The 71,151-nt window shown below is 36.8% G+C and overlaps 6 protein-coding genes and 1 pseudogene across 9 annotated transcripts; 3 read left to right on the top strand and 4 right to left on the bottom strand.

Annotated features, from left to right (window-relative positions):
- Window positions 1–29,640: 29,640 nt before the first annotated feature.
- On the top strand, window positions 29,641–38,171 carry LOC145591202 (pumilio homolog 1-like). Its single transcript, XM_081647606.1, has 9 exons — window positions 29,641–30,345; window positions 31,130–32,589; window positions 32,674–32,815; window positions 32,917–33,024; window positions 33,401–33,613; window positions 33,727–33,837; window positions 35,011–35,205; window positions 37,181–37,355; window positions 37,659–38,171. The coding sequence occupies exons 1-9, from the start codon at window positions 29,641–29,643 to the stop codon at window positions 37,703–37,705; spliced, it is 3,156 nt and encodes a 1,051-aa protein (XP_081503732.1). The 3' UTR covers window positions 37,706–38,171.
- Window positions 38,172–39,733: 1,562 nt separating this feature from the next.
- Window positions 39,734–41,203, top strand: LOC145592742 (transcription factor PCL1-like). The gene has a single exon (XM_081649250.1). The coding sequence runs from the start codon at window positions 39,985–39,987 to the stop codon at window positions 40,792–40,794; it is 810 nt and encodes a 269-aa protein (XP_081505376.1). The 5' UTR covers window positions 39,734–39,984; the 3' UTR covers window positions 40,795–41,203.
- A 968-nt stretch (window positions 41,204–42,171) lies between these two features.
- On the bottom strand, window positions 42,172–43,045 carry LOC145592741 (thaumatin-like protein). Its single transcript, XM_081649249.1, has 2 exons — window positions 42,994–43,045; window positions 42,172–42,913 (listed from the first exon to the last, which is right to left on the bottom strand). The coding sequence occupies exons 1-2, from the start codon at window positions 43,043–43,045 to the stop codon at window positions 42,228–42,230; spliced, it is 738 nt and encodes a 245-aa protein (XP_081505375.1). The 3' UTR covers window positions 42,172–42,227.
- Window positions 43,046–43,630: 585 nt separating this feature from the next.
- Window positions 43,631–45,699, bottom strand: LOC145592740 (uncharacterized). 3 transcript variants are annotated; one of them, XM_081649248.1, is made up of 2 exons: window positions 45,592–45,699; window positions 43,631–44,967 (listed from the first exon to the last, which is right to left on the bottom strand). In XM_081649248.1, exon 2 carries the CDS (start codon window positions 44,843–44,845, stop codon window positions 43,703–43,705), a length of 1,143 nt encoding a protein of 380 aa, XP_081505374.1. In that variant the 5' UTR covers window positions 44,846–44,967; window positions 45,592–45,699; the 3' UTR covers window positions 43,631–43,702. The 3 variants fall into 3 exon arrangements, with proteins under 3 accessions (XP_081505374.1, XP_081505372.1, XP_081505373.1); XM_081649246.1 differs by having other exon boundaries at window positions 43,631–45,053; window positions 45,592–45,690; XM_081649247.1 differs by having other exon boundaries at window positions 43,631–45,053; window positions 45,589–45,653.
- A 304-nt stretch (window positions 45,700–46,003) lies between these two features.
- Window positions 46,004–50,281, top strand: LOC145592739 (uncharacterized). Its single transcript, XM_081649245.1, has 5 exons — window positions 46,004–46,053; window positions 46,581–48,453; window positions 49,007–49,208; window positions 49,286–49,482; window positions 49,684–50,281. The coding sequence occupies exons 2-5, from the start codon at window positions 46,620–46,622 to the stop codon at window positions 49,758–49,760; spliced, it is 2,310 nt and encodes a 769-aa protein (XP_081505371.1). The 5' UTR covers window positions 46,004–46,053; window positions 46,581–46,619; the 3' UTR covers window positions 49,761–50,281.
- Window positions 50,282–50,448: 167 nt separating this feature from the next.
- On the bottom strand, window positions 50,449–53,059 carry LOC145592738 (L-type lectin-domain containing receptor kinase S.4 pseudogene; annotated as a pseudogene).
- Window positions 53,060–58,779: 5,720 nt separating this feature from the next.
- LOC145591201 (ribulose bisphosphate carboxylase/oxygenase activase, chloroplastic) lies at window positions 58,780–62,134 on the bottom strand. 2 transcript variants are annotated; one of them, XM_081647605.1, is made up of 7 exons: window positions 61,976–62,134; window positions 60,965–61,284; window positions 60,748–60,853; window positions 60,182–60,267; window positions 59,618–60,090; window positions 59,219–59,522; window positions 58,780–59,128 (listed from the first exon to the last, which is right to left on the bottom strand). In XM_081647605.1, exons 1-6 carry the CDS (start codon window positions 62,018–62,020, stop codon window positions 59,236–59,238), a joined length of 1,317 nt encoding a protein of 438 aa, XP_081503731.1. In that variant the 5' UTR covers window positions 62,021–62,134; the 3' UTR covers window positions 58,780–59,128; window positions 59,219–59,235. The 2 variants fall into 2 exon arrangements, with proteins under 2 accessions (XP_081503731.1, XP_081503730.1); XM_081647604.1 differs by having other exon boundaries at window positions 59,241–59,522.
- Window positions 62,135–71,151: the final 9,017 nt, after the last annotated feature.

Genomic DNA, 71,151 nt, shown 5'->3' with positions numbered 1-71,151 from the left:
GGATCATTTAATGACTAGGCCCAATTGGACTAAATTGGACCCAAACAACTTGCCCCCCAGACCCGATTTGGAAGTATGACGGGTCGGGTTTAATTAATCAGAAAAAGGAGGGAAGTAAATGATTTAATTAATCCAAAAAATTTGAATTTAAACCGCAATTAATGAAATAACGGCGGCTGGATGGATAATTTATGGAAGTTGGACGGATAATGGGTGGTTAATCAAGAGGAGATGTGTTTAACGGTTACTTAGTGAGGTATTTAAGAGAAATTAAAGGAGCGGACTCCCAGAATTCCCATTTCTGGAAATATAAGCAAGAGAACCGCTCTCTCTCTCCTCACTTCTTCACAAACACGAACTCCGACTTGCGCAAAACCCTTGAATCCGCATCAAAACTTCCTTGAATCCCCGAGAATTAAGCTTAGAAACTGAAATTCGTCATTCCGAACTCATAGATCGGCAAATTCCGCTTCAAAATAAGGTAATTTCCTTTGATTTTAGTTTAATTTTCTTCAATTAGAACTCTTTCCCCCTTTTCTCGACTTTTTCTTCGAAATTCGACAATGGTGAGAGGAGTTAGAGGCAGAGCCCGTGCTCCAAGAAGGGCAAGGCAATTCCCCAATCCCAGGAACAGGACTGGGACCTGGAACGGACAAAGAGTGGGGTCTGACCCTGCTGAAGGAATTAGGGCGACCCCAATTTCATCGGCGCCTCCTGAAGGAACGGAGAGACTGAGCGTTTCTGGGCGGGACGAAGAAGTTCCCGCTGATCTTTGGGATGTTCTCCCCGGATATCAGGAATGGGAGGACGCTGAAGTAGCCTCAGCCATGATAAAGAACTGCCCCTACCCTTGGTGGGTAAAGCATGCCGATGTGTATCGGTTTGCTGAACAGATTGAGCTGCATTACGGCATCATGGAGGCTGATGGGTATTGGTGCAGAATGCCCGTTGCATCGGACAGTATCCATCGTCCACCCCCGGGGTATGTGGGGGTGTACACAAGACAACTTCAGTATGGGCTGAGGTTCCCTTTGGACTTATTTGTCCGAGATTTGCTGATTCACTACAGGATCTCCCTGTGTCAGCTAACTCCTGTCAGCATCCGAAGGGTGATGACATACTTATGGGTCTGCAAGTTCATGAAATACATCCCCAACTTGCACTGCTTTAAGAAGATCCATAAGCTGGTGCCGAATATCCAGAGTGGACATGGGGATCATGGTCCTGGGTGGTTTCGGATTGAGTCTCGGCCTGGTTATCTGACAATGTGGCCGAATGATTCTTCGGATAAGGAGTGGAGAGGCCAGTGGATCTGGGTTAGGGCGCCCACAGATCCAGACCATCCTTTTGTCTTCAGCGCTCCCCGATACCTCTCCATCCCTGACCCAGAAATGCTCAGCTTGGGCCCTTTAGAAAACGATGGCCAAGGAGATCGTAATCTCGATCAGGCCAACATTTTTGGGAAGGCTGATAACCCAAGGGGGAGAGGTCGTCTGAAGACCATTCCGGCAACTTGGCTCCCTGATAACCATTACATCTTTCAGGAGCATATGCTTGCTGTTGTCGGCCTCAGCCGAAAGTTTAGAGATGGTAAGCTATTTCAGCGGGGGCCGAAGCCTTTTATTTTTATCTTTTTGCTTTCGCATTTATAATTTATTCAGCGTTTTGATGTTGCTGAACTGACTCATGTTTATTTTCTTTGCTCAGTGCTGAACGAAATCACTGCCAAGGTTGACTACGAACGTCTCGGCGTTGACCAAGGAAGGACAATCCTGAACCGAGCCCCTTCCATTACTGAGTCCAAAGATCGCGCTGTTCACTTGGACTCAACTCACTTTCAGATAGAAGCTTCTGCCCTCTATCAGCGGCAGAAACCCTGGTGGAAGAAGAGAGATCCTTGGAGCCAGTTGCTGGACGAGGAACTCGAAGCTGCTCGTACTGCCGAAGAGGTTGCACGAGCCGCTGAAGCTTTGGAAGGAGGAGAAGGGTCCTCCAGGGCTGCTGAAGAAGAAGCAGCAGCAAGGGCAGCTGAAGAAGAAGACGAGGCTTTGCCGAAGACCTCGGTGAGTTATACTTAGCTTTTCAGCTTCAAAAATTTTCTCTTTTTTTTTTTTTTTTTTTTTTTTACTCACGTTCTTCCTGCCCCCCTGTCTTTTGCAGTCTGAAGAGACCAAAAGACGAAGAGAAGGGAAAGCTCCTGTTCGTCCCGAAGATCAAGTCCAGGAGGAATCCGAAGACTCAGAAATGGACGAACAGCCCCTTCGAAAAAGGAGAAGACGGATGGCCATCATCGGCCCTCACGACTTTTAGACGAGGTCGATGTCTGTCGGCATAAGCATAAGGGAACCTGAGGAAGGCGGTGGATCGCCGAGGGTTCCTCAGCCACCACCCCAGTCCCCGCCGAAGACCCCTCCACCACCTCCTGAGATGGAGGTGGATCAGAAAACTCCCGATCCCAAGGGAGGGGTTCTAGAGGAGGAAGAGGTTCAGGAGAGTGCTGCTGAGCACAATGCCGAAAGTGCTGTGAAGCCTGTTGCTGAGGGTTTCTCAGCTGATATTGCCAGGGAGGTTGAGGCTTTCGTCCTCAGCCCTGAAGAAGAAGCAGAGGTCATAATCATTGACTCTACTGAGAAGGAAGAGAAGGCTCCTGAAGAAGAAGATGCTGAGCCCTCTACGGTTCAAAAAGCTCCTGAGTCTTCCTTCTCTTCATTCCAGACGCTGCATTCTGGAGAGATGGGTTTCTCGGCCCCCCGAATTCCAATTCCAGATCACATCTGGGACCTCATTTGGGGCCAGAACCGAGAAGGTGCTGCAGCCTACTTCGGCAATTTCGCTGGCTTAACCGAAGTAGATAGGGCGAGGATCTGGTCGCTGAAGGCCACTGCTGGGATGGGCGAATCCAGCAGATCAGTTCCAGACCCTGCAAGGTCGAATCAACTGCTGATGATGCAGGTAAATCCTTATCCTTGTTTTTATTTTTCAATTCAGCTCTTCAGTTCATTTTTTTTTTTTACTGAGTTGTGCCTTTGTTTCCAGTTTTTGCACAATCAGACTCTCACTGTAGAGCTGATAGACTCCCTGCAAGACAGGGTCGACGCCGCCGAACATGCAAGAAAGGTGGCAGTCGAGGAGCTGAAGCTTGCTCAGCTGAAGCAAGCAGCAGCTGAGGAGAAGCAGGAGGGGGAAGAATATGAGAAAAAGGCTGCTGAAGCCCTCCAAACCTTCTGCGCTGCAATGGAGAAGGAGGTTTTTCCCCCACTGATAGAAGGGGAAAACTTCCTTCGGGATCATCTGGGAGTGGACATCTCTAAGTTTAAGGCTGCCATTGAGAGCCGAATTCGAGAAGGAGCTGCTGCACAGGCTGAGGTGCAACAAAAATTAGAAGCTTTGGAAGCCAGTAGAATGGCTGCTGAAGAAAAGCTCCAAGCTCAAAATGTCCAACTCTCAGAGGCTGCTACTGATGCTGAAGCTGAGAAAGCCAAGCTTCAAGAGGTTGAGGATCAGCTAAGGGTCAAAGATGATGAGCTGAACCAAGTGAAGACTGAAGCTTCAAAGGTTCAGCAAGAGCTGAACGAGCAGACGGATGCCTCCTCCAAGCTCGCTGAAGAGCTGAACCAATCCAAGAAGGACTTGGAGGAGGTACAGAAGAAGCTGGCAGACGCTGAAGCCCTGCTCAAGGTACGTATCTATACTCAAGAGGAGTATGATATGGGTTTCAAGAATGGGTTCAGAGTGTGCCGAAGACTCTGTCTTCATGCTGAGCCGAAGCTGGACTGGTCCCAGTGTGCTGAATGGGTCCAGGATCCAGAAGATCCCCATATGAAGTTCCCCACTCCTGTTGAAGCTGAGATCCTTGCGGCTGAAGAAGCCGAAGAAGAAGAAGAGAGGAGGGAACTTGAAGCCGAACAGCGGGAAAGGGAGGCTCAGCAGGGTGCACAGCCTGCTTCATCTGCTGCTGGAGCTGAAGCCACCATGGGACCTAGCACTGCTGATCAGTCTGATCCTCGGGCTGAAGCATAGGAACTCGGGCAGTCGTCTTCAGAATCTTGCGGTTCATCATGTGCTCAACCTTAGACTTGCCGCTTCTGAAATTTTTTGCCTTGTTTTTTGCTTCAGCTTGCCTTGATGTACAAACTGCTTTATCTGTTTTTGTATGTACTTCGGCAGCTGTATTTTTCCGCTTGTGGGCGGCTGCTGATATTTCATTATGTCCTTTGAACAGTCTGAACTTTGTAGCTCGTTTTCTGAGCATTTGAGCTTTATCTGATGTATTTTTCTTCAATTGCTTTGTGTTATTTTGAATGCTTTACTGTTTCTGAACTTGAGAAATTTCCGCAAAAATTTGCTAAGTACAAAGCTTTCAGCTCGAAGAATTCTGCTGAAGATAAACTTGCACTGATAGTGCTTCTTGCCCCCCTTAGTAATCTGAAGAGTCTTCAGATTACTGAGTTGGGTTTCTGTCTATCTTTAAAAATGGATATCTGAAACACAAGGCCAACTGAAGGCAATGTTTCAGATAATGGCTCTCTGGGATACGAGGCTCAGCTAAGGCAATATCCCAGACTTGTCCATGGACTCATGTCTTTGGAGAACAAGTCTTACTGAAGTTTAACTTCAGCTGAAAGACCAGAGTTCTTTAAAAAGACGAGTTTGTCAGCAATCTGGAACCCAGTTACCCGAAGGCGAAGGTTTCAGACGAGGCTGAATAAAAACCCTTAAAGAGTAGATAGAATGAAGAGAACTTGAAAGAATAAAAAGTTGCAAAAATAATAGAAATGGTGGCTCCGAAGCCTTTCATTAATAATTCAAAATGTACTTACAAAGATTGCTCTGCCCCGAAGGGTTTACACATGATATTTCTTAAGTACATCAGCATTCCAGTGATTTTTCAGCTCAGTTCCATCTAACTGACGAAGTCTGTATGTCCCTGGCTGAAGCTCATCATAAATTTCATAAGGTCCCTCCCATGAAGCTGAGAGTTTCCCATGGATTCGGTCTTTCTGAACTGCAGCAGCATTCCGAAGGACAAGGTCTCCAATTTTGAGAGGCCTTGCATGGACCCTTCGGTTGTAAAATTTGTTGATTCTCTGCTTGTAAGCAGCCATTCTGTCTCGGGCTGAGTCTCTCACTTCGTCAAGGAAATCAAGAGATTCCTTCATAAGTTGCTCGTTCTCAGCCGAGAAGTGGTGCACTCTTAAACTTTCAGAACCGATTTCCACTGGAAGAACGGCTTCGGCACCGTACACCAGCTCAAAGGGTGAATAGCCCGTTGCCTCTTTTTCAGTTGTCCGAAGTGACCAGAGGGTTCCTGGAAGTTCCTCTATCCACTTGGACTTTTGATCTTCAACCCTTTTCTTCAAAGCGTTGAGGATTTGTTTATTTGCAGCTTCGGCTTGGCCATTACTTTGTGGGTGACACACTGCTGAATATGCCAATTTGATGCCGAACTGATATGTGTACCGCCTCAGCGGCAAATTATCAAATTGCCTCCCATGATCAAAGACAAAGACCTTCGGAATACCGAAGCGGGTAATAATGTTCTGCCAGATAAATTTCCTGACAGTTTGCTCTGTGATATTCGAAGCTGCTTCAGCCTCAATCCATTTGCTGAAATAGTCGATGCCGACTATTAACCATCTTTTTTGGTAAGGTGCATCTGGAAAGGGTCCCAAAATATCCAGCCCCCATTGGGCAAATGGAAGCGGATTAAGGATCGGCTGAAAGTCTCTAGCCGGCTGATGGATGACTGGTGCGAATTTTTGACATTTTTCGAATTTTCGGACCAGCTCCTTAGCGTCTGAGATCATGGTGGGCCAGTAATATCCGGCCCTCAATGCCTTGTGGGCTAGGGTCCTTCCCCCAATGTGGTTTCCACAGATGCCGAGGTGAATTTCCCGAAGGATGTAATCTGCATCTGTTGGTCCCACGCATTTCAGCAATGGGGCTGAGAAGGACTTTTTCAGAAGCTCTCCTCTGAAGACGATGAACCTTGAGCTAGTTCTCTTCAGTTTAGAGGCCAAAATTCTGTCTTCGGGAATTTCTCCCCGAAGCTTGAAAGCTAGGATGGGGTCCATCCAGCTGGGCTCTGGGTCGGCGCAGCACACTTCAGGTGCTTCGTCGACACTTCTTTCTCGGCGCACTTCCACATATACGGATCTGTTTAGCTCGGTAAGAGTTGAACTAGCAAGTTTGGAGAGTGCGTCGGCCTGAGCATTCTGACCCCTTGGGATCAGCTGCACTTCAAAGGTTCTCAGCTTTGCAATTACTGATTTGATCTTGGCAAGATAAGCTATCATGGAGGGCTCTTTGGCCTCGTAGCTGCCAACGATATGATATGCAACTAGCTGAGAATCTGTTTTTAGACAGACATGTTCGGCTTCCAGAGATATGCACAATTCTAGGCCCGCGATTGCTGCCTCATATTCAGCTTCGTTATTCGAAGCCTTGAAATAAAATTTGAGTGCATACTCAAAGGATTTGCCTTCGGGAGAGGTTATCACCACCCCTGCCCCCGAACCATTTACGGTGGAGGATCCATCCGTAAACACGGTCCAGATTTTCTTTTCATCGTCTAACGTCTCTTGGTACGAGCATTCGGCCAAGAAGTCCGCTAGAGCTTGAGCCTTGATGGCTGCTCTCGGCTGGTAGCTGATGCTGAATTCAGTGAGCTTGAAAGCCCACTTGGCCAGCCTACCGGATTTTTCAACTTTGCCGAGAACTTTTTCCAACGGCTGATCAGTTAAGACCACTATCTGATGGCAATCAAAGTAGGGCCTCAACTTCCGAGCAGCTACCACTACTGCAAAGGCAACTTTTTCAAGTAGAGGGTAACGAGTCTCGGCATCCGTCAGAGTGTGACTGACGAAGTAGATCGGTTGCTGAATTTTATTTTCTTCCCTCAGCAGCACTGCACTGATGGTAGCTGGGCTAACAGCTACGTACAGATACAAAGTTTCCCCCTCCACTGGGCTAGCCAGAGTTGGGAGTTGAGCTAGATGCTCTCGAAGCTGCTTGAAGGCCTCTTTTTGCTCTTCTTCCCAAACGAGCTCTTTTGTTTTTGGGAGTTTCAGAGCTTTGAAGAAAGGTAGTCCCTTGTCCGAAGCTCTGGAAATGAACCTCGAGAGGGCTGCCATTCTTCCGGTGAGCCGCTGAACGTCCCTCTTTGTTTTCGGCTCAGGAAGATCAAGAGCTGCTTTGACTTTGGAGGGATTGGCGTCAATCCCCCTCTTGCTGACCATGAATCCAAGGAATTTCCCTGACTTCAAGCCGAAGACACACTTCTTCAGATTCAGCTTCATTTGATGCTTTCTTAAGGTGGCGAAGGTTTCAGCCAGGTCTTTAACATGGTCTTCAGATTCTTTGCTTTTGACGATTGAATCGTCAACATAAACTTCCATGTTTCGGCCTTTTTGATCGACGAAAACCTGATCCACCAGCCTTTGATAAGTCGCCCCCGTATTTTTCAATCCGAAGGGCATCATTTTGTAATTGTACACCTCGGCGTTCGTGACGAATACCATCTTTGCTCGGTCGTCAGGGTGCATGAAGATCTAATGATACCCCGAGAATGCGTCCATGAAACTAAGCAAGGCGTGGCCACTCGTCGAGTCGACTAGCTAATCGATTCTCGGCAAGGGATAGAAATCCTTCGGACAAGCCTTATTTAGGTCCGTGAAGTCAACGCACATTCTCCAGGTACCATTGGCCTTCTGAACCATCACCACATTTGCCAGCCATTCTGGATATTGACAAGGCTCGATGAAGCCTGCGTCCAGCAATTTTTTGACCTCGGCTGCGATGTCTCGGTTCTTATTTGCGGAGTAATTCCGCTTCTTTTGCTTGACTGGCCGACACGTTGGGTCGACGTTAAGCTTATGGGAGATGAGGTCTGGACTTATCCCAGGCATATCGGCTGCCGAGAAACCAAACACATCTCTGTTGTCCCGAAGGAGTTGAATAAGTTCACAACGGGTGCTCGGATCGAGGTCCATCCCGATTGTTACACATTTCTCAGCATCTCCTTCGGTCAACTCGACCATTTCAGTCTGCTGGTCCAGGTCCATTGTTGATGGACTGGACTCTTCACAATCTGGCCTGCTGTCTATATCAGCAGGCGTCCCAGACTTTTTCTTCTTTGGCTGGCTCTCTGAGTCTTTCGGCTCAGATGAAGAACTAGCCTTTTCTTTTTCTGACCCTTTTTCTTTGGGTACAGAACCTTGGGCCGAAGCACTTAGACCTTTCGGCTTCTTTGTGCTCGGCTCTCTTTCTTTTTCTTTCTCCTCCTCATCCTCATCGTCGTCGTCTGGGCGACTAGTGGATGGCTTGAGGTAGTTGCACTTTCGGGCTTCCTTTTGGCTTCCCAGGATCCTTTTGGGGAAGCCGGCGTCTGAAACGTAGATCATCAGCTGATGGTAAGTTGAGACAGCCCCTTGGATCTCGTGAATTATGGGTCTCCCCAAAATCACGTTGTACACTGAAGGAGCGTCGATGACCAAAAATTCGGTCATGACATTCCTAGCTGCTTCGTCACAGCCGATGGTGACAGGAAGTAAAACCTTCCCATCAGGATAAGTTGAAGCCCCATTGAATCCGGATACTAGGTAGGATACCGGCGTAAGGTGCTTGGGCTTCAGCTTGATTTGATCATAGGCCGTTCGGAACAAAATGTTTGCTCCGCTATCACCGTCAACTAGAACTTTGCTGACGTCGTGGTTGGCCACCGTGGCGATGATCACCAACGGGTCCTCGTGAGGGTATGTCACCCCCCGGCAGTCAGCGGCTGTGAACGTCATGTTCGGCACCGGTGACTGGGGTGGCTGAATATCAGCATGATTCACCTGGTGGGCCAGAGCCCTGAGGTGACGCTTGTGCTCCCTCCGAGAGCATGTTCCTCCCGAGATAACATGGATTGGAGGGAATTTTCCTTCCGCAGTTTTGCTGTTCTTTCGGGGGAAGTCGATTTCTTGCCGAGAGTCTTTTTCGGATTTCTCAGCCTCTTTCTTCTCGCGGTGATCCGCGATATATTTTTTCAAGTATCCCTTCCGGACCATGTCCTCGATTTGGTCCTTCAGCTGGATACACTCCTCAGTGTTGTGTCCTAGTGATTCATGGAACTCACACCATTGATTCTTATTTTTTCGCTGATACCACTCGGGGAGTGGTCTCGGCTTTCTGTAACTCTGCTCCTCCTCCGTCACACTGTAGATCTTAGCGCGCGGAAGAGAGAGCGGAGTGTATGACTCATATCTGCCCGCGAAAGGAGCGGATTTTTCTTTCTTCGACTCGTTGGCCGAAGATTGTTCCGAGGCTTTCGCCTTTCCCTTTACCTTATGGCCTTGGCCTTCAGACGAGGGTGCTTGTTTTTGTTTCCCTCCCCCAGATTGAGGTTGGTTTTTCGTTTTGTTCCACTCTTCAGCTCGGATGAATTTATCCGAAGCATTCAATGCCTCCTCCAAGGTCCTGGGTGAATTCATGACCATGAAGTCAGAGAACGGCCCAGTTTTGAGGCCGTGCTGAAGGGCGAAAACTGCCAGCCCTTGGTCCAGCTGAGAAATGCTGGATGACTCGTTGCTGAAGCGAGTCAGATAGTCTCGGAGGCTCTCGGCCTCACCTTGCTGCAGTCCCATGAGCTCTGCAGTAGTCTTCTCTCGGCGATTTGCCGTGAAAAACTTGCTCTTGAACTTGGAGGACAGATCGTCCCACCTAGTAATTGAGCCTTCTTTAACTCCCTTGGAGATCCACGCTTGCGCGACCCCCTTGAGAGTGGTTGGAAAATACTTGCACCAAGTCGCTTCGGACCTGGGGCAGAGATGCATGTGAGCCTCATATGAGGCAATATGGTCCTTCGGATCCGAAGTTCCATCATAAGTAATGTGCGACGGAATTTTAACCGTCGGCACATGAGATTCCAGTACCCATTGCTCGAATGGAGAACTGGAGGGCAGCATTACGGCCTTGCCCTTATTCCCAGCCGAAGGGACCACGCTCCGCCCTCTCAGAGAGGTAGAAGTGGTTTTTGTCCCTGGCTGGGAGGTCTGGGCCTCGGCTGCAGGGTAGGAAAGGCGGCTGTGCACGCTTCGTTCCCATCGCCGAGACGGTCGTGAACGCTTCGGCGAGCAGTTTCTGGCCGAGAGGCTGAACTGCTGCTCTTGTGGGTTCTGCTCGTAGTGAGCTGAGTGGAAGACTCCCTGAAGAAGTGAGAGTTCCTGTTTCTCTCCCTCTCGGTTCTCCAGGTATCCTCCTCCCATTCGCCAAGCTCCTTGAAAGAGGAGAGTTTCCCCCCCTCCTGGCCGAGGCTCCTCCGCTGGTTCCTGGTTTGCGGAGGGGTTCGGTCGCATGGAGGTGGCATGTTCTGGGCCTTCATGGCTTCCATGAGGACCGCTAAGGCTCTCACTACCTCCTCCGAGTTGGGCCCTGTCAAGGGTGTCCTCGGCTGAGAGCGAGAGTAGGTGCGAATACTCCGGGATTGGCTCCGGGCATGAGATTGGGTCCTTTGACTGGACCGGTTGTCCTCATTTGACCGAGGCGGGTTCGGTGGATAATTGGACTGGATGATAGGAGATTCGGATCTCTCCCTAGGCTCCTCATGAGAGTCGGGTCCCGCGGAGGGGCTCCTATCCCGAGGAGGAGACAGGCTAGAAGTGGGGCGTTCTAAGGGACCCCCTCCTAGTGACTTTCGGCGCTTTCTCGGAGGAGAAACACCGTCGTTTTTGTTCTTGCGATTCTTAGCCATCGAAAACTAAGATTGAGGTAGAACGATTGAAATTGGCTTAAAGATTTTTTTTAAAGTCCTCCCCACAGACGGCGCCAAATTGTTTCGGGTGAAAACAATGGGACCTTGCCGAAGGTCCAATGAAGCGGTGAAGACTGGGCTCGGTCCAAGTGATGTTGGGCCGAAGATTTCCTGCACAGCAAACACACGTAAACTAGCCTCGGGGGTGTTGCCGAGGAAGGCCCCTCCGATGCTAAAGTCAGTACAATGTGTAGAGAGAAAGCTATGCAAGAGAATTAATTGCTTGAGGCTTTGTGTGTATGTCTGTACAAATGTAATATTGATGGCTTTTATACCTTGGCATATATGGGAGAAGTGGGCCTTGGCCCAATTGACTTGCCTTGTGGACTGATCTTGACTTTAGCATAATTGGAGAGTTGAACCTTGACCTTGGGCTTGTAATTGGATCATTTAATGACTAGGCCCAATTAGACTAAATTGGACCCAAACAAAATGTATCTAACGTTTTGTAATTTGTCGATTGAGCATTGATGATATGAATGAAATCACTTCTTAAGGATTTATGCTCATGTTTGGAACAGTGTAACTTTAAGATTATTTATTCTTGCTCGATCTCAATGGTTTTTTATTTTTACTTATTTATTATGGTTTGTTTGAGATCTAAGACAAATACATAACATATGGTTTCTTCCTTAATCAGTCGTGAATTCATGATTATGAGTTTATATAATTATATGTAATATTTCAAATAATACTAAAACCCTCATAATCAATTTTTATGGTAATGTAAGACTACTTCATGCATGGAGGTTTTTTATTAATTTTTTATTGCTACAAATGTCTGTATGACAGTTATTACGGAATATGAAATTAAGGGCAGCGGGAGACCAAGAGTGGTGTCTATTTGAAAGTACATTCAAATTTTGTTAGTGACAGATTTTCATATGCTGGTAGCTCCAAAAATGATGACTTAGTCATTTTTTTTTTAAAAGATGAAATGACTTAGTCAATTTGGCAAAGCAATTGGGAGCAAATAGGGTTTAGTTAATTCATCTCTGGATCATTATAATTAAAAATTAGCCTCAAAAAGTATATAAAATATACATATTTCCTTTTCAATGGTTAATAACTTATAAACCTTACTAAAATCTTTCAATTATCTAAATATAACAATGACAACTTTTAAATAACTTGAATACATGAAAAATATAACGACTTTGATAAAGCCGTTAAGTTACTTAATCACCACTTTTCTAAAGTAATGATTGGAGCCTTCAAGTAAAGATGAAAAATTGAGTATAACGAATAGATAATCAAAGGCTACTTTTAATTTCTTAAATCATACTTTAACCAAATCTGATTAAGCTAAAGATTTCTTGTTTGTGGAAATAATTTAGTGGTTGTTTTGTTTTCTTCATGTCGGTCTCTTTACCTCTGGCATGTGAGCTTGTACTATATCAAGTACATTATACATACACATATGAACTAGAATAGTACTAATACTAATAATGCAATGCATTTTTAGCATCCAAAAATAATTATGCATTCCATTAGGCTCCGTATAATAATAATAATAATCAATACAATCAAATCTGTTATTATAAACCGTCAATAATGATGATATGATGATCAATACATACTTAATTTCGCAAAAATAATTTCTACTCGATCTATTGATCATTATTGATCATGTGTTAATCGATTGTTGTAAATTTCATATAGTTGACAAGCCATTCAAATTTACACCGATTTTCAGAAACTTCACGTCTTCATCTAATGTGCTCGCAAGTTTTCTTTCAAGAAAAAGAAAATAATACTAATAATATACAAAGTACAATATCAAATTGTATCACTCAATAATCATTTACTGTTTCTACTCACAAAAAATTCAATATCACATGCATTTCGTACACAAAACCGACAATTAGACATTAAATTGAAAATTTAGGTTAGAAAATATTCATTGATTGGCTAAAGTTGGTGTCAGTGAAATTTCATTACAACCTTCATCGGCTACAAATTGGCTGTCAACTAGAGAAAATTTGCAATGCAAATAAGTAGGTTGGAAAAACAAATAATGCACTTTTTCACTAAAACAGATCAAAATAAGGGCATGTTCACATTTACTTAATTTCAGTTCAGTTCAGTTCAGTTCCAATCAGTTCAGTTCAGTTCAGTTCAGTTCAGTTCAGTTCAGCTCTTAATTTCTCTCTCACATAAAATATTCATTTCAGCTCAATTCAGTTCAGTTCAGTTCAATTCCAATCAGTTCAGTTCAGTTCAGTTCAGTTCCAATCAGTTCAGTTCAGTTCAGCTCAATTCAGTAAATATGAACAGGCCCTAAGGCTAATAAAGTATTGTTCAACCCTTCATTAAAGCTATTTATCTGCCGTGATTTTGTATCAATTTAATTATAGTTCAAAAATTTTTAAAATAGGTAGGTACGGTCGTTAGGAATTTTGTACGTACAACTTTCAACTAATATCTTCCATATTTTGACTTGATTGGATAAAAAACAGGATTCCTATAAAGTCAACGTTGAAAGGTATCAAAAGTCAAATGGCTGTGTGAGATATTTTTTGCATTTGTGTATTCAATGTTTTCGAAGATTGATGAGTAATTAATGATCTCAGCTCATCTGCAAAATATTGGTATGGCATGCACACAATACACGTCATATGATATGTCACATTGGCACAAGATTACAATATCATATACTCCAGTATCTTTTATTCATGTATTAAAAAAAATAAAAAAAATAAAAAAAACCTAGTTGCACCAAACAATATTTGGTATAATAGTAAGAATCGTGTAAGATGTGGTTTATGTGGAATCCTAATTAAAGGCAACCTAAGATGAAAATGTTCTTACTCTTCCCCTCACTCTCAATGAGTCTTACCCGCTAACAATTGTTTTTGGACTTTGTTTACACAGTGTTAATAAAAGTACGTAAATCTATGTGCTAAGCCGATTAATTGATGATGAAAATGTCACCTCCGAACATGATTGATCTATTACATCATATGATACGTCATATGGTCATAATATGGAATTGGTGTAACGATTAGACCATGAGTATGAGATATAAAATTGAGTAAATAGCGAATACACATTGTTAACGATCCCAAGAAAATCTATGTATTCTTATGCGTTATAAATAGCTAACACGTTGTTAGTGATCCAAGTAAATTTATGTATCTTATGCCTTACAAATAGTTAAAATATTATTAGTAATCCAAGCAAATCTATGTATTTTTATGTGTTAATTCAGATGTGTCATCAACGAGCAAGATTGGTAACCATCCTTTATTGCCAATCTCAAAGATTATTCCATCACATCTCGCTTAATCGCTTATACCTTGTGAGTAGCACTGTCAAAACGGTTTGACAGTTCGGTTTCGGTTCGGTTTGAAATCGGTTCGGTAGTTAATCGGGTCGGTTTGAAATCGGTTTAATTGTCTCGCGGGTCGGTTTTGGTTCGGTTTAAATAGTTATCGGTTCGATTCGGTTTCGGTTTATTCTTAAGCGGTTTTAATTCGGTTCGGGTTGTAAACAGTCCGGGTAGTAAACGGTTCGGTGCAGGCGGGTTGCGGTTTGTTAACGGTGCGGTGTAAACGGTTTTTATCCCGGTTCAAACAGTTTCGGGTTGGAAACGGTTTCGGGTTAGAAACAGTTCGGTTCTTTTTTGGTTCGGTTTATAACTGGTTCGGATCTTTTTCGGTTCGGTTTTTTACTGGTTCGGTTCTTTTTCGGTTCTTTTTCGGTTCAATTTATAATTGGTTCGGTTCTTCGATGGTTTAACCACTTTAACGTTATTCATATCGGTTCTATTTCAAGTTTACTAAATTACGGTTCGGGTCGATTTTCGGTTTCAAAAAATAAATTGTTTATCGAGTTGTTTGGATTCGGGCAGTTAAATGGCTTTGGTTTGAAATTTGATAGTACTTGCTAACCTTTTGCGTTCACAAGTTTTAAATAAAGTCGGCAAGTCGCGAATCATTTCATATTTAGGCAACATATTATAAACAAATTCTCATTTATTTTATAAATACATATTATGTTCTGTTTCAAGTTTAGTCATACTGATCTTACTAGTTTATTACGAAGTAGATTATAAGAATTAGTGTATTAATGTATTATTGTTATACAATTAGGTTATTATATGCTTCTTATTTAATCATTTATATACTACGCATACAATCATAATCATGACTTGATGAGTTCTTGACTTCTTGTGAAATGGAAATTTGCAATTTGGTAATTCGATACTTGATTAGTCAACAAGACTGATAATTATGACTCGTTTATCATTATATATTTTCATGAAATTATGAAGATATTACAAAGTGCTTTGATTTGTATAATGAAAGAAAACACTAATGACTAATTAACAAGGTCATATTGATCAATTCAATCGATCATATGTACTAGTGTACTACACATTATTAACACGTGGTATCTAACCATCTCAATATCTCATAGATAAATATTCGTATCATCGTTATTCGTATGTATTAGTACAAACTACAAAGTTATACGAAGTAGCTCATTAGTGATCTTTTTAAATTAATCTATTTATACATTTTATTAATATAACGTTTTTATAATTTTTACGTGTATGAAAATAAAGATATACTAGTAGATGTTTTAATACGTGTCTTGGGCACTAATCCCGATCAAATGGGGCAAAAAAATACTAAAGAATTGAAGGAATAATATTTTTGTAGATGAATGTACAACACACAAACACACACGGATCACCACTCTCAACCATAGATTAAAAAATCAATGGTTAGATTCTTTCTCCCACAACACACATGGATCACCATTCTCAACCATAGATTAAAAAAATCAATGGTTAGATTCTTTCTCCCACAACACACATGGATCACCAATCTGAACCATAGATTAAAAAAATCAATGGTTAGATTTACATGAAACCAATCTCACCCTTTTGAAACCCTTTCACTCTCACTCTCACTTTACCACTCTCACCTTACCACTCATCCTCACGGCGCCTCTTCTTCTCACGGCTAAGCGCCTCTCCGTCTCATCACCTCTCCGTCTCATCCTCACGGCGCCTCTCATTCACGGTGTTTGTTGTCCTTATTCTGAAGCTGTCCTGGCGCCTCTCATTCACGGAGTCATTGGTGTTTGCTGCCCTAATTGCTCCAAATTCAGGTATGATATATACACGGCGTCTCTCTCTCTCTAGATTTTAATTGATATGTGTTGTTGGTATCATGGTATGAATTGGTGTTGTTTTTTTTAATTGTTACTGTATATAGTTTAAATTGTTTTTTAAACCTAGTTTATTCACTGTAAGGCTCGACAAAATTCGACGAGGCGAAGGTTTTTTCTCCCCGTAATTTTCATATTTTATCAATTTCCTTGTTTTTTCTTGTATAATTATAACTCAATTACATATCTGAATACAAAAATTGAATCTTGTTTTGTCTGGATTATTGTTAACAATTTGATATAACTATTAATTATGCAAATTAGTGTTAGTGTGATTTTATTTGCTGCTATTTGTTTAATTGTTGAATTTGTTGTCGTTGGCATAGAATTCTGAAGAATATATTGATATATAATGAGCACTAGGACATTAATTACTTTGTAAAATAAGAAAATAAGGTAGAATACAGTGATTATTTTGTTGTCCTCTATCATGGTATCATGGTATCTTTACTATGCAGAAACTGAGAAACCTGTTAAAATCAGATTTATTAGATCTTTGTTCAGATTTGACTTGTTCTTGCCTGTATTTTACATTTTCATCCTTAGCCGTGCTTTAGTATGTCCGGTTAAGCGGTTAGGCTATTTGTGGTCAGAGTGGCTTAAGGTGTACTTTCTCTCATATAGCCATATAGGGTTGTTACTTGTTAACTTATTTGAAAATGCAAGCATGACTTAACTGCAAACCTTACAAAACTGCTAGGGGTACAGGTAGTAAGGGAAACCTGATACTAGCAGTCTAGCAGTGAATCAGAACCTAGAAAATCTGCATGATTGCTATCAAAAAAAAAAAAAAAAAAAAAAAAAAGCTAACTAAAATAGCTCCATGCACCAAACTTATTCAGTTCTACTTGACATATTTCCTCTGCTTCAACTTCTGTACTAGTGAATGGATTAGATCATTACACATTTACACATTTATACTCTAGTATAATTCCAGTTAGTCATTGAACCAAAGGTTGTTTGGATAAGATTGCTGAGTATATCCTGCATTTTAATCTTGCTATGTGCCTGCATTTTATTGTTGCTGAATATATGCTGCATTTTAACTCTAACATGTGCTTCATTTTCATCAAGATAGATTGCTAAATATGTTGTAAATTTGTAATTCTTGTTAAGATTGCTGAATATGTGGCCTAGTATTGATTTTGTTTCAAATATGGTTTTGTTTCTATTTTTTTAGTAATGGAGCAAGAGTTTGGAAATTATGATGAGCACACTATAGATTCTCAAGACACTGTTCAGAATCAAGATTCTTCTCAACAACAAGTCACTAACACTAGTGGTAGTAAGCGTCAACGAACATCAGATGTGTGGAGGCATTACACCTTTTTTGATAAGTTGGTTGGTGTTGCTCTGATAAGATATGCCCGATGCAATGTTTGCGGTAATGAATATAAAGCACCAGGTACGGCTGGTACCTCCACTTGTAAAGCTCATACTACCTCATGCATGAAAAAACATCCACATCATCCTGGACATAAAGAAAGTGGTGTTCAGCCTTTGTTTAATCAAACTCGTCATTTACAATTGCTTGCTAAAGCTATAATTTTGCATTCATATCCTTTAAGTATTGTGGAGCATCATGGCCTTAGGGAATTTTTTACGAATTTGAACCCTAATGTGAAGCATGTGTGTAGAAACACTATTTTGAAATATTGTATTGTTGAGCATGATAAGTTTAAGTCCTTGTTGTTGCAAAATTTTTCTGGAATTGAAGGTAGAGTTAGCTTCACTTGTGACTTGTGGACAGCATGCACTAATCGAGGTTATCTCACTTTAACTGCACATTATGTTGACAAAAATTGGTGTCTAAGGTCTAAAATTCTGAATTTTAGGTATTGTGGTCCTCCTCATACTGGTGTTGAGATAGAAAAATTTGTGTTTAAACTTATTGGGGAGTGGAAGCTTCAGGGTAAAGCTTTTGCAATTACTGTTGATAATGCTCGATCCATGGATCTTATGGTTGATCTTTTGAAGAAAGATTTAATGTTGACTTCCCCTCTTCCTTGTAATGGTAAATTTTTTCATATTCGATGTTCAGCTCATGTGTTGAACATTATTGTTCAAAGAGGTTTGAAAGAGGTCGATAATAGTGTTCAAAAATTGCGTGAAGTTTGTAAATATATTGATTCTTCGGACTCTAGGCTTACTCAATTTGAGCATGCTCTTTCTGAGGCTAATTGTGTGTTTAATGGTAAGTTACGTCTTGATGTTGTGACTCATTGGAATGCCACCTATACGATGCTCCGAAAAGCTTTAGAAGCAAAGGAAGCCTTGAAAGTGGTTATCGATAAGTTTATGGGTTATGAATTCAAACTTTCGGATGATGAATGGGATACAATTGCAAAAATATGTAATTTCCTAAAGCCATTTTATGAAATCACTGTGTTATTTTCTGGTTCAGAATATCCTACTGCAAATTTGTATTTTGCTAGTGTCTTGAAAATTGAGCACACGATAACTAAAGCTCATATAGACCCTAAACTTGCACCCATGGCAAAACTGATGCTTGAAAAGTTTGAGAGCTATTGGGATGATTATAGTTTGATCCTTTCAATTGCTGTCGTTCTTGATCCTCGCTGTAAGCTTATTAGAGTGAGAAAGATGTTGAAAGTGCTTTATGTTGAGGAGGCATGTGATGAAAAGGCAAAGGTGATTAAAGATGCTCTTTTGGAGTTGTATAACTTTTATTCATCTATGTCTTCCGGTTTTAACTCAAGTACATTTGTTCCCCCCTCCATCCCAATTGTGACCGATATATCAAATGGTGACGATGATGACATATTCAAGGTAATTAATTTCTTTTTTAAAAAAATTACATAATAATAATTGTATGTTTTAATTTTATTATTTAATAAAAGCATTTTGTTTGAACTTTTCTAGAATATTGATGATGATGATGATGATGGCCCATTAAACCGACCATCGATGGAGATTGATAATTATTTGACTACTACTCATGTCCCATATATTGAAGGGGAGAATTATGATGTTCTCAAGTATTGGGAATCTCAAGTTAGGGTGTACCCTATATTAGCTGCTATGGCTAGGGATGTTTTGGCCATTCCTATAACATCGGTAGCCTCTGAGTCTTCTTTTAGCATGGGTGGTCGTATTTTAAACAAGTATAGGAGTGCGCTTTTGCCTAAGAATGTTGAGGCGTTGGTTACCACACAAAATTGGTTACGTGGTTATGATTGTGATATTGAAGAAGACGTCCTTGAAATTGGTAAAGAAGTGATAGATGAAAGTTTTGCATTTAATTCGGAAGGTATTGACGTTCTTTAATCTTTTTTTTTTTTTTTAAATAGCTTTTTTTCCTCCTGCCTCCCTCCTGAATTCTGCTCACATATAGCTTTTCTTTTTCCTCAAGCCTAGGCGATGCTACATTGGGGTGAATTCTGCCATGTCTGCTGCTATTCTGTTATGCTGCTGCTGTTCTGCTTGTCTGCTGTTCTGCTTGTCTGCTGTTCTGCTGCTGCTATTCTGTTATGCACTTATGCTGCTGCTGTTCTGCTTGTCTGCTGTTCTGCTGTGTCTGCTGCTCTTCTGTTCTGCTGCTGCTGTTCTGCTGTGTCTTCTCTGCTATTCTGCTATGTCTTCTCTGCTGTTCTGCTGCTCTTCTCTGCTGTTGCTGCTGTCTCTGCTGTGTCTACTGACTGTTTTAGTTACTTGACATCCGCGGGTTTTAAGCCTTTAAGGGTGTAGGTAAATGCTGTGGCTTTTGTTGAGTAATTTCAAGAAACTTTTTTGCTAAATGCATATAAAAAAAATTATTATGTAAACTGGCAGTTTGGCTGCTTTTGGTTATTTCTGTTGATAGTGATGATGATGATGGTGATGAGTGGCATTGTTGGTCAATGCACTTTGTGATTGTATTATTTGCTTGGGGTAAATTTGAGTACATTGTTACTGTGTTTCATGTAGATGAAAACTTGATGAATTTAGAAGTTGGAAGTATAAAACCTTGGTATTTTGAAGGTAGCTCTCCTCTTACATTTGAAGTTCATTCAAAACAATTGAGAAAAATATAGCAAGCCTTTGAATTGACTCTAAGGGATCCTAACCTTTATGATTTTTCAAACTATTCAGGATGTGCAATTAACTGTGATATTCAATGGCCTATGGAGTTAGAATCTTCCTATTGATTTAATGAAAAGCTTTTTTTCCATTGAATCCATGTCTAACAGTTTGAGACACTTGAATTTGTCCTGTCCAAGTTCCAAAATTTCCATCTTTGACTGTTCTAGAGAAACCGGTAGTCTGCAGATTTAATGATAAGTTTGGAATATTGTGTGTGGCTCTTTAGAAAAATTGATAAATTTGGAATATATGCTAAATATATTCTAAGATTTCTAATATTCAATCCATTTAATTATATAAAAAAGTTTGTACTATTCAAAATAAAAAAAAATAAATAAGTTTGTAAACGGTTCGATTTATAAGCGGTTTGGTTCATAGACGGTTCGGTTTATAACCAGTTCGGTTTACAATCAGTTCGGTTTTTAAATGGTTCGGTGCAAACGGGTAGCAGTTTGCTAACGGTTCGATGTAAACGGTTTTTATGCCAGTTTAAACGGTTTCGGGTTGGAACCGGTTTCGGTTTAGATACGGTTCGGTTCTCTTTCGGTTCGGTTTTCATTCAGTTCGGTTTATATTCGGTTCGGTTTGTTAACGGGTTCGGTTCTTAAACAGTTTACCATTACTCGGGTCGATTCGGTTTCGGGTTTACTAAAATACGGTTCGGGTCGGTTTTCGGTTCCAAAAAATTCGGTTTTTAATCGGTTCGGTTCTCATTTGGGTCGGTCGGTTTCGAACAGTTAAACGGTTTCGGTTTGAAATTTGACAGCACTACTTGTGAGGAAATCTAATGGGTTTAATACTTTAATCCCGACTTCCCAAGTGTACCATACAAGTGTACCATACCAAAACATCTTTAAGTTAAATTGTTAAAATTTAGAAAGATGTTTGTCAACTCCTTAATTTACCCAGTCATTTATCCAAAAAAACCTATCCTCAAACTTATACATTCAAAAATATATCAAACTAGCTTAGGCCCCGTGCCATACACGGTAAATGTAATTTGTTTTGTAAAAAATAATTATATCTAACAAATAAAAGTGATGCTTTAAAGTAATTTCTTTAATATCAATATTATGAATTAATTTTATTACAGAGTATTACTTTTTTTAAGCAAAATCTAATATTACTTCGTTTATCAGATAACTAAAAAGGAGTTGAAATAATATTTTAGGTAAATGTGTATGGAAGAATAATGAAAATTAAATAAAAAGTAATATTTTTGTCATAAAGATAATATAAAAGATTTGGAATGATATTATAAAATTGTATCAAATATTTATATAAAAAAAAAATGGTTGCGATGGGAAGAGGGGTTTTGGAGGGAAAAAACAGAATCGGGATGTAACATGTGTCACTCCTATCGGTGTCTGTTTTAGTATTAAGGTTATTGATGATTGATGATATAAAGACAAAGGACATTGGGCTTAACTACACATTGGAGAAATTTGGTTGGTGGGAAGAAATCAACTTTATTATACTGAACGCCCATAACACAGCCCAGAGGCCTCCAATTACCAGCACAATCACCTAGTAATTCAGGCCCAGTTCTATACAAGCCCAAACTATGTCACCACTTTCTAGTTTCTATTCCTTGAAAATCCTGTCAAGGAGACAAGAAAATTATATATATATATATATATATACAAATTAGTAGTAGAAAAATTCAAGTATAAATTAATGAAAACATTAGGCAGATAATCTACAACATTAACATAAAATTTCATTTTGTTTATCAGTACAAATACTATGGTACAGCTCCATTGATATGGAAATTTTTATATCATAATTGTAAATTATTCATGTTTTTTTTTTTTTTTTTTTTTTTTTTTTTTGAAAATGAGTCACAAGTGCAATACAAATTATAAATGAAAAATGAAGAAATTAGAACTTGTGACCTATCCTAAATAAGATCACCGTTTTGAACACTAGGCCAACACCTCATAGATGATTACGAAACATATCAGTAGTGACCTCTAATTTTTGTTATATGGAAGATAGATTATGCTATTGTTAAATGACCAAATTGATCAAAAAAATAGCCTGATAAATAAAGCTCAGATTTGGTTTTTATATTTTATTAAGTCTAAAAAAAAAATAAAAAAATAAAAAAAAAAAATTGTTATCCCAATACACATAACACAAGCATATTCATACCAGAACATAAACTTAATACTTGTAATTTGCTAAACTTCTGATGACTCACGTGATCTATAAAACTTCAATTCATTCCAAGGTACGGTACATTTATTAGCTAGTAGTATGATGGATGAAGGAAGTAACGCAAAAGGTTGACAAAATGATGTAGTCCGTAATAAATTGATCAACTATGATCTGCTAAAATTTACTCTGAAGAGTGAAGAGGGCACCAACCTAAGCTTCCAGGAAATTATTTTTTTTTTTTTAAAAAAAAAGTTACAAAATTATTTTAAGAATATTATCTAATGAATAGTGGCTTTCCTCCTTGAAGGTGTAGGGTTCTGAAAAATTGGATGCTATCGAAATGGTAGGTAAATGCTTCAATGAACATGGCTGCTACGTGTTATCTTTTTACTGGTATACTAGCCGTTTATTAAGAAATTCACTAGTACTGGAAAATTTTGATACTTCAATGCACTTAATCCCAGAAATATACTTTTATATACCTTATACTACGTATTTAAATTAAAACACAGCCATATTTATTTGGAGTACTCTGCTTTATGTACAAGTACTCTATTTATTTACTTTGTACTTCGTATTTTCTTTGGGTTGAATTTGCCTCATTCGCATTTTCTTTTTAGTTATGATTTGTGGATAAAAATTACTCCCTTTGTTTTTAAATACTTGTTCTACTTTCGTTTTTGAATATTTGTTCTATTTTCTTATTTGGAAACCTTTCATAATATTTAATTCATTTCTCTCAACTAATAGGATCCAATTTTATTACTTTTAGATACTCTCTTTCAATTTACTTTCCACTAGTCCCACAATCTCTATATTTTATTAATTTTTTGAATTTCTTCTAAAACTCCACGCATGGAGAAATAGAGCAAGTATTTAAAAATAAAGGAAACCCTCTGTAAAATAAAATAATAAAAATTACTCCGTAAAAAATAGGTAAATGGAACATAAAGCCATAATCCGTTTATACGTACTGAGTAGTATATAAGGAGTATACCTCTGTACTTTAAGAGGCATCCTTAGTTGAGAGGATAATTTCAGAAATGCCATGCATGCGGTATACGGTCAGTTTTGCCCCTAGAGAGCATGTCATGTGATGAAGATCAAAGAGCTTTTCTACACGTCAGTTTAAATTCGTCTTGTCTATTTTAATTTAAATTAATCCTTTCAAACATTATTTTAATAAAATTTACCAAACTCAACTCTGAAGCATTAACAGTGATCACATGCCTTTACTCTTAAGCGTGTACAAGATGGAGTAATGGGGTTTTACAAATATCTTATGGCCTTAATCAACTTATATTTATTGTATTTTCTCAATTTCACTTTTAAAAAACTAAAAAGAAAAAAATGGTAACACATATTTTCTATAGTCTAATGTGCAAAGTATTATACTTTGGTGTTCTTAACAAGTACTCCATACTAATGTCCAACACTTTTTAAGGGTTGTAAAGAGTATATTCATAACAAATCAGCATAATTAAATACATGCTTATGTTTCTTGGAACTCTTCTTGCTTTACAATGCATAATGTCCTCCTAATCAAACATTATATATTACGAAGTAACTCAAATATGACAAAGTATTTAGCTTATTTTCTAGTGGAAAGTTTTCGACAAAATCTGCAGCTTATTTAGCTCTTAATTATGACCCATTATTAAATGCAAAAGTTTCATACGAATGAATATGGAAAACTAATCTCCCTTCAAAAATTAAAAACTTCATTTGGAAAATTTGCAATGATGAACTTCCTACAAGAGAAAGATTATTTAGAAGCACTGTCACAGTTCCTCTTCATTGTCAATTCTGTAATCATCACACAGAAAATGTAGACCATCTTTTCTATAACACAAACTATTGGGTGCGGGCACCCGCATCCAAGTGTTTGTGCGGGCAAGTCGATTTCCCTTCAAACACAATTGAAACTTCACCATTGATTTCAATTATCAAAGAAAACTGAGATTTTAGGGCTCACAATTCACAAAATAACATTATAATGCTTGAATTAGCCAACTAAATCGAAGAAAATGATTTATTTTCTGATTGAATTGAAGATGACGACGAAGATGGAGACGAAGGTGAAGCGGTTATGCTTGTTGATGGCTGGGGGTTGGTGGCTGGTGGTGATGCGATCAGCGGCTGGTGGTTACAATTTGTTGGTTGATGGTGGCTAGTGGAGGTGGTGGCGTGAGGTTAGGGTCGTTGGTTAGGGCGGTGGGTGGGTTGGGTGGTGGCGTGAGGTTAGGATGGTGGGTGGTTGGGTGTGGCGTGAGGTATGGGTAAGTGAGGTTAGGGTGAGTGAGGTTATGGTGAGTGAGGTTGCTGGGTTTGGGTGAGAATCAAAGAGGAAAAAGGAAGTGGGATGTTGCGTGAATCAAAGAGGAAAGAAGAAAGTGGGATGTTGCAGGAGAAGGAAGAAGGAGAAAGAGGAGAGAGAAAGATATAAAATATATTACTCCTTGGTATCATATTAGCCAACAAACAACTTATATTAGCCAACAAACAACTCATATCAGCCATCAAAATGTACATATCAGCGGGACATATGAGATATTAATAAAAATGTATCAGCCAACACAAGAAACTTGTCAGCCAACAAAAGCAATATATCAGCCAACAAGAGTAAAATATCAGCCAACAAAAGGTACTTATCAATCAAGAGACGAAACATATCATCCAACGAAAGAAGCATATCTGCCAACAAAAGGTACAAATAAGTCAACAGAAAGAACATATCAGCCAGCAAATGAAGTGTATCGGCCATCAAAAGCAACAGGTAAGCTAACAAGATAAACATATCAACTAACAGAATGAAACATATAAACCAACAATTAAAATATACATATCAGCTAACAAAATAAATATATCAGCCAACTAAAAAAATATATAAGCCAAGTGATGTCTGATATCAGCCAACAAAAGGAAAAAAAAAAAATATCAGCCAACAAAAGGAATATATTAGTCAACCCAAAAACCATATCAGCCAACAAATAAAACATACAAGCCAACAGATGAAACATATCAGCCAACAAGTAAAATGTATCAGCTAAGTCTCCGCACCAAATAGTTCGTGCGTCCGACGCACGCAATACTTTCTTTTTCTTTAAATGTCCATTTTCAGAAGACATCTTCAGCTACCTTACCAAGATAGGCAAATGGAGTAACCCGTCTAAATTTATGGGGACATCATTTAGCAATTCTATTCAAAATATTATAGCAGCAAACCCATTAGAGACGACACAAAATATTAATTTTTATAGCATGGTGGTTTATTTGGTACATTAGGAATTCAATAATTTTTAGAAACGAGTCTTTCAATGTAGTACATACCTGCATTCTAATGAAGAACTTTACTAATGATTGGTCCAATAGTCAAAATATTGAAATATGCGATGAGACAGCCCCTATAGATCTTTTAAGTCCCGACCAAGTAAAAATTGCCAAAATACAACTCAAAAATCTTGGTTCCCCCTCTAAGAAATTTCCACAAGTTAAACTTTGATGGCTCAAAAATAGGTGAAAATAGCTCTGCTATTGGCTTTGTAATTAGAGATCATAATGGGAATCTTATTCTTGCAAGGGCAAGGCTCTCCACCCCGACACTTCAATTCTCTAAGCGGAAGCAATGGGCCTAAGAGAAGGCTTCGAGGGAGCTAAATGCCTAGACATTCGTAATCTAATTATAGAAGGCGATAATCTGGCTGTCATAAACGCCATCAATAGGACGTGGCAAATCCCATGGGAGATCTACAATATCATATGTGACACAAAGGTAGCTTTGAATACACTTTATTCTCACTCCATTCACCATTGTTGCAGGGAAAAGAATATGACGGCGGACTACATGGCAAAGAAGGGTCCATTTTCAGATAAGCATATCATCCAACAAATCGAAGGGGCTAACCTAGCTTTTCTCACTCAATAAAAATAAATTTAAAAAAATGACAAAGTTTTTAATTCGAGTAGGGTTAAATGTCCAATTCTGTTTTATTGTTATTTTTCATATATTTAAGGCTCGTATTAGTATATAGGGAAAAAAAAAAATTAAATAAATAAAAGATGATGGAAACTTGTTTTGCCTTGTTTCCAAATTTGACTTTTTGTTCATTCCATATCCATATTGAGAGTTTGAGACATTGACACAAAAGTCCCTGTCCAAACACTCGAGCAGGGCATATGCCGCGATAGCATGATAGTGGCACCACATGCGTAAATTATATTTATTATAAATCCTATAGTACATATCTTATCATTATACTACTATATGGAGTATACACTTGATATTTACTGCCACCATTAGTCATACTCATACATGAAGTATATACTTCCTCTGTTCTTTTTTACTTGACCTGTTTCTTTTATCACGCTTGCCAATGCAGAACTTTAACGATGAATAACTTTAATTCTTCATAAGTAAAAATTATAAAAGTTGTATATTATGATAGTACTTAGTGAGACGAATTCAAAAAGATATCATATGAATATATTTTTCCTTACACATCATTCACAAAAGACGGTCAAGGGAGAGGTGGTAAATAGTGTAAAAGTCAAAGCGGGTCAAGTAAAAAAGAACGGAGGAAGTATTACAGACGAAAGTAGTAAAAAATTGTTTTCCTCTAAACAAAAATAGTTAATTAAAAATTGCTTAAAGCAGTACAATATTGCTTTCTTTACAAGAAAATAAGTTATGGAGTGATATACTTAGGGCTTGTTCTTTTCGGCTTATTTTCAGTTCAGTTTACATAAGTTTCTAATTTCTTTATCTCATAAAATATTCAGTTCACTTAAGCTTAGTTCAATAAATCAAAATAAGCCCTTAAGTTCAAGGTAAGGTTACGAGATCAAATTTTATCATCTATGAACAGGTTGAGGTAGGAATTCTGATCTCCAATCTAACCTCTTTTCTCATGAGACATCAAATGTTATGGAGTAAATAGGATCCATTGACTCAAGTGGGAATCCAATCCCATTGAGTGTACATAGTTCTTTTTTAAGGTTTCTTTCCCATCTAACATGAGGTTAATTGAATTAGATAAAGTTTAGGAGAGATAAATTCATATTAGAAAAAAAAAAAAAACTTAGTTGTACGATTAGAAGAGGTTTAGGGGTGTGGATTGTAGAAGATGATTAAATGACATAATAAAATGATAAAAACTCAACAGAAAGAATTGAGTTACACGGTTAGAGAGGTAAGAGTGTTCAACGATTATGGTAGTGGTTGCGATTGCGAAAGGGTATATGTGACGTTTGGTAATAGGTTGGATCTGTTTAAAGGTCGTGTTTGGTGAATAGTTTAAAGCTGAAGTTGATTTTGTTAGCTGATTTTGACTAGCTGGTTGTATTAACTGATTTGACTAACTTATTTTATTTGCTGATTGTATAAAAGTGTTTGGTAAATAGCTGATAGCTTAAAGTTGTTTGAGTAAGTGAAATGACCAATAAGCTAATTGTGGGATAGGTAGTTTATGTAGGATTTTAAATTAAATGGAGGTATAGGTGTCATTTCACCATATATTAATGAGTAAGCTAATTGAAAAAAGCTCCTAAAAGGAGCTTTTTTAAAAAAGAGCTTATTTAGTGGAATAGGTTATTTAAATAAGCTTCCCACTAAACACCTTTAATTAACTTATTTAATAGTCAATAAGCTAATGTTGGTCAAATAAGTTAATTTTGCTCAAATAAGATGTTTACCAAACACAACCAAACTCTAAACTCAGAAAACTGATTACAAGCTTTTGCTAAACCATGAGTTACACGATTTCCATCTCGTTTCACAAACAAGAAAGAACAAGAATGACACAGACGCGAGAGGGTAAGGATATCATTAACAATGCTTCCAAAAGGAGTAGGAGTGACACAACCCTTCTTCAAGTGACTATGTAGCTTCAGACAATCTGTCTCTAAACAAAGACACAAGAAACCTGCCTCGATTGCGATACTTAGAGCATGTATCATAGCCAAAGCTTCCGCAACATCCACATCGAAACCACCCTCCATCCTCAAGCAAGCTGTAACCACCACATCTCCACCATAGTCCCTCATTACTCTACCAAGCCCCACCTCATTTGGCGAGAGCACAGCAGCATCCGCATTCACTTTAATCACTCCAGCTATTGGAGGCTTCCATCTAGTCTCAAGCAGCGTGACAGGGGGATTAGAATTACGCACCTCCTTCGCTAGTTCAAATTCGCACACTATACTCACAGCTTTGCGGAAAACATCAGCTCCCTTCATCTGTTTCCTCTCAAAAGTCTGCCCATTGCGTCGCAGCTACACCCCCCAAGCAATACTAAAAAAAAACTCCACCAATTTAAGTCCTTGACAGATTTCCAGACTGAGCTGCACTACTCTCTAAAATTCTCCCCTTGAAATTTTCCTACATCCAAGCGCAAGGGGGAAGTATACCATATTTTCCTACATCCAAATTTTAGTTTAAGGTAATGCATTTTCTTCTTAATTACTCGTACTAATCCTACACAGTATTTTCTACCTTGCGTGCTAAAAGGTAAACTATCTATTCATTTAATACAACTCTTATTAAAGGATTATATGAATAACTATAGAGAGTAAAAACATCATTAAGCGACGAAGGGAATATTTATAGAATCCATTATACACATATGTAAAAAGCCCATAAGAGAATATCCAAACCCAAAGATAGAAAAATGGAAAAATGCAATTAGGGTTGTTGATTTGGTGTCAAAATAAGAATGGACCCAACTCCAAGAAGCAAGGGTATCTCCAATGGAAAGCCCTAGATTACACAAACACACTCTCTCTCTTCTGTCATACTTCCCATAATTTCAGTGGCTACTTTTTTTTTTTTTTTTTTTTTTTTTTTTTTTTTTTTTTTTTTTGAGAACAATTTCAGTGGCTACTTACCCTCCCCTTACATGACGTGATTCAGTTTTCCCTTTTTTTTTTTACCACCAATATATTTATTTCCAATTAATAAATATCTCTAAATTTAATATTTAATAAATATTAAAAAAAAATCTTTAATCAATTAATTAATAAAATAACTCGGCGAAATTGAAAACCCTAAACTAGGAAACCAAACCCCCTCTCTCTTTTGTTCAGCCACTGTCTGTAATAACTAAATCTCACCATCAGATTCAATCTCTGCCGTCACCCTTCCTTAATCCAACGGCTCAGATTTCTCCTCTTCTCGTGCTTATCATTCCCCTTCTTTCTCTCACTTTCTCTCTCCTCACTCCTTACTCACTTCCTCGTTCTCTCTCTTAAATTCACAACAATGGCGATAAACCTTTTTCTAGGGATTTTTCGATCTCCCCCCAACATTTAACCTAATTTTCTCTCTCCCCCTTTTTTGATTTTCCCCCCAATTCAAGCTCAAATTCGCTATTTAAAAAGCTCAATTTTTAATTTTTTGTGGGTATTGATTGTTGTTGGAAGTGGATGGAATGATAACGGAGAGTTATTCAAAGATGAGTTCAGAAGTTGGAGTTCGATCGATCGATTATGGCGATGAATTAGTAGGGAAAGAGTTAGGGATTCTTCTTCGGGAAAGGGAAAGGGATATGGAAAGAGGGTTTGACATTTTCCGAAGTCCGTCGGCGCCGCCGACCGTCGACGGTTCATCCGTCGCCGGAGGTTTCTTTTCCGGCGGCGATGGCGGTTTGAACAGAGAAGTGACGGAAGAAGAGCTGAGGTCTGATCCAGCTTACATTAATTACTACTATTCCAATGTCAATTTAAACCCTAGGTTACCGCCGCCATTGTTGTCCAAGGAAGATTGGAGGTATGCGCAGCGGTGGGGCGGTGGTGGGCCTGGGCCTGGGCCCGGGCTTGGTGGGATTGGTGATAGGAGGAAGGTTAGCAATAATAATAATAATAATAATAATAATAATAATAATAATAATGGAAATAATATTAGAGGTGAAGAGTTTAATGGAAATAATAATAATAATAATAATAATGGTAGTAATAATTATAATGATGGTAATGGTAATGGTGATATTAATAATATAAATGGGGGAAATTCGTTGTTTTCCAAAGGGTTTAATGGGCAGAAAGAGGATGAGAATTGGCAGAATGAATGGAGTGGTGTTGGGTTGCCTGGGTTAGGGTTAGGAAGTAGGCAGAAAAGTATTGCTGAAATTTTCCAGGTAATTTTTAATATTTTTGTATGATTTAATTGATTTATGATGTAAAAATTTAGGGTTTATGTTAGATTTATGTTTAGAAGACTTAGTTACTTCATATATTGGTCAAAGATTTTGTTTTTATTGGGTTGTGTTTTTTTGGAAATTATTGATTGGATGTTTTTGTTTATCTTACGTTGGTAGGATTAGAATGTTCACTTCTTGGTGTACTGTGTAATTTCATGTTTAGGGAATGTTGAATGTTAATAGTGGTAGTTTTTAATCCAACAGTTGAGGATAAAAAATATCCCTTTTTTGGTTGTTTGGATTTATTTTATGACTATTCTAAAGCATATATGGTTTATTTTTATTTTTAATAGAAAGATCTGATTAGTCAAATAATTTATGGGCTTTGTGAGTGTTGGTGTTGAAAAAGGCTAAACATTTGCTGGTAGCTATGGTTTTATTTGTGTATTTCTGTGTGTAACTGTTTTGAGAATTTGGCGGATTAGGAGAGAGCTACATAATCTATAGGAAAGATTTGATTGAGTGTATTAATGTCTTAGATGGTTGGTTTTCAAAGCTATATTTACAACAGCAATATGGTCAATTTTCAATTCAATTTGATGATCTTGGTGTGTTAACGGATGGTTGTTTTCGGTGACTTGTGTGGGGCTTGAATTGGCTTTATGGCTTATACTCACTAGTTGGGTCTTGTTACACGATCACAATTTGTGTTTCAAATTAAACACTTAGACTGGATTTGTTGCAGTTCTTATTCTAATGTGGAGATTGGTTTATAAAACAGGATGATCTGAATAACTCCAACTCTTCTGCAAGAATTCCTTCTCGTCCTGCTAGCCGCAATGCTTTTGATGATAACATTGCAACCTCCGAGGCTCAATTGGCTCCTATGTCCTCAACCGATGCTATGCGCGTTGGTGGGAATATCCAAGGCATTTCAGCAAACCACAATGGTGATGGTTCAGCTTCTCTTAGTTATGCTTCTGCTCTGGGTGCTTCCCTGTCAAGAAGCACCACACCTGATCCTCAGCTCATAGCCAGAGCTCCTAGTCCTAGGATCCCCACAGCTGGTGAAGGAAGGGTTAACTCTATGGAGAAAAGAAGCATCAACAGTCCTAGTTCTCTGCACGGTACTTCAAATGGCCCACATGCTGCTGGGGATCTTGTCGCTGCTTTGTCTGGCATGAGTTTGTCATCTGATCCTCAGATGGAGGAGGAGAGGCAAATGAGGTCGCAATTTCAGCGTGGGATTGGTGACCAACGAAACCTTTACAATTTACATGGTGAACATAATCATGTTAAACAGAACTCTCACTTGAATTCTGCTGAATACAATTCTTTCCAGCAGCAGTCTTTTTCCCATCCAGCTAAAGGTTCATATTCCACCAAGGGAAAAGGTAGTGGTCTTGGAATGGATCAAAACTATTACTTGAGGTCTGATGGATTAATTGACCGCGGTCCAAACTCACCCTCTAACTTTCACAGTGTTGGTAGCCCAAGCTCGGCCATTCCAAATTACAGTCTAAGCGGGCACAATATCAATCCTGCATTGGCGTCAATGATGGCAGGTCAGCTTGGCAGTGGAGCGTTGCCACCTTTGTTTGAAAATGCTGCTGCTTCAGCCATTGGTGTGGGTGGCTTGGATTCCAGAGCATTGGGAGGTGGTGTATCTTCACGAGCAAACTTGATGGCTGCAGCCGCAGAACTGCAAAATCTTAACAGAGGGGGGAGTCAATCCCAATTGGACCCCTTATATCTGCACTACTTAACATCAAATGATTATACTGCTGCTCAGCTCGCGGCTCTGACTGACCCTTCCATTGACGGGGGCAATTCTTACATGGATTTGCTAGCTCTTCAGAAAGCTTATTTGGGAACATTGCTGTCTCCCCAGAAATCAGAGTGTGGCCGGCCTTACCTTGGTAAATCTGCCGGAATGAATCATGGTTATTATGGCAATCCAGCTTTTGGGATTAACACAGCTTATGCTGGAAACCATCTATCAAATTCACTTATGCCCAACTCTCCTGTTGGACCTGGTAGTCCTTTGAGACATGGCGAGAGGAATATGAGGATGCCTTCTGGGATGAGGAACTTAGCTGCAGGGATGATGGGGAATTGGCGATCAGAAACTGGTGGCTTTATGGAGCATAGTTTTGGTTCTTCTCTGCTTGACGAATTTAAAAGCAACAAGACTAAATGTTTTGAGCTCTCTGAAATTGCTGATCATGTGGTTGAGTTCAGGTATTTAATTTGTGTGATTCTTTGCAATTTCTATCTCCATTAGGTATCTTCTCATTGCTTAACTTGCTTGCTTGATTTTGGCAGTGCTGATCAATATGGGAGTCGCTTTATCCAGCAGAAACTTGAAACAGCCTCAATAGAGGAGAAGAACATGGTTTTTCATGAAATAATCCCGCAAGCTTTGTCACTGATGACAGATGTATTTGGTAACTATGTGATCCAAAAGGTAAACACGACTTATTATTTATTTGATTTAATTTCTCGACTCTAAATCCTGTAGAAATGCGTGAATAACTTTAGTTTTATTGTCAATTGCTTTATTTGCAGTTTTTTGAGCATGGAACTGCATCCCAAATTAGAGAATTGGCTGATAAGCTCACTGGTCATGTTTTAACACTAAGCCTGCAAATGTATGGCTGTAGAGTAATCCAGAAGGTACTGTTTACACTATTTTGTTGGATTATTTTTTGTCCCCCCTCAAATTTAAGTTTCAAAAATTTTTGACCTCAAAAGTTTCGAAATGTATAGCTCTCTTCTTTCTCCTTGAAAGTATGTTTCAAAAAATTTTGGCCTTCAGATAATGTTGCTCTTGCAAATATATGTTTCCCATGAAATTTTGTGCTAACACTAGGTGATGCTATTGAGGGATAGTAGTCGTATTACCTGTATTTCTATGCTGTTCTTTATTGATTGTTATATTTCCATAATAATGACCTTAAGGAAAAAATAAGAGTAGGGCAAAGTTTTATTATCAAGTTTTGCGCCATCCTTCTATGATGTCTTGACTTTGCTACCTTTTCATGCTTAACAGGCTATTGAAGTTGTTGATTTGGACCAGCAGAAGAAGATGGTTGTGGAACTTGATGGCCAAGTGATGCGCTGTGTACGTGATCAAAATGGAAATCATGTCATTCAAAAGTGCATTGAGTGTATTCCTGAAGATGCTATCCAGTTCATCATATCAACTTTCTACGATCAAGTTGTGACTTTATCAACCCATCCATATGGGTGTCGAGTCATCCAGGTTTAGTAATACTATCAGTTTTGTAATTTCTTATTGATCAAAATATTTTGCAGCTGCTAAGCTGATGTTAGTGGGAGATAATGTGAATCTTAACTGGTTAATTTGATTTACAGAGAGTTCTAGAACACTGCAATGATGCAAAAACTCAACGTATAGTGATGGAGGAGATCATGCAGTCTGTTTGCATGTTGGCACAGGATCAGTATGGAAATTATGTTGTCCAGGTTTGTCATGGGTTTCTAATTATTTCAGTGATGAGCTATATACTTCTGTAAATATTATTGCAAGGTTTTTCAATTAAGTCCCAGCTATCTTTTAGGCTTTAGGAATTGATGATAGCTCTGCTCAGCAGGTGCTGATCATGGCAGAAAATTATTGTAGTCTTATGAGTAGGTGTGAATGAATACTGTTGTTACAATGCTTTTGTTCATAACTTGTGTCACTATTAGTATTACTCCCTTCGTCTCTTAATCTTTTCTCCATTTTTTGTCTATAGTCTCTCTTAAAGGTTGCCCCATACTATTTTTGGTTGTGGGGAACCACAACTTTACTCTCACAATACACCACCACTTTCTCTCTCATCAGTTTCTTTCAACCATAAACTGGAAAAAGTAACTTTACCCCTATGGATCAAACAAAAGGGGACGGAGTAATGTGCATATGTGTGCAATCTATAGAAGGTGAAGATATGTTTATGGTGTCTAGGGATATGGCATTGCTTGCATACATGTTCAAACTTTTGCTCACAATACTCGGGCAGAATTACACTGGTGCCAATTTTTAAAGAGCTAACTCAATCTATTTTTTTGCTGCTCTTTTATTAGGGGTTTGTGTGTAGGTGTGTGTGTTTGGGGGGGGGGGGTAAATTGGAGGTGGTGAACTTCCTTTAAATTGAGTTAAATAACCTATGCAGATGACCAACTTCTTCTCCTGATAATATGCTACTATAATTGTGCTAGTACCTTGTAGTTCATTGTAGGATGTGAGAGTTTGGGCAATCTAGGTCGGATGAAATTGCTATCTCCCTTAATTATGCCAATCTTCTCTTCTTATTGGCCAACTGCCGAAAACCCTGAAATAACCTACATATTTTCTCATTTTTATAGTGTTGACGTACAGTGTAGTTCCAAATACTGGTTGCATGGGCATTTGGGATATTTATAGTTGGTGACAAGTGGAAGGCTGATTACTTTAGGGATTATAGGAGTGTTGAAATTTGGAAAGGGTGTCTTAAGACTTTGTGATAGTTGAAATATCTGCAAAATGAGGGTGATTTGTTTACCTGTTTGTTTATCTGCTACTTTGCTTGGTTACACTATGTGATTTGTACATGCTATAAAGCTTTCATTGGCACGTTCATTGCAAAACTATGTTTGACCTTTCAAATATTTTAACAGCATGTACTGGAGCATGGAAAGCCACATGAACGCTCTGCTATAATAGTCAAGTTGACTGGGAAGATAGTTCAAATGAGTCAGCAAAAATTTGCTTCCAATGTTATAGAGAAATGCCTCTCATTTGGGGATGTAACAGAGCGTCGTAACATGGTGAATGAAATGCTTGGAGCTACAGATGATAACGAGCCGCTTCAGGTTCTTCTACTGCCCTCCCACTTCATATTGAATGTCTTCCACTTTATAGAATATTGAGATTGTTACCTTTTTAGATTCAAGCCTGCCACCTTTTAATTGATAATCAATTGTTACTTTGTCTAAGTAGCTTGTTGTGTATTAGCTTCTATGTGTATCTTTTTTTTTTTTTTTTTTTTTTTTTTTTTTTTTTGGAATTATTAATTCAGTTACCATGACATACATCAAATTGTTGTCATTCTTGAGGCTCCTGTTTGTCCAGAAGTTGGGGTTGGTTAGATGTATTTTCCTTTATTGAGTATTTACCAGGATAATAGAATACTAGAATAGAACCATTTTATCAATGAATGGCCCTCTCTGCATGGAGTGAGATGATTCTGGCCCCATCACTTTGTGTTCAGGGTTCATCCTTACCAATTACCACCTATATGGAATGCAATAAGTTTTATTTTTGAGCAATATCTACGTTATATTAATGCTTAGATTCCTTTTTCCATTATTTATTTATTTTATAATTGCAGCTTGTTCTGGAAGTAGAATCTACATTCACAAGCATGAAGGCAGTACTTTAAACTGTTTTATAATTAGTTTACATTTTGTGGTTTAGAAATTATAGTTTATTGAATATTATGTTACACTAATGAAATTTACATGTTTGTTTTACTTCAACACCCCCCCTTTTTCCCATGAAAAAAAATCCCGAAAAATATGTATGCATTAGTGTGCCAACTTTTCAGATCGCATGAAATCTAGTTTGAGGGTGGGAACTTGTTGGATTTCAGCTTGTTTTATGGCCATGTATTCTTGCTCACTAAACTACCACCCTTCTCCAGGATTGTCCGCAATCTGAGAATATCACCCACCCTACCCTACAGGCTACAACCTTGTTGGTCTTTGATAATTGGCTTGACTTGTATCTAGAAATTCTAGACAGTATATAGCAATATCACTGGGAGTGTTCTATGTTTTTATTTAGCTAGTGTTTGATGTGCAGCCATCAGAGAATTCCCCTGGATTATAGAAATTGGTATGACAATAATTATTTGATAGAACAAGCAATAAATGCCTTTAAAACAAAGAGCTGAGATTGAATGTAAAGGCATGCAGATGGTACCTTGCCTGAACCCCTGGGTGGATTTTTGATCTAGTCCCCGGTTTAATAGGGGAGCAATGATCAAATGATCTACGTGTAGCTGACTTGATGCTGAATCTGATCTTGCCTAAATTGGTGAAAACATCTTTGGCTATTATTACCAAATTGATAAAGTTGGGAAATAAGTTGCAGGTGCTATTGCCTGTGTAGTTCCATAACTATGTATACAGATTGAGGCCAGACAGGCAGACAGTAGAGTGGGTTAGTTTGAGGTTCTTTCACTTTTCCTTTTTCAGGGATGGGTGGGGGAGGATCATAGGGAAAGCTTTGTGGCTCTTTACCAAAAGTTGTGCATGAGAAGGAGAATGTTGTCGGATAAAGCTCTCCTTCACGAGGGTTTGGGGCAATGGAGAACAGCTAAAGGGTGGAGAGCTTGAGAATTTTGTTCATCTCAATTGACACGTTTCGCATTTTTGGATGTCGGACCATCCAGCTGTTTGCATGAGATTTTGCCACTTACAGCATCGTATATTGATCTTTGTAATACTTTTGCTGCATTTATGGGACCGTTTTTTTAATAGATAATTGCATTGTGGCATACCAGTTGGCATAACCTATTTTTTGAATCATGTATCGTGCAGAACTTGCTAACTCCAGTCTCGGTCAGAATCTTTTCAGGATTGTGATATGTGCCAAGTAGTTACTTTGTTTTTATCCTTTTATGTGTCAAAAAGTATAATTTCCTTGTTGATTTGTAATGGTGATTTGAAAATATGTATCTTTCCTTTTACCTTTTTCTCTTGGTTTGAGCATTACATTCACTAGTCTTCTAAAAAGGGTATTCAAAACATGGTTTTTATGTGAATTTCTTTTTCTGTTGTTTAGGTGATGATGAAAGATCAGTTCGCAAACTATGTTGTACAGAAAGTGCTGGAAACTTGTGATGACCAGCAACTTGAAGTGATCCTCTCACGAATAAAGAATCATCTGAATGCGCTGAAGAAGTATACATATGGAAAGCATATTGTTGCTCGTGTAGAGAAACTTGTTGCAGCTGGAGGTAAATATACATTTACTTTATATTTATGATGTGTAAGCTTAATTGTTAGTGGCATCATAATAGCTTTGCTTTGTAATTCCTTGGAGTAGTAAAACCCTTTTTATTTTTAATGTGGTAATTTTTTTATGATTGATCTAAATATCATGCGAATCAATTGTGTATTTGAAATTATTATCCCATAGTCCCGTATCCGTACATGACTCTTTTGCGGATGTAAGGTGAACTACTACGTAATTTTCATGACTTAGTTTGGATTCTTATTATTATTTTTTTTTTTTTTTTTTTTTTATGTGCTTTTTGCAGAGAGGAGAATCAGTTTGCAGACTCCCTACCCTGCTCCGGTGGCATAGAAGAGAAAGGTGTTGTACAGCTAACCGAGGCTAGTTTGAACGTGGCTCTCTACCCTTTGTTTTGTTTTATGCCTACCGGTAGCTCCTGTCTATTTATTTAGGTTGGACTGAGAGCTGAATGAAAAATAAAAGTTGGTTGTACTTGTAAACCTGTAAATTGTAGCGTTTTTTGTTTCCTGAGGATATATACCTAGAAAAACAGGTTAGGTTGAGGCTCAAATGGTACAAGATACCTGATGCCCCTCCCCCCTTGCTGAGAGAGTAAAATTTACTGTACAAGTTTCGAGGGTGTATAGAGAAAGCTAGTGGTCGTGGAGGTAGTAAATTTGTGACTTGTGACTGTACAGAATGTTGCTAGCTGCAGAAAGAGAGCCTTTGTGTTAGAGTTGAGGCTATAAGTTTTCCTTTTTCGTGTATCAGATGGATAATTTCTTCTTTGAAAGAACAATTTTCTCATATGATTGGAGCTTTCCTGTTTTCTTTTGTTTGTCATTCAATTTGTTCATTTAAGTGAGACTATTTTGTTACATTCCCCCCGACAAACTTCATGCTTTGGGTCTCTCACTCAGTCTCTTCATCTTTTAAAGCTGGTGGTACATTTATTTTTTTGTCAAAGTCAAATAAAATCATTTCAGATTTTCAATATTAGAATTAGAGTCTAGTTAATTATGACATAATAGGGTAGATAGCCAAATAAGTGGTGATAGTAAATAGTCCCAATAAATAAGTCTCGACTATTGTTGGCTCATTAAGGAGTTTTATGAGTATGTCAAACATTATTAATGAATATTACGGGCCTGTTCTCTTAAGCTTAATTTTAGTTAAGTTCAACTAAGCTTCTATCAGTTCAGTTCCTAATTTCTTTATCTCCCTAGACTTTTTTGGACGGGTGAAATTATGCATGTTCTATTGTTGATTGATGTGAAAGCCATGTCTTTGCCAAAAACATGCATAAAATCTTGTGCTTAACGGGACTTCCTAATGAAAAAGACATACTATACTGTCAATAGTCCATACTTCATGTTGAGCCTCACTTGCACAAAAAATGTTGTGTTACACACAAAATTTCAGATGACAAGTTCATTGGCTACAACAAAATTGTACTTTAAATTGTTGGTAATGGTGGACAACCTAATCTATTGATTTATAATAATCAGTTAATTTTTGAATTTATTTGATTTTGGACAATTTTTTATGTTTGTCATATTCCATATTAATTTCTTAAAAAAATCATGATATTGGAACGGAAGATTACTATATGCATTAAGTTCACTCTCATAAGGAGTCCCAACAATAATGAAACAAACTCAATAAATTGAAACAATTAAAAGATTAGTGATATGTCATGTATTTACCGAAATTTGATTTAAAACACACAACACTAGAGTATATGCAGTACAACTAGTTAAATTTTTTTTTTGTTGTTGACAAATGTACTAGCCACAATCACTTCCATACACTTCGGCCTCACAATTTTAATTTATTTCTTACAATTGTGAATATCAGTGAAAGTTAAATTATATTCCGTAAGACCGTAATAGTAACATTTTTTCAATTTCCTATTTTACTTCCCCATCAAATGATACGGAGCAAATATTTTTCCAAATTTCTATTTCCATTTCCATTATATCAAAGCAACAAGTCTACTCTAGTGTAAGTGTATAAGTGTATAACTACCAATGATAAATGTCAAACTAAATACTCGTTCGGTCGTTCCCCATTATCAAGTTGATTGCGCAAATCATGCTCCACTTAATAAAGTACCGACAATAACATGATTGATCAAGTATTACCAAAAAAGGAAATAATTGAGAAAAATATCAACCAACATAAAAACAAAATTAAAAAAAAAATGAAAATGGTGAAAAATAATAATTGTACGAGTATAAATTTTTATTCATTTTTAATCTGACAGAGAAAAATTTAAGGTAGCATTCTTCCACGTGAGGTCCCTATCCATAGATTACGACCTCTTCTCTCAATTTTCTCTCTCCTCTAAATTTTCCCCCAAAATTTAATTAAATTTTGCCAACAAAATCAAACAATTCTTAAGTAAGCAACTTTCTCTTCTTGTTCTTTTCATCTCACGTTACTCTCTTCTTATTTCTTAAACATTCTATCAAATTTATTTCTGGGTTTTGAATTTGATGAATGTTTAAGAAATCTAGTGATTTTGAATTGAAAGTTTGAATCTTTCTTCTTTGTTTCACCCCTTTGTTGATTTTGATTGTTGAAACACTTATACTGATAAGGGGTGGAATTTGAAGAGGAGAGAGAAAATGGAAGATCAGTGGGAAATGGGTTTGCCATCATTTGAAGATCTAACACCATTATCACAATCTTTGATCTCCCCAGAACTTGCTTTAGCATTTGGGATAACGCCAGATAATACTCGAGCTCAATTTGATCTAAATCGGGCGATGCACGACAACTGTTCGACATTTTGCCCAAGTGAAGAAAATATTGAATCTTTGAGTTTGAGGTTGTTTTCTGGCAGAAATGATTTTGATTGTTCTAATAGGATGAAAAGGGGTGATTGTTTTATGACTGATGAGGTGAATTCTGGGTCCAAAGATGATAATGGTGATGAAAACGGGCTTAATCGGGCTGTCAAACGACCCAGATTAGTTTGGACTCCTCAGCTTCATAAGAGGTTTGTTGATGTAATTGAGCATCTGGGAATTGATAAGGCTGTTCCTAAGACTATTATGGAGATGATGAATGTAGAAGGATTAACTAGAGAAAATGTTGCTAGTCACTTGCAGAAGTACAGGCTGTATTTGAAGAGAATGGAAGGGCTCTCAAGTGATGGTCATTCAACCCCTAGACGGGACTCGGCAATGTTCGATTGCGACGGGTTCGGGTCCATGTCAATGCCACCACAGTCACAGCCTTTACAGCAGCAGCCACAACAATGCAGTTCACTGCCTTTGATGCCCATGCCAATGCCAATGCCGATGGTGGGGCCGCCTCCGGGCTCGTATGGATTCGGACATTTGGGGTTGCCTGTGGCTAGTTCTGCTACTCCTGGGTACTGTGGGCTGGAATCTGGTGCTTACAACATGTTCTGGAATAGGCAGCGAGGTTGATTGTTTTGTTCAATTTTTGATAAAATATAATGTGATTGATGATGGGTTGATGAACTAATTTGTAGTATTTGGTTTGAATCCTTTCCCATAATCACTAGCTGTCCAGTAAGTTACTTGGAGTCATAATTACCACATATGTATCACTCTCTCTTTATATTTTAATAAAATTATTTCACACGGTTAGTTATGTGAGTCCAGTTCAGTATGTTTTTTTTTTCAATGGTTAATCTGTATTACTGTTGGCTTATCTATACTGTTATTTCAAAAGCAAGGGTGCTTCAGTTGAGCCACCAAAATTGTGCTTGTACATGTACTTCGTCAATCATAATCTACCAAACAATTGCTTGAACTCTTCGCATGGAGATCATATTGTGCATAGTTGTGATATTGATAATTTCTGTTACTTGTTAATTACAGCTCAATTATTGGTGGAGTTTAAAAAGTGTGTGCTCAATTAGTTGTTTTTGTCGTTTTTAATTTTTATTTTCTGTGCAGCTGAATCATCATCCTCTGAATTTCTGAAACATGTAGATCATGATGTGCTGTATGATCACTTGCATTCTTGTGTGAATGAAACCATGCACTAGTTTTGTGCACAGTGTAGCAAATAAGCATGGCTAGTTTTGTGCAGTGTCACTAATCTATCATTTAAAATTCTTGAGAAGTTCATATCTCTGCTAGAAATTAACAAATAAGGATTGATATCTGACATTTGTGGACTAGATCTTTATTTCAGCCGTGTTTTACTCTAACCTTCTACCATTTGATATTGTGCTGTTAGAGGTTTACTGATAGTTGTTGGTTTCACACCAAAATTGTTTTAAAGGCAATAGTAACGATTTGTGATCAAGTTATGTCTGATAATTATATGTCTTTATCTCTTGAATACTACTATAGTGGATGGAGAGGCTGTATGGGTGTGGTAAAATATACGAGGAGACTACTTGAAGTGCTCACTTTAGGGAAGATGGATCTTATACCATTTGGTGATATGCTTCTGCTAAAAATGGAAGTCTTACCTCTCAGGTCAGTATTTTCCTCTACTCAGACTATTTACATTATGTGCTGCCAGGGATTTAACACTTTAGCAGGGTTCCACCCTCGGCAGAGATGTTGTGTTTGTACTTCAACCTTATTTAAATGCATTGTTTCTAAATCCACACTTGCAAGCTTCAATCGTTTATATCCTTTTCATTGTATAGATTGTACTAGTATTGTTAGAAAACTTGGAACTAAATGCAAAACAGATAGTAAAAGACTAATGGTGAACTAGTATCACAATCTTATTACAATGAAATAGTAATTCATCAAATAACCACTATGGCACTATGTTCCAGTCTTCAATTTGAAATGGACGTAATAGACCAATATAAAAAAATCCCACAACAAATAGACGTAATAGTAGAATGTTTTAAGCCCTCTGCTGCATAAATTCAAGTAGGAGGACAAAAGGTAATCACATACCTAGGAGCCTTGCAAGTCTTGAGCCCAGTTTTCTCATCAAAGGGATGACTATAAGCCCTGAGGCAAACCGTCTTAAACAACCTCCCAAACACCGTCGGCTGACACTTCTCCGCCCCAGAAAAATCTCCTGTACAGCAAAACCTCGGAAAACCAGTCGCTAAACAAGGACTCTTACACCCCACAGCCTTCTCTTGTGTCTTAACCACCAATGCAGCAGGACAATACATGTTCAAGTTCACCTCACACGCAGCGACCCCACAACCTCCCATCATCTCCCTTCTGACAAGGGGAACCATAGAGACAGGGAGATTGAACCCATCAACAGTGCTAACATCATAAAAATGAAGCGGGGAAGCAGGGGTACCGAAGGTCATTTCTACCACGGTGGCAGGGGGTTTACCACCAATGCCCTTGCATTGTAGTAGGCCATTGCAGTCACCAGTTTGACAAGCGCCAATGCCTGTATGTCTGTCAAAATCACAACCTTGCCTTGCCCATACTCTGCCTGACCAGTTATGAGAGACTCGAAGGAACTGTCGTCGGCCTGAATGCAAGCAAAACCCGCCTCCTAGAGGTGTATTCTGCCCGCCGGTTGCTAGTATTCCCGGCCATATGGTGGTGTTGCAGTTATTCATTATTATTAGTTGAACGGCATCTGCCAAAAATCAAGCATTGCATTGTTAGTAAAGGAAAATTAAAAATTACTATCAGCAAAATATAATGGAAGAGAATAACCTGTAAAAGAGAGGAGGAGAGACAGAATTAAGAAATGAATCGGAAATGCCATTTTTTTTTTTTACTTTTGGTGATGTTTGGAATGTAAAATTTGGTGAAACAGAGTGAGACTATATGAAAAGGAGGGTAAAATGGTTAGTGGAAGAGTGGGCGGCGGTTTATTTCATTAACTTCCCCATTACTTTGATTATTTCTTCCAATCCACTCTTATTTTTTATTTTATTTTATTTTTCATGTTTATATCTCAAAATTAAGCATATATAAAAGTTCTTGATCAACATAAATTATCAATATATTGCAAATTGCAAGAAGTAGGAAATTAGACATTTGTTGTGATCCATTGAGGACTATGCACTTATGCAGTACAATGTACTTTTGAACTTTTTTAGTTGTTGGTCAAAATCTTAACTTAATTACAAATCTTACAATCAAGCAAGGCAAATTCTCGGGTAAGATGGTCTCATTTCATAAGACAAAAAATGCCATTTCATTTCATTAGAAAAGCCAGTCATGTTAGTCATAAAGGACGCCCCTATAACCTTAAAAAAGTTACCATTTTTTACACCTATCTCGGCACAGGAATTATCCTATAAGAAAACACCATAAAACCAGGCTAAATATTGCTTAGGCTATTGCATATTTGCATTAACAGTTTAACACTATTATATGTCAAAAAAAAAAAAAAATAACATTATGAACCTCTAATAGTCTAATTTATATACTTAAGTCCATGGAGGATGAACAAATTCCCTCTATAAGTAATTGTCCTTGGCTCGGCCCCAACGCACCACAAATGTCCCTGCAAATCTAGCGTTTTGTCCATCTCAGCAGTTTCCCATACAAACTTAAACAATCCAAGAGCTCGATCTAATTGCTTTATCCCGCTCCAAACCATTTTCTCTTCCGATGATGTCAACAATTTCCCCATGCACAAGCATAACTTATCCTTCTCACCAATCTCATACAACCCGCCAGATACTTCTACCTCCATGTCTCGAACACTCTCATGAAGATAGTATCTTACAAGGGTAAACAAACATTGTGACGAGTGACCCAATGTCTTCAAAAGTTTCTTTTGAACTAAGCTTTCATGATGTTGCACTTCCTTAAACCCGATATCTCTATCAACTAACACATCTTTAATCTGAATTAGCCCTTCTTTCATCACCTTGAGCTTTGACACATGGAATGATAATCCTTCTTCTCTTCTTAAATTATCAATGAGATCATTGAACATTTCAAGGACCTCTTCCCACTTCCGTGATGATGGAGATACAGCTGATTTATATGGCTTTGGCCTCATCCATGAAGAAGCATCCTCATCTTGGCGACAAGCTGTTTCAGCTAAGAAATTTAAACAAGTAGTAACAATTTGCTGACCCATAAATGTGGCTTTGTTAGGTGTCTGAGAATCCAAAAACAACATCTCTCTTTTCAGTCCCTCTAATATTTCTTCAAGTGCACCTGTAAAAATCCTGTGTTGTGCAACCTGTGGGCATATCGTAAAACGGACAGTCTTCCTTTGTTGCGCAGAGACGTCCAGATAGTTGCAAACTTTGGTGAGGTTATTCACAAGCAAAGGTTCCCTCTCAATTGGGTTGGTAAAACAAACAGGTGGACTGCATTTTCTACCTGCCATTGCAACCCTCACATTCTTCATCAGTTCTTCTTGTACTGATGGATGCCCAAGAAAAGCTCTGGCAAGCGCCTTAAATCGGAGCATCCTATTAAGAAGGCGTTCATCTCTGACAGTTGAATTGTCATTGACATCCACTAACCTTCCATCAACCAAATCCACATTCTTCAGTAATTTGGACAATTTAACAATCTTGGAAACACCTCGTTGTACCATCCAAGAGGTAAGCTTTCTTCATCCGTCGATACTGAGCAATACTGAAGTGCTACATTCAAATATATTGGTACACTTTGCCTGGTTCTGATGACATACTTTGGACTACATACGTGAAGAAAGTCCTGTACAAATTTGCAAGCTACAAAATTGTGCCTCATTTCCTTTTAACCAGAGTTCATACAACCTCATATCTATTCATTGATCTTACCTGCAAGAGATCAAAGACCACAACTCAATACCAATAATCCACCATCTATCTAGTAAAGGCGCTTAATTGGCGTGTTATGCCTCAACGACAAAGATGCATTGGTCCAAAAGTTAACAAATTAAAGCCATCTTTTTACAAAAACATAAGGAAGCAATTCTATATGAACACACAATGTACATTTACGAATTGTGGCGGATTCAGGATTTCTAACTAGGGGTAAAACCAAATATGCCGACATTACTTTTAAAACAAACAGTTGAAAAAATTCATTTACTATAACATTCAAAATGTCATAAACAATCACATTACAACCTAAAATGTACACAAACTTGAAATACTTGCACCAACTAACCAATTCCAGTTCATATTGATAAATAAATTCAATAACTTTTTAACCCAAATCAACTTAATCTAAATAATCAATCAATTAATCAAACTAATCCAAGGTAAAGTTCACAATTTTCATAATTTAATGCAATTACAAATTTGAATCATTAAAGAGAAGAATTAATTACTGATCTCAGTGAACTACTACTACCTTATTGCTGCGCCGCCGGGAATTTCTTGCCGGAATCCACTCTTATCCGCCGGAAAACGCTGCTCCTCCGCTGGTAATCGGGGAAAGAGAACAACAAGAGAAAGAAATAGTGAAAAAAATTAGCGGTTTATATAACCCAAACAAACCGCCGGAAAACCGGCGTTTTGAGATCTTTGACCCGAACCAAACCCTAATTAAAAACTTCGGGTTATTAGTTTATTTTATTGGCCCAAAACCGGTTTACTCGGTAAACCTTGTGTTAATCAATGCAAAAGAACTGAATCAGCCGGTATCAAACCCTCTTTATATCATATCTAAAACGCTGCGTTTTGTATTCTTGGTTAACCGGTTCATCCGGTTCTTATCTTCTTCGGTTTATAAACCAAACCCTTGATCCCCTTTTTTTCTCCTCCTCCGGTTCTCTCTTTCTCTCTCCTAGCAGATTCGCTTTATAACTATCATGTAAGTTTTTTTAATTGTTTATAATTGTATTTTTAATTTTTAATTATTTTTTACTTATGTTAATTTTGATGATTCTATAATGGTTCTTTGTACTTAGTGTTGGATTATTTTTTTTAATTGATAATTGCTTCTCATCTTTAATCACCAGCTTAATTTTGTTTGCCTTACTGTATTATACTTTTTTTTTTGTCCCTTCCCTGTATATGTTTTATAGCTTGTTCTATAGGGTAGCTTATGTTGATTGATTGATTAATTTCGATTTCTGTTGTAGGTGTCGTATGACTTTCGATTAATGAATTAATATAGGATTTTGATAAATTGAGTCAGCTTTATGTTGCAATTTCATGGACACTGATAACTTTTTGTTTCGCATCTGCCTGTTTATTGAATTTCATGAATCTTAATACTTAGTGCTCCTTATTAGTTAATCCATCACTTATATGATTTGTCTATACCCTTTTGTTTTTCCAATCGGAATTTAATTGTATTATGTATTAATTTATATATGCATTTTGATGTATACCCAGTTGATGTAATTGGTTGCTTAAGGCTATAATTTGCAAGAAATGAGTTCTGGTTTTGAGGCAGTGCCCATCAGTTCACAAAAACATGACCCAGCTTGGAAGCATTGTCAAATGTATAAGGATGGGGATAGGGTTCATTTAAAATGTATATACTGTTTTAAAGTATTTAAGGGTGGTGGAATTCATCGGATTAAAGAACACTTAGCTTGTCATAAGGGTAATGCATCCACTTGCCATCGGGTTCCATCTGATGTTAGGGAAGCGATGCATCAAAGCCTATCAGGTGCGGTGGCGAAGAAAAACAAGCAGAAAAAGATTTCTGATGTTTTTACTAAGGCTAGTATGGGTACGCCTTCTAACAATGACGATGTTGATGGTTTTGCTAATGACTGCGGTGCTGGTGGTGAGATTCAGTTGATTGCAAATCCTATTGCCCTTGAGTCTAGCTCGTCGATGTTGGCTGAGGAAGGGATGAGTGTTAGAGGGCCTGGGAAGAGAAAACGGGGGAGGCCCCCAAAGAGTGCTTTGATTTCCGTGGTTAGTAATGGTACTCCGGTTCCTCTTAGTGATAACCATGCTGTGAATGAGATGCAGGGATCACTGAAGAAGCTCAATTCTCAAGTTCACTTGGCAATAGGGCGTTTCTTGTATGATATAGGGGTGCCTCTGGATGCTGTAAATTCAGTCTATTTTCAGCCTATGCTTGATGCTATTGCTTCGGAGGGCACAGGAGTTGTGGGACCCTCTCATCAAGAACTTCGAGGTTGGATTCTGAAGAGTGCAGTTAATGATGTGAAGGCAGATATGGACTATTGTGCGAGAGCATGGGGGCACACTGGTTGTTCTGTTTTGGTGGAGGAATGCATTATAGGGAAGGAAAAGGAAATGACAGTCGTCAACTTTCTGGTGTACTGTCCAGAAGGCACAATGTTCTTAAAATCAGCAGATGTGACCAACCTAATGGATTCAGCTGAAGCAATGTATGATTTGATCAGAGAAGTGGTAGAAGAAGTTGAACCAAAAAATGTAATGCAAGTGATTACACCCAATGATGAATGTTATGCTGCTATCGGGAAAAGGCTTTCTGAAACTTATCCTACCATATATTGGGCTCCCTGTGCAGTTAATTCAATAATATTAATGCTCGAGGACTTTGGGAAATTTGAATGGATAAATACTGTACTTGAGCAATGTAAGTCAATAATGAGGTTTATCTATAATCACAGTGTTGTCTTGAATATGATGAGGAGGTATACTTTCGGCGTGGATTTAGTGGTGCCTGATCTTAGTCCTTCTGTCACCAATTTCAGAACAGTGAAGCAAATGGTCGACCTGAAACACAATTTGCAAGCTTTAGTTACGTCACAGGAGTGGGTAGATTCATTTTATTCTAAAAAGGAAGGTGCATTGGCTATATTGGATCTCATAAGTGATCACTCTTTCTGGTCATCCTGCAACCTTGTTGTCCTCCTAACTGATCCAATTTTGCAATTGTTGAGCATTGTTAGAAGTGAAAAGAAACCTGCTATGGGATATGTGTATGCAGGACTATACCGAGCCAAAGAAGCCTTGAAAAGAGAGTTTAGAAAGAGAGACGAGTATTTGACTTATTGGAATGTCATCGATCTGAGGTGGGATCGGCATCAGCAATTACCACTTTATGCTGCAGGCTTCTACCTCAATCCAAAGTTCTTTTACAGCATTGATGGAGATTTGCCTGGTACAATTGTCTCTGGAATGTTTGATTGCATTGAGAGATTAGTTCCTGACACCAAAACCCAAGATAAAATCATCAAAGAGCTCAACTCTTACAAAATGGCTACTGGGGATTTTGGACGGAAGATGGCAATCAGAGCTAGAGAGAGCCTGCTACCCTGTAAGTATTTAGATTTAGATTTAGATGAGGTTATTTGTTTTTTACATTTATTGGATTCATTAGTTCTGTTGCAATTTTTTTTCCTGATATTGTTAGGAAAGCTAGTTATTGATGAAAAATGTTGAGGCAACTCTACCTTACTTTATCATTAATTGTATTTCTGCAAGACAAAAATCTTTAAACTCGTATTAGGTGTCAAATTATTCTTCAAATGATACCCTGGTAATATAGAACTCCCTGTTTGGCAAGCTTTTTGAAAACGTAGTACTCATTTTGCTATCTACTTGGAATATATGAATATGATGCAAAAATTTAAATTATAATATGAGGAAAAGATTGGTAACTTAGTAAATTTACTGCTTCTTTCCTCTCTGCCTGCCTATATGTGTCAGTTGAGGTTGTTCAGGCCTTCAGGTTGCTGACATTTCATTCTTTCCAGGGAATTGTATTAAATTGTGGTTATCTATCGATGTGTGTTTGAAGTGCTTGAATTAGCTTCCTGTTTGATTGAAAATCAGTCTTCCATTAACATTTTTATATGTAATATTTACAGCTGAATGGTGGTCTACATATGGAGTTGCCTGCCCAAATTTATCACGTTTAGCTGTTCGTATTCTAAGTCAATGCTGCAGTTTAACACATTGTAAGAAGGATCTTATTCCACTTGAGCAAATGCACAGCACTGTTAACCGTCTAGAACATCAACGACTCACTGATCAGGTCTTTACTCAGTATAACCTACGGCTGAGACAAATGTGAGTATACTGGTCTGATGATAAATTTTGAGGGTAATAGAAGTATAGAACTTCAATTTAACTAATTTGTTTCACAGGGCTCAAAAGAGCAAGGAACAAGACAATACGGACCCGCTATCAGTGGACAATCATGCTAGCGTTGCTGACTGGATAGCCCGAAAAGATTTATGCTTTGATGACCATAGAAGTTCGGACTGGATGTCAATTGAGCCGCCCTCACCTAGCAAAATGCGTTTGAAATCTTCAGCTGACGAAGTTGAAGAATTGAGCGGTGGTAATGTGTTTGTCTTCGAGCTAATCAAACTCACCTGGCCTGATTCTGGCAGATATGTGTGTCACCCAAAATGCAATAAGGCTATTTTGGCATTAGGCCTGATCTCTCCAGATATAAGCTGGACTCTTTTGACAGCTGCCTCAGTCCATGATGAGCTCTAATTTATCTGCTTTCTGACATATATTTCCTTTTGATTTGCAGGTTTTGATGATTATGAGATTTTTGGTGGAGCTAAGGATGAGGAAGATGCTCTAGCAGATAATATAGAAGGCCAGTAAGCAGCAAGTCAGATTCATACTCGTAATGAGCTTCAGTTGGAGATCATTTCTCCTGATTTCAGTCTTTCTGATCGTGAGTTATGTTTGTAACTTTTTTTCCCCTGTGATCGAGAAAATGTGTACACAAGAGAAGATTTTCAGCTAGAACTGGCATTGATTTAGAGAATGAAGCGGTAGTGTATGCTATTAAAGTGACTGAGCATAGAGGTTTATCAAGAGGGACAATTTTGGCGGTCAGAGAATACTCCCCTCTGTTGGAGAAACATTGAATTGTAGCCTTTTCACAAACGGAAGCACTGTTATAAAAGCACTTCAATGTTTAAATCATTGTGTTGATTAAGCAAGTTTCCGGCTCACAAGGCTGCTTGTAACTTTTTATTTAGGCTTTTAGATGAGTAAGGCAGAATCCTAGAGTGTACAGACGAGATACAAGTTCTAGAAATGTGAATATGTAGATCAGTGACAAAATGTACTGTATCTTTAGCAAATTTGATGATATTCTTCCATATGAGTATATTGGAACAAAATCTTCTATCCTTCTAGCTTGAACTAATAACAATTACTACCTTTGTTTCATATTAGCTGCAACAAAGGGGTATTATTTGTCAATAATACCTGTTGCAAATCCTTGCAACTAATCTGAAACTAGGTAGCATTAAATAAAATAAAATTATAAAGGATAGAAGGAACATGAATAGTTTCTATTCCACGAAGCTTACATAGGTAATCAGAGATCAAAACATTCGATTACATGTTCGAAGTGCTGAAAGATATACAAAATTATTTATGTATATATACAACAGGAAGATTCGAAATATTAATACCTAATTATGCAGCCAAAAATCAGTAACTCTACACTTCAATCACAAGCGCAAAAATCCTAAACAAAAACTCAATAATGAATCCCCTTAATGATAAATCATGTTAGACAATTCACATTTCCCAGGCTATCTACCTTCATGGGCTTCATCTCCACCAGACAAAGATAACAAAGAAACTGAACCACCTTCAAGATCCATATATGAAGCAGGAGGATATGTATGTACATAATCCTCAAATTCTCCAGTACCATTTCTTCGGCTGCTATGGCTGTGCCTCTTCCCGCTATATCCACCAGGTAGAATTATCTCTTCTGGCAATGCAGCCTCCCCATCCAAATACCTCACCAACTGCCTCATTGAAGGTCGAGAATCAGGCGACTCAGCAGAGCACATTAAGCCCAACTTCAAAACTATTGCTGCCTCCACCTCACTATAATCGCCTACCAACTTAGGGTCCATTACATCAAGAATAGCACCCTCCCTCCATCTATCCCACACCCAATCAACCAAGAACAATTCCTCAGGTAATGCCTTGGGCTCAATAGGCCTCCTCCCACAAGCAATCTCCAACAGCAAAGCACCAAAAGCAAACACATCAGAGCTCGTCGTGGGCCTCCCAGTTCGTGTAAGCTCTGGTGCCAAATACCCAAGAGTTCCCACAACTCGGGTAGTGCTCGGATCAGTCCCATGCTCATATAGCTTAGCTAACCCGAAATCACCTAGCCTGCCATTAAAGTCAGCATCAAGTAACACATTCCCTGCCTTGATATCTCTATGTATCACAGTTTGCTCCCACCCTTCATGTAAATAGCACAATCCAGAGGCAACCCCTTTAATGATATTAAACCTCTGAACCCAGCTTAAAACCATTATAGGGTCAGCAAACAAGTACTTATCCAAACTACCATTTGGCATATAATCATATACCAGAATCAAGTCCCCTTTACGCCGGCACCATCCAAGCAACTGCACCAGATTCCGGTGCCGTAACCTACCTATACTAGCAATCTCAGCTACAAATTCCGGCAATCCTTGCCTTGAGTCATGGGAAATCCTCTTAACTGCAACTTCGGTATTCGAATTCGGAAGAATACCTTTGTAAACCCTCCCAAACCCACCAAATCCAAGAAGCATCTTGTCCTTAAAACCCCTTGTAGCTTTCCTAAGCTCTTGATATGGAAATCTATGTGGACCAACATCAAGCTCCCACGACTCAATAATATCCCTATTCTTATACAACCATACCATATAAGCAGCTAATCCAATCAAAACAAAAAATGCAACCACAGATCCTATTGAAGCCCCTAAAATCAACCCAAAATTAGTCTTTTTTACCCTTGGTAATTTAGGAAGTGAAGACAGATCAAGAGGGGTAGCTTGACCATTAACCTTAAAACTCCATCCCAATATATAATGTGAACTTGCAAGCAAACCAGTAGACCCAGAAAACCCAACATACATAAATTCATCTAAATAAGAAGAAAGGTCTACATCATAAGATAATAAACTTCTTTTGGGTTTTTCAGAGGAAAGAGAAAGACTAACATTTAATTGATGATTTCCAGAATCATAATCAATCCAACACAAGATTGTTTCACCACTCTTCATAGTAATATTCTGGGCAGTTGAATTCCCATCAACATAATAAGCTGCAGAAGCAGAAGCATTAGAAATCATACTATTAATGTTAATACCAACATGATTATCATTGATATCCTTGAACTCAAAATCTTGAACTTCATCAAATTCAACTGCAAAAATATGATTTGTAAGGTTCCCATTATCAGATGAGTTCAGAAGTCCCAGATATTGACTGGGTAAAGCGCCAGGAAGCTCTTTACTAGGAGCTAAAGTGAAGGCAAATCCATGCCCACCAAGTGTTTGAAATTGGGGCACCAATGCAAAAGCAAAGATTGTTGAAAATGATACAGCTTTTTTACCATCTTTTGAAGATTTAACCCTAATTGGAGGTGGGTAAAAAGCATGACCCAGAAGTCTAGATGTATCATTGGTTAACTGGAGGATGCCATTGTTAAGAATCTTGGCAGCTCCATTCAGAGCTATGTTGTTACCAGCATGGTTGAATCCATTGAAGTAAAGCTCCTGAGTTTTACAGAGATTTGGGGTGTAAAATAGGAAGAAGATGAAGAAAACCCAGAAAATTTTGAAGGGTAAGGCCATTAAAACAGAGGTTATTGAGGGAATCATGGTAACTTTAGCATAGTTTTAAGTGGGTATTTTTTTGGCCAATTGATGAAGTAGATTTTGGTGGTTGGATTTTGAGTGAAAGGGTGGTAGAGAGCTTAAGATGAAGAGAGAGAAATTATAGAGAGTGAAAAATATTTGGAAAGAGTATAGAGAATTATTTAGAGAAAAACATATGCAGTGGTTTCACATGGCAAATATACTAAACTCCATTTGTCCATTTTTGAGAAGTAATAATAGAGTAGTTTGGGATAGGGAAGATGAACATTCCAATTTGAGTTGGTTCTTGCTTTTGTTAAGATCACAACTTTATTTAGGTTTCAATACACATTATTGAGGGTTGTCACTATCATTAATCAAAGATCTAACAAGTATTTACTCCATCTATTTCTACACACGAATTTTTGATATTTTGCACTATTTGCAAGTGATTTCTATTATGTGCCTGAATCGTGTATTCAATGTCATTAATCATGTATAACTCTTCTATGTATATCAAAGTTTTGTAGATGGATACATATCCTTACTTTATCTTAATTTGGCCACCATGATTCATTTGTTTTTGTATATATTAGTAGTAAGAGGAGGGTTTCACCTAACTTGGGTACGAAAGCATAAAAAAAAAAAGGGAGAGTAATCATCAAATTTGTGGAGATGGTGAAACAACAAGGGGTTTTAATTTACTACTTAATATTTGAACCATATGCTTATAAATTAAAAATTTTAATAAAATATACGGAGTATAAAAGATGTGTGTCCAAAGATTTCCCCTTAAACATATGAATACATTCTTTTCAAGGGTGAAATATTCACAAAAATTTGCCAAGTATTATCCAAAAAATGGATACTTGTATGTGTACCATACAAAAATTATTTAATAAATAAATATAAGTAAAATTACTTTACCCTACAACAACTTTACTAGGCTTAAATTTATGACCAAACCAACATCTTTGACATGTTTAACTCATTGCCAATCACGTCCTTCACCCAAAAAAGAAAAATTATGTAAATTAGCACTCTGTTTTGATTATATAATGAATTGAAGAAAGGTACAAGTACAATAATTAAAGTTATAACCCTATTCCTATCACTTGTAGAAGAAGTAAAAGAAAAAACGACAATAATTTAATCAAGATTACAACCAACCTGGCTATTAAGTATTGACAAATGAATAAAATTGGTTTGATATATATGGTTGTTTGGTGATATCCATTATCTTTGCTATATTTTAACTACCAATATCACTATTTTATGCATGAGGTTATTAGTTAGGACCTTTTTACACCAAGTGTCCCAACTAAGCAAAAATACAAGTAATGAAAAAAAAAAAAAAAAAAAAAAAAACGAATTTTTTTGTTTTTGGCTCTTCTTTGTTTGAAACTATGAATTGGTAACTCTAAATTTATACTCTTTCTTTTCATTAGCTCCAACTAACAACTTCCCACTTTTGAAGTACATCAAAACTTTAAAAAGAGTACATTAAAGCTAAGCATCCTTGGTAGTTTAATATAAAAACCAAATAATTCCCTTCGCCCTTTTTGTTTGCTTCGGCTGAATAAAATTAGTTTATTAACTTTTTTTATAGGAAGGAATTGTCATGAAAGAAAAATGGTAAAACATAATGAAGTGATTATGAGAGTAGAAATTGACAGAACTGTAGCTAGAACTAAATATAAGATGAGACAAATAGAAATTGGCAAAACTTTAAGAGAGTGTTTGGTATAGTAATTTTAGATGTGGGAAACGGATTCAATTAAGTTTATTTGATGCCTCTAAGGCTCTAACACTCAGCAATCTTTTAAGAAGGCTATTTAAAATAAGACTCAGCAATCAGCATGCTGATAATGGCCATAACCTTAAACAGATGCACAAAGTATAGTACAGAGTGGTTGGCCACTATTATGTTGAAAATTAGGTGTGCAAATAATGGTTTTAGGCAAGTATGCATTAAATATCACTTGATAATTCCACTTCGATCTGCAGCCCACAAATGTGTTATGGAGTGTAATTCTGTAATCAATTTTTGTCGATTTAAATGTTTGTTCAATTCTCCCTAATCATACCTTATTAATTGTTTGAGCTTGTCATGAAAAGTATGTCTATAAAAACTGCAGAGTACATAAATAATCATATCAACCATAAATGTTTACTTTGTATGTCATAGTTGTATGACTCATATTAAGTTTCTTTTAAAAAAAATCCTACTCTTTAAGTAGTTAATAAAGTAATTAAGAAAATTATCAAATTTGTAAAATATATTCAAATGGTGCATTTTCCATTAACAATTTCAAGTTGTCACTAGAAAGATACCGCGCATCTTTCATCTAATGACTAAAGGGCAAGTTGATTATTATTGTATAATTTCGGTGGAGAACCTATGCTAAAACATTTATCCTATTACAGAAAGTGTTATTTTGTGTATTAATTATTTTAAAATTAGGATTAAGATTCAATTGACATGGTGGTCAAAATTAAATTAAATTCATTTAAATAATGATTATGCTTGCACCAACATGCGTGCATATGACAGCTCATCATTCCAACTTCAAATGATGCTATCCCGTACTAAACTTAATATACGGCACTAATAATCATCATTATTATACCGACCAACCATGCATTCTCATTTGTTTATCGATCTTTTCATTTGAGCAAGTTTAGCTCTAAATCTTAAGATTTGGGGTGACATCTATTATTTTGAGTCTTAAGACTTATGCTTAATACTTTTCTCCCATTTTTCTTCTAAAATCTCAAGCAAGTCTCAAGTTGAATCTTGAAATTCTAAAACTCAACTTAAAACTTGAGATTAGGACTCACTTCACCCACCTCACTTTTATTTTTATTATCCTTTTTTTTTTAACACTTTTCTACATATATATAGTCAAATATTTAAGTCTTAGACCTAAGGTGATAAATTTGTGCAAGTCTTAGTGAGTCTTAATAAGAATTTGATAACATCATTTTCAATGGGGACCATAAAAAATGATGTCACATTCAAGTCTTAAGACTTGGGGCTAAACTTGCTCTTATTATCAACAAAAACTAATTTTTACTCCGTAATAATGATCTATAATCTAGGTCATTTATATAATACAATCATACAGATTATGGAGTATCTATTAACTAATACTAAAACAGAACATGCTTACATCATTTTTGACACATGTCAAGCTATTATTAAAAAAATTTCCGCCAAAACAATATATGATGTCATCGTTAATTTTTTATTTATTTATTTTTTTTTTTTTGGGTTTTGTTATTTTACTTAGCGTATTTTTTAAAAGTACATTGTATAGTTATTTTTGGAAAGAACATGCATCATTAATGCAATATAGTGTATACTACTTTTAAATATTTTCAACACAACTAATCAACAATAATTTTTTTCTCAATTGCATTTGTATATTTCATATGAATTGCCTCATTTTTTATATCTTATCACAAATTAATTATGGGAAAAATTTGTTACTACCGTGCGATGCACAGGCACTAATCTAGTTTGTGTAATATATTGTAGAAATTACACTACTTACGCATTTATGCTACTTTTACAATAACATTAGATTTGTAGTATCATTAAAAGAAAAGTAATGATATACGAAGTATGTCACATTTTCTAAATTGATTCTCTGTATTAATCTAGAAATTCATGACAATATCACACATTCACACATCAATTGGTATCATTAATGTTTTTTTTTATTTATAATAATTATATTATCATCGCTTTATTTTTGCTCCTTATAGCCTTAAGCCTTATAAGTAGTCCTTAATTCCTTATGCCTAGGGCTTCTACATCATTTTCCTTAAAAGAATTAAATAAAAAAAAAAAAGGAATGTATTAAGTAGTCAAAAAAACAAGAGGAAAAAAAAATGTCAACATAAATTGGCGTTTGTTTAACAATCGGCACTTAGCCGCCAATATTTGACCGTTCTGTAGTATTTAAACAATGAGTTGCAAGTGTTTCTCGTTTTGTTGATTTGAAGATGGTCATGAGCTTAGTAACGCATGAGTGAACTAAATAATACTCGCATTTCATTTTCTCATCATCAACTAATATAAAAAATTCAATGATCTAAAGAACTTTGTTGCATACTTGAATGATATTGATGTTGTCAGTTTGTCACATTCAATAAGTAAGCTAGCGCCATTGCGTTTGCGGCAACACCTATTTTTCAAGTATCAAATATCAAATTATTGATCCATGCACAACTGCACAAGCTGATAACATATAACGATATAAGTACGATGAAACGGAAATAACAACTCCTCACATATAATTAAACAAGTGCAAAAAGAATCAAAATTAGTCTTATCGTCTACTCAGATTTTCTAGATTTTATCACAAACATCTCCCACCATCTTAACATCTAATTAAAGCTAGGGTGGTAATTGGTAACATTTTTTTAATTACTATGTCATTTCTTATTTCTAGTCACTAGTCAAATTAGTAGTACACAATAACGTCAATTTCAAATCAAATCATATTATTCTACCTATTAAAGTAAAAAAAAAAAAAAAAAAAAAAAAAAAAGTAGAGCAATGTCACACTAAATATGGGACAGAATATATTAGTAGGGTTACTTGTAGCTGTGTTTGATTAATTTATGCTTCCTCCAAAATTGATCGTAGATTAAGCATCTTATAGTAATAATCTCCATATAATCACGCAAATTTAATCTTCATATTAATGTTGGTAATTTATAATAGAATTTCCGTACGTAATTATAGAGTTTCCTAGATAGCTGGATTAGTTTGTACAATTTTTGACCTACCACTCCAAAATTAAGGAGATTATAATAATGATTATAGTTGACTATTGATAGTATGAAATTCATGTATATTAGAGATGTTACAATTGATTATGGTCAACAATAGTTGCCTTGCTTCTTCAAACGTACTCCATTACGCTTTTTGATATTATTTTATTTTGATGATTTGTTGGAGTGAATGCTACATTGCTATCCACTCTCTTTCATTTCAATGATATTGACTTATAGTTTGATTTATATGATAAAATAATATAGAGATGCATATTTGACTTTTTTATCAATAAAATAAAGGCTCTAATATATTAATAAAGAAAAAAAAATGTAGGCAATCTAGAAATCTGATTCAATAAAATTTGTTAGCTAAAACCACCTTATATGTATGTGCTTCGTACAAACTTAAAAAGATGAGTAGCGATGAAACTTTTAATGTACTTAAAAATAATTTATTAGGCATGTGGACTTATATATTGTTTGTGTCTATTTTACTTTATACTATAAATAGGTATACAACTAAATGTATATTTTTGCTCAATATGATGATCAAGTGAGTAGAATTAGAATATAGTTTTGGAAGATACATTCGAGCATACATTATAAAGTACTCCGTAATAAACATGCATTGAGAAGTTGAGATGCTCATCTTAGAAAAAGGCCTAATATGTCCACTAAATTTCGTTATGCTTATGTATAAGGCCCATTTGTATTACAGCATAATTTTTTGGGCCAATGAAGTAAAATCTGTTATTTTTTGAGTAAAGGATGACTATTGCTCCATTGATCACAAATAATCACAAAGTCACAATCACAAATTCACCATGGTAGCCTACCATCCAGTTATTGAATAATAATTTTCTTGTCCTTTGCAATAATTCCTAATCACTTTGTATATTCTATAAACCCGATAATGTAATTATCAAATCTCCTAAAGATATTAGTGAGCAAATCGCATTTTAAGTACCGAGACTTCCATAGGGGCTTAGGCTAGATAGGATTAGGAATTATAATGGCCAAATTAAAACTTGGTTCAGACTTCAGAAGCTCATAATTCATGTTACTCCGTATCATACTCATACATGTGTTCACCCGCGTAATAATGTGCTGCTTCCACACAGGACCAATACATAACATATCGGCGATTATTAATTTTTGCTTAATAATGATGATGATATGAACTTTGCCTAGATTAGGAACATATATAGCCAAGATAGTCATGATGATGAGAAAAGGGTACAATCAAAATAAACCCAAATTATCAATTCCACAAACAAGATGAAGGTGAATTCTTACACAAAATTACAGGACAACAATTCACCAACAGACAAAAAGAGAAAAAAAATAGGGAAGTATACAAAGTGGAATAATAATAATCCCTCTAATTAAGAGATCCAAACTAAAAATTGTTCCCCTCTTTCTCATATAATTGCAACAAATTAAATGAAAAATTAAAGGCCTAGAAAGTGTACGTGCAGCTTCCATCGTCACTCCTTGCAGTTGGATCAAAGTTCTTCGCGTTGGGGTCAGTACAACCTTCAGGAACCGGCAAATCTCCTTGCTGAGCTGCTTGGCCTGCACAAAACAGGACATTTTTCTTAGCAAAGTTGTAAGCAACAAACAATAAATTTTACATGTTATCTGTTGAACTACTAAGGCTCGAACCTCCGAGTTAGGGACACTTAACCGAAGAAAGCTCCGGATGCAATAGCATCTTTGTTAGCATCTCCAAGAGCAGCCTCGCTCAAGTACTTGTCAGCAAGTTGGACTCTCTTGACGTTCTCTTGCTCTTGCACAAGCATGTTTCCGTACTCGAGCAACTTGTCCAAGGTCATTTTTGGTTGTTCGAACACTGGTGGTCCGTCCCTTGAGTTTACGAGCTTCTTCCCTACGGAGTCAATTCCTACTTCTGAAACCCACTTCCTTACTTCATCATCGTATACACGAGCCCTCAAGGCACCGAAGAAATCTACAAAACAATTAACCAATAACATTAATTAGTACATTATCTATCGTGTTATCATGAGTACAATGCCAGAATGTATAATATATAATGTGACGTACCAATAGATTGGCCAGGGAAGGTGTCGACGAGCTTGACAACGTGTTCCTCAGGAACATTGTCGGTCTTGAAGATACCGGTGGCAACACCGATACGGTCCTCACGGGTGGGAGCCCAGTAGAACTTCTCCATACGACCATCACGGATAAGGGGAGCGTACAAGGTGGAGAAATCGTTACCAGTGACAATAATGGGAACACGGGCGTTCTCTTGCTTGTTGTACATACCAGGGAGTTGGACGTTGGTGGGGTTGTCAGCAATGTTCATGAGGGTGGCGTTAACCATCTGGTTGTTGACGGTGTATTGTGTGGTGCCTCCCATACGTCCAGCACCCGCGTCGAGATCGTTGATGAACAGAGCACACATCTTACCCTTGGCAATGATGTCTGCTGCCTCACGGTACCTTTGCCTGATCAACTTTGCTGGCTCTCCTGCGTTTCCACTTTCCAATTCTCCGGCACTCATCATGATTGGGCTGTTATTAAGCATATACATTAGTAAGATAGATTATTTATTATTGTCACTAATTTTAATTTAATCGATTGATTAGGAAGAGTTTTACTCACTTGATTCCCATCTTTGCGAACACAAGCTCACATTGGAAGGATTTACCTTGACCTTTGCCTCCCCAAATACCCAAGATAAGGGGAACCTATGAATTCATCAATTTTACACAAATTAGCTTAATGAACTCCCAACTTGTTAGCAATATTTTTATTTTTCAAACTGTCATTAAGCTAAATTAGTCGAATTATGTCTTAGTATAGTGTATACACTCGTGTCACGCACACAAGAATTATTTTAACTTTGACAATAGTAATTAGCTACTCATTATATAGTAAAATTAATCATAATCTAATACGGCATGACTTTTGAACATTACAATTCACTAAGTTGTCATAATTTCAACTTTTACCTTGCCTAATTTAAAATCAATTGAAACAAATTTGTCACTAGGTTTTACTTGACCAAAATCAGCTAATTAATTGAGCACCAATAAACTAATGCAGAGTATCTCTGTCAAATGCAATCAACTAGTTTATCAGTTTTGTACATACTCCATAATTAAATTGTGTAGTGACCGTTCTAGTAGTAAAATAACCAAATTGGTAAGCCGATAAAATAAAAGTACCTTGATGTTAGGCAAGTTCAAGTAGTTCTTGGTGATGTGAACAACAATCTTGTCCATGAAGGCAGGGGCAATGTAGAAGTTACCCAACATGTTGTCGATGTTGTACCTGAATTCATAAAAAAATTTACTAGCTAGAACCATATAAAATATAAAACAAAGTGATTATAAATACAAGCTAAGCTAAGTGTATGTATAATAGCAACTAGCAAGGACTTACTTCCTAAGACCTTGGCTCTCGTATTCGAGCGAACTCTGAACTGGAACGTGGGTGCCGGCGTCCATGGGAGCTTGGAAGAGGGAGTCAACCATACCCTTACCCCTACGGATGTCGAGTTGATCGTCAGAGATGTCTTCAGCCAAATGAGCCCATCTGTCCTTGGTGGTCTGCTTGCTCTCGTCGTAGTCGGCCGCCTTCACGGTCATTGAGCTCGCCCTTGAGCTGCTTGGGAATCTCACACTTGTATGCTTCTTTAAGCTGCTCCCTAAGAAGGCTGAGGTTGGGACTGATGCCCCAGCGCTCGACCCATTCAAGTTCAACTGCATACGTTTAATACACATCTATCGTTATTACTCCTTACCATTTATTACATCTACTCGTACACATTTACTTATAAATAAATCAACTTATTACGACTACCCAAACACATTCACTTGTAAACTTGTTCGCTCAAATCAACTTATTACAGAACCCAAACATACATTCACTTGCTCACAATCACCTTATTACAAGTATCCAGACACATCACTTAGCTAATAAAGCTGTTAACTCGAATCAACTTTGTACAAGTATATCCAAACACAGTACATATTCCCTTTCTTAGAATAAAAAAATATACATATTCTCTTAAGATCTTATTTACTCGACTCAACTTGTAACAAGTTGTCATACACATGTTCACTTATAAACTTGTTTACTCGAATTGACTTGTTACAAGAATCCAGGCCAAACACATATAATTATGTTATAAACTATTTTACATGTATGCCAATATGGTACACTTTCTTATGTGTTGGACACAGTACAACTGTTATTACAAAGAATCAAAGTAACAAACTAACATATATGATCATATATTTCCATTTTTGTATAAACTAATACCTAATTACACATTCTACTCAAATTTTCTATGCTAGTTGCAAAAGTTAACATGCTTATTAACCATAATAAATGAAATTAGATCAATTGTTAAGAGATTAAACAAGTTACTAAGCAAGTAAGATGACTTACAGGTGCCTTGGTGGCAGCTCCGACGGTTGAGACAGCAGTAGCCATTTCAATCCAACGGCTGAGATCCTAAAGAGAGCTTCAAATATTTTTTTAAAAAAATTTTAATTTTTTGGGTGCTCTTGAGAATTCCTGAGGATTAGCTAGTGTGTGGAAGGTAGAACTTATAGTAGGGAGTCCAGAAGTTTGCACCATAAATTTTTGTGTGTTGAAGATTGGCTTTCTAATCTATAACTGCCACAAAAACAAGATTACTCAATTGCCACGTGGCGTCACGTGATTTGCTCATCACTACACTACTAGACTTTGGTCCCTTTGAGGCTGGAATTTTAGCTTTCTTCTTCACCACTTATATTTTTACTAGTAGTTTCTCTTTTATTTGGATTGGCTAGTGTATTTTTTTCTTGTTTTGTTTATCACAAGTTTTTGTAACATTTTAACAATATGCAACTTTATATCATTTTCTTCTTTAATTTAAATTTTATTTTGTACGTTTGTTTATGAAAAAATAATTATCAACTAGTATAAACTTAATTAAAATAAATTATATCCTTAAAGTTTTCTTTCTTTGTCTCTCGTTCTCTCTTCCTTGATCCTTATCCCATATTCAACATAATGCAAGTGAGTTATTTGTCACATTGTGTATGCCTTTTGTCATTCAATTTGAAATGTCCTCTCAAGTTATTTTCATGCTCTAATTGCCTATCCTAGATGGTTGATGAACTCTCTACAATAATATCTTGTACTGTTTACTCTAGTTACACTTATTTTAGGCTTAGTAATTTAAGATTAGTTCTCATAAACTGAGTTTCTTTTCCAAACTATTTAGACAAGATAAGGGTTTTTTTTTTTTTTTTTTTTTTCCCTAGACAATTTCACATACATTTAGCCCTTCATGAACAAGTAATTAGAGCATATAAACCAACATTGTGGATCGATTAAAGTACGAAGTATGTAGTTAACTGCTTTCTCACCCCTTTTTTTTTTTTTTTAATGAAAGTGAATATAAAGTTTACATGCATGTCATTTCCTAATGGTGAATGTGCCATGTTACTCCTAAATGGTTACATGTAAAAAGCAACTCATTACAAGCTCCATATGAATATTCAAGTAATATATACTTCCTCCGTTTCATATTAGATGACATCTTTCATTTAGATATGTTTATCAATGCATATTTTCTAATTTAAATATGTTTTTATTATGTATTAATAGGAAATTTTGCAAAATAACACCACAAAAAATCTGAAAAATTAATTATAACACCAAAAAAAAAAAAAAAAAAAAAAAAACAACTTTAGTTATAACACCACAAAATAACATTGAAATTTGATTTCACCACCACTTAACGGATTCTTGGATGGAATCCGTTAGTGGGACCCTAATAGACATGTGCCAATAGGCTATTGGTTAAAAAAATTGATTAATATAAAAAAAAATTTAAAAAAAACCTTAACCGGCTAACCCAGCCTAGCCCCACCACCGACACCGTAACCCCCGCCGCCGGCATCCCCTGCCCCCACCTTGACCACCGAAATCAGCCCAACCACCACCTCTTAAACCGGCGACTCCCCCAGCCTTCCCCCTCCTCCCCGAAAACCATCCAACCCATTCAAACCACCCAGCCCATTCTCCCCCTCCCCGAAAACAACCCTTGCCCTTCACCGAGAAATTAAAGTTTCTACGACTTCGAAGGTCGATTTCAGTCTTTCTGCCGTTTTGAGGGTGGAGGGTAAAGCCGAAATTGACCTTCGAACCCCAAAGTGGTAGAATTCGTCATGGTTTGTACGTTGGGTGGTTTCCAGGGAGAGGGAATGGGGTTTTGGTGACGATTCTGGTAGGGGGAGAGGAGTTCGGCGACGGTTCTGGGTAGGGAAAAGGAGGGTGGCCACGGTGGTGATGTTTTTGTGGTTAGGCTTACGGCAGTGAGGCTGGCCGGCGGTGGCGCGTAGGAAGCCTAGTGGTGGGAGTGGTGGCTGGGTTGGGTTTTAAGTTTTTATTTTTTTTAAAACCAATTGAGATGTGACACGTGTCTATTAGAGGTCCCACAAACGGATTCCATCCAAGAATCCGTTAAGTGGTGGTGAAAGCAATTTTCAATTTTTTTTGTGGTGTTATAAGTAAAGTTTTTTTTTTTTTTTTTTGGTGTTATAATCAATTTTTCAGCTTTTTGTGGTGTTATTTTGCAAAATTTCCGTATTAATAACAACTATAAAAATTTGATATTTATACAATAGATTTTGAGATGAATCTAACAAGAATAATCCACACGACTATACTTTTTCTCAACACAAAATCATAAGATGAAATCAAAGCAAGATAATATATAGTGCACAAAGTCAAATTATATGATCATCTGATTTGGAACAGAGGAAGTAATTTTATTAGTGAGAAATGTACTGCTTATTGATAAATGATCACTCATATGGCATATTTAATAAAAACTATAAGGTTCCAAACTTTAATAACAAAAGCTAGTAAACTTCATATCAAACCATATACTAGTAGAATACACTAAACAGAGTACACACAAGACACAACTACTATTACTACTTTCCTGTAAAAGACTCAATACCTCACTTGTTCAAAAGATTTTGTTTTCCCTTTGATTAAACTTCTTATCTTTCTATATATCCTACAAATTCTCTATTTTTTTTTTTTTTTTTTTTTTTTGGTGTGGAATGTTATCTCTTTTATTTTCCTTTCTTTGTTTCCCTCTTTTTCAATCTCTTGAATCTTATCCCGTGTTCAACACAATGCAAGCTAACTAGCTAAGTGAGGTTTGTCACATTGTGCAAGCCTTTTGTCATTGACTCTTTTATGTCCTCTCGAGTTCTTTTCAACTTCTCATTATCATCTATCCCACTTGATTAATGAACTGTCCAAATAGACTAAATAATTAAGAATACATTCCTGAAATTTTATTTAAAGTTTTAAATTAAGTAATTTTTAATTTTGTCACAAATTAATTGTTTCATTTTCTTAAATAAATTTATTCCATTCAAATTACTTTTTTATTTCATTCAAAGTACTTTTTATTCCATACAAATTTTCTTAAATAAATTTATTCCATTCAAAGTAATTTTTTCCATTTTATCCATAAAAAAAAGTTTTCTTTATAATAATAATAATAATGGGTCATGTATTTAACCTTCTAATTATAAAATTAAATTATAAACAATGATTCTATATATACTTCATATACTAGTATATGTAAAAAAAAAAAATTACGGAGCACGACACAACCTAGCATGGTGGCACGTGGACTTGGACCTTGCCCAAGCCACAGTCTAAAAATTTCCGGCAAGATATGACATGTAGAAAGTAGCGAGTGAAGTAATTCATCCATAGACAGAGCCTATCCAGACCCTAGACATGTGTCCCGGCACGACTATAGCCATCTTTAGTGCTAGACTGCTAGCTACAGTAGCTAGTATTATAATACTCATATAACTTCATGAACCAGGTCGGGGTTTCGTTATGCCTATGCTCAATAGAGAAGAGTCAGGCATGTAGCCAACTCGGCCCACTAATGATTTAATTTCGTACTAGTACTTGCTAAGCAAGATGCAACATTGGATCATAACACACCACAAATTAGCTGGGCCAACACCTAAAGTCTTCATTAATTTAATTTGTCTAAGTGTACATTCTAGGCATAAGGGTCGGCTATCGCATTCCTAATTTGACCACCTTAAGGCCCATGTAGTTTGACTCTCGAAGCCCCCAAGGCCTCAAATTAGAAGTGTCAATTCGGGTATTTGGCTCGGGTTTAATGAGGTCTATTTCAAAATTGAGTCATGCTAAACTATCGTGTCTATCAAAATCACGTGTTTTTTTTTTCGAGTTAGATCAGTCGAGTTAATTAATTATTAACACCTCTACCCCAACTACTTGGGATTGTATAATCATAGGAGTATGGAGTATATCATTGAATCGGTCAAGTTAATTTTTAACAATTCTACCACAAGCTAATACGATTATTTTTTAATAGGAAACTAATACGAGTATTAAGGTCTTGTTCTGTTATAAATCAGTCTGCTTTATTTAAGTGTTATGTTCAATTTATAACTAATAAAGATTTTGATTAAAAAAAAAAAACTAATAAAGATTTCAATAATTTTATATATGCTTAAATAATTAAAAATCAAGTGAATAAAATAAGACACAGTAATAATGTAGTTAGAATACAAACAAAGAAAATACATCTCTTAAAAATCAATACGGTAAAATTTCCATATCTATGTCTAAAACGCAAATTTGGATAAAATTTCAATATTACTCTCTTTATTTGAAGTACATTAAGTTTTTCATAATTTTTTGTATGCAACTTGCTATGTCATGCGGCAGGGATTACTCGAGTTTCTCGGTCAGGGCTTGCTTGACTTTCTCGGTCAGGGGTTACTCGAGGATCTCGGTCAAGGGTTACTTGAGTTTCTCGATCAGGGGTTACTCGAATTGCCGGGATTACTCGAGTTTTTCAGTCAAGGGTTACTCGAGTTGCTGGGGTTACTCAAGTTTCTTGGTCAAGGGTTACTTGAGTTAATCTTGACTGAATAACCCCTCGAGTAACCCCTGACCGAGTAACCCCTCAAGTAACTTCTAACTGAACCCTCAAGTAACCTCTAATCGAGTAACCTTTGACCGAACTCCTTAAGTAACCCATGACTGAATTACTCGAGTAAACCTTGACCAAACTCTTTAAATAACCCTTGACCGATTTAGCAACCCCTTACCGGGTAACTTGAGTAACCTCTAACTAAGTAACTCGAGTAACCCTTGACTGAGTTTCTCAAGTAACCCCTGACCTAGTAACCCCTCGAGTAACCCTTGACCGAGTGAACCCCTTGAGTAATCCCTGTCTGAAACTCTCAGGTAATCCATGTCCGAACCCCTCAAGTAACCCTTGACCGAGTAACTCGAGCAACCCCTAACTAAATAACTCGGGTAATCTCTGACAAAAAAACTCAGATAACTACTGACAAAAAAACTCGGATAATCCCTGTCGCATGGTATGGCCTGCTATACCAAAAAATTGATGTAAGTTTTTTCTTTCAAAGATAGTATAATAAGGTTTTCACTTTTTATGCAATAATTAAGCTTTTCATCTTTAGTCTATTAGATGCGAAAAAATTGTGGACAGGAAGTATTATATTTGGTAATAGCCATTGAAAATCATACACGTCAGCTAATAAACTTGGTGAGATGAAAATGATCCCAAGCAATAGCACTAGCATTACTTCCAGCAATTGAGGTTTATGTTTAACTAACAGTTTAACATCACTTTTTGGAATGAATGAACTGACATATACATTGTAATTTATATTGTCTTGATGATGAGATTATCTCGGATTATCTTTTTCTTTTACGACCCTTTTTATGCAAAAGCTATTTAGTGAACTCTTCATCCGTGAATTAGAGGGAGGAACTAGGAAGGGTAGTGAACCCCACCCCAAAGCATAATTACAACTCCTCGCTTTTATAATTTACGCGTGTAGTGCGTTTCTCTTACTTTATTTTGATTTATTACAAATTAGAAAAACTTAGAAAAAAAAAAAATAACCAAATCATAAGTTTAGATTAAATAAGGATCCGTTTGATTCACCTAATTGATTTTCATTTAATTTAATTTGAGCTCATTCAAACTCATTAGACCTAATGAGGAATTATTTTAGTTGAAAATTGAATTTAGGTACCCATCATTAACCCCTTATCGGAATTAATTTGGACTTTAATAAATTGAGTTAAGATAACAAATAGGGTCCAACTTTTTGATAAATATTGTATTTTGGGTCCAACTTTTTTATACTTTGTTTTTGGGGTCCAACTCACCGTTAACCTTAGATAAAAAAAGTTAGACTCTTGTAAAAAAGTTAGACCCCTTATCTAATAAATTTATACCCTTAATGAATTTAATTATAGAAATAACTAATAAATTTTACACAAAGATTCCAAATTAATAATAAAAGTTAATACAATGTGGAATACATATACCACCTTTTCAAATTAATTTGGTTCTCTAAATTACTATCAATAATTTAGACGCTTTTAAAAAAAGGTTTTTTTTTTTTTTTTTTTTAAAGAAAAAAAAAATTGACAAAAACACTTATTTTTTATGGGTGACAAAAATTATCTGATTTATTTCAAACAATAAAATAATTTTATAATACTTCATAAGACTTAGTAATTTATAAAAATAAATAGTTCAGATAAAGTCAAAACAATTTGAATACATCAATAATAGCCCTTCAACTCTCAATCATACCTGACGCGAATTAGTTCCACTTTAAAGGAGGGGTGGATGAGACTCGAATCCGTGACCGATATGTCACATTGGCTCTAATACCATGTTAGATAACCAATTTAATCAAAAGCTTTGTTTGATGTTGAGTCCCAAAAATATGTTTTTATACTCTATTGGTTAGCAATTGGCATTGCAGCCGAAAAAACCAAAATCTTAAAACAAGTTTGAAAGGACAAAAAGTGAAACCAATTTAATTTATTGGAGTAAATTAGGCAAATGTTTCTTTTCGCTGTCTTTGGTGTATGCATGCAAGTGATGCAACGAGCTGGATTTACTCTTTGGCGCTTCATCATAAATTTCTACTAAAATTACAAAGTTAACATAATTTAATGACCGATAAATGGGACTGGGCTATACTCATTATAAGTCCACTTTACAAGTTTAAGTAGGTTTCACCTTAAAATCATATGGCAATTAAGGGGTAGCCCCTTAGGGCATGAGCTGAACTGAACTGAACTAAATTGTTTATGAGAGAAGGAAATTAGGAATTGAACCGAACTGAAGTGAACTGAAATTAAGCTGAAGAAAACAGACCCTTAGTCTTACAAAGTGGGCACAATTTATTATTTTCTTCAATGTAGGATATACATCTCAATTCTATACTTTTCTTCACTTTTATAACTCTTTTAATGTGAGATAACAGTTTCACTCACATGTGAGTTTGTTCATGGGCTCAACACTCCCCCTCCCATGTAAGTTATCCATAATACTGGCCTAAATTACAATTCACAGCTCAACCTAATCTGAGCTCTGATACCATGATAAACGAGCCTAGATCACAACTGAATGAGTAGAGTGTAAAACGTCAGGCTTTTAGTTGAATTGGTCCTTTAACAATGACCATTGTCCAAACATTCTACAAATAAAATATAATCTCGAGCCTCAACCATCAACTTAACTTTTTGGTTTAATTGATCATATAATAATGACAATTGTCCAAAACATTCTATGGATTAATTTAAAAAAAAATAAAAAAAAAATTAAAAAATCACACTGGATAACAAAATCAAATTAGGCTAGACCATGCCAGAAAAGTTCAAACTAAAATGATTCAGGCCAAATTACCTAATTATAAGATGAATTGAATACCAAAATTTTGTAAAGTAAGGAGAACATAACCTAATTAATTTTACTTGTAATAAAAATACTAGCAGTAGCAAACCAGGCCACCAACATATGATTGAGTAAGTCGAAATGAGATTATTCTAAAAGTTGGAATTATCGCTACATTTATTTCTATTAGCTTTATTCTTAAATCATTTGAAAATGTGATCTCCATGTAATTTAATTTTATTTCTTTCCCATAGCACTTCTTGAGCCTTTAATCATATGACATTGAAAGCAAATAGTGTTAAGCACTACTCAAAATTGCTGCCATATACTGTAAAGATCTCAATGCTTACTCCTTTTTGCTGTCTAGGAATGATAATGACAATTTTCTGTAAATAATAATAATGTTAGTTGATGGTGTGCTTAATTATTGAGAATAATGCTAAATATATGATGAGTCATAAATCTATATAACTAATATTTAAACCTAGTAAATATGCATATAGGACATTACAAGATCCTGTTTTGCTAGATTAAGAGAGTTACATAAATTGTATAATATAGCCGCCATGCACTATGTTTATATTTGATCAAGACATGCATAACATGACAGCATCTTTATGCTAAAACTCAATCCAATCAAAGGCAACAATCTAACAGAAAAAAGGATTGATTTCAGGAATGATTGTGTGCTAAGGTAGGTAAAAAGGACCTTATAAGGTAACACATGGTGAATGTAATTTCCATAATCGCTAGGATATAGGTAATGATTCATAGACTATATGAATCTAGGATTGTGATGTTTAGAATTTTATTAGTAGTTTCTCGATCTTATATAAAAGGTACGACATGCACTATTTTTTTTTAGGCGAGAAAAATATGAGTTTGTATACAATTTTAATGACCGTTCTCTTCAAGAGATTTATAGGTTGAGAAACAACTCAAAGAGTCTGTTTATGATTGTCATTAAGGAAAAAAAAATTACCAAATGTAAAGTCTAAATTAATATAAGAACAAAAAAAGATAGAGAAAAAAAGGAAATTTAGAAGAACAAAAAAAGAAAAGTATGACTAATTGACTATAGTATATAATTTCTACACAAATATGTTTTTATATTCAACCAATAATTTATCAAGGATTAAATACGATTAATATATTCAATACATTATAAAATAATACGCATGATCTAAATCAGTAGATAAGATAAACTATTTAGAAATGCATATATGCATTTGTGCATGTACATTTGTACTCGTATCACGATAGAAAAAGTGATAGGAGAGTCATCAAGCTAAGTAAAGAATAATGAGTATGCTCCCTCTTAGCTTGAAGATGAAGAGGTCCATACTTATGAGTATTATTATATACGTGAGACTTATAGTATAATAATTAGTAATTTAATCAATAAACAAGATAATCAAGCACTTTTTGATGATGATTGCTAAGTAAGAGAAGCCCACAAATTGACCCTTGAATAAAGAAAAAATATATATTGTATGTACTAATTTCTAAAAGGGATATCATAAAATAAAATTTAAAAAACCCTAACTAAATATTAATAAACATTAATTCTTATACAAATCATACAATTAGTATAGTTATGCCGATTGTCATAAGCAGATAACCAATCATAATGTTGATTACGCAACTAATTTCCATTAAGCACTTAACACACTAAAACATATTCTAGTGGTACCTTTTTAAATGGGTTAATTGTATTTATTAAGCAAACCTACCTAATTGAGCAAGTAGTGCAAGATTTTATTAGGGCTTTTTTAGCATAGAAAAATTTATCAAAATGAATGTTGCCATCAAAAGAATAACA

Source organism: Chenopodium album, chromosome 18 (assembly GCF_948465745.1).
Source record: "Chenopodium album chromosome 18, dcCheAlbu1.1, whole genome shotgun sequence".
Taxonomy (NCBI): Eukaryota; Viridiplantae; Streptophyta; class Magnoliopsida; order Caryophyllales; family Amaranthaceae; genus Chenopodium; species Chenopodium album.
This window is presented reverse-complemented; position numbering and strand designations above follow the sequence as displayed.

Coding starts and splice junctions, on each gene's coding strand:
- LOC145592742 (XM_081649250.1), top strand. CDS start 39,985: ATGGAAGATCAGTGGGAAATGGGTTTGCCATCATTTGAAGATCTAACA.
- LOC145592740 (XM_081649248.1), bottom strand. CDS start 44,845: ATGGTACAACGAGGTGTTTCCAAGATTGTTAAATTGTCCAAATTACTG.
- LOC145591201 (XM_081647604.1), bottom strand. CDS start 62,020: ATGGCTACTGCTGTCTCAACCGTCGGAGCTGCCACCAAGGCACCT. Junction 60,091..60,181: donor TTCGCAAAGATGGGAATCAA/GTGAGTAAAACT, acceptor GCTTAATAACAG/CCCAATCATGATGAGTGCCG. Junction 59,129..59,240: donor TGCATCCGGAGCTTTCTTCG/GTTAAGTGTCCC, acceptor TGTTTTGTGCAG/GCCAAGCAGCTCAGCAAGGA.
- LOC145592739 (XM_081649245.1), top strand. CDS start 46,620: ATGAGTTCTGGTTTTGAGGCAGTGCCCATCAGTTCACAAAAACATGAC. Junction 48,454..49,006: donor TAGAGAGAGCCTGCTACCCT/GTAAGTATTTAG, acceptor TAATATTTACAG/CTGAATGGTGGTCTACATAT. Junction 49,483..49,683: donor AGTTGAAGAATTGAGCGGTG/GTAATGTGTTTG, acceptor TTTGATTTGCAG/GTTTTGATGATTATGAGATT.
- LOC145592741 (XM_081649249.1), bottom strand. CDS start 43,045: ATGGCATTTCCGATTCATTTCTTAATTCTGTCTCTCCTCCTCTCTTTT. Junction 42,914..42,993: donor TCTCCTCCTCTCTTTTACAG/GTTATTCTCTTC, acceptor GATTTTTGGCAG/ATGCCGTTCAACTAATAATA.
- LOC145591202 (XM_081647606.1), top strand. CDS start 29,641: ATGATAACGGAGAGTTATTCAAAGATGAGTTCAGAAGTTGGAGTTCGA. Junction 35,206..37,180: donor ATGATAACGAGCCGCTTCAG/GTTCTTCTACTG, acceptor TCTGTTGTTTAG/GTGATGATGAAAGATCAGTT. Junction 37,356..37,658: donor GAAACTTGTTGCAGCTGGAG/GTAAATATACAT, acceptor TGCTTTTTGCAG/AGAGGAGAATCAGTTTGCAG.